The 57,412-nt window shown below is 37.6% G+C and overlaps 1 protein-coding gene across 2 annotated transcripts; it reads right to left on the reverse strand.

Moving 5' to 3' along the window:
- Nucleotides 1-2,784: 2,784 nt before the first annotated feature.
- Nucleotides 2,785-54,085, reverse strand: LOC754353 (ATP-binding cassette sub-family G member 4). Of its 2 annotated transcripts, none has more exons than XM_030977544.1 (14): nucleotides 53,999-54,085; nucleotides 46,317-47,498; nucleotides 18,713-18,913; nucleotides 16,776-16,893; nucleotides 15,406-15,595; nucleotides 12,135-12,280; nucleotides 11,052-11,175; nucleotides 9,916-10,030; nucleotides 8,478-8,698; nucleotides 7,199-7,306; nucleotides 6,588-6,756; nucleotides 5,735-5,835; nucleotides 4,520-4,675; nucleotides 2,785-3,296 (listed from the first exon to the last, which is right to left on the reverse strand). In XM_030977544.1, exons 2-14 carry the CDS (start codon nucleotides 46,822-46,824, stop codon nucleotides 2,949-2,951), a joined length of 2,505 nt encoding a protein of 834 aa, XP_030833404.1. In that variant the 5' UTR covers nucleotides 46,825-47,498; nucleotides 53,999-54,085; the 3' UTR covers nucleotides 2,785-2,948. The 2 variants fall into 2 exon arrangements, with proteins under 2 accessions (XP_030833404.1, XP_030833405.1); XM_030977545.1 differs by lacking the exon at nucleotides 53,999-54,085 and adding an exon at nucleotides 53,720-53,883.
- Nucleotides 54,086-57,412: the final 3,327 nt, after the last annotated feature.

The raw sequence follows: 57,412 nt of genomic DNA on the forward strand, positions 1-57,412 counted from the left end.
GTAACTTGTAAAATATATTACCTGCTACAATTTTGAAATGTAAAAATAACAGGAAAATAAATGAGTATGTTGTCAGTAAATCAGCAAGTCATATTTCTAATTGGTAATGGCAAAATATATGAAATAAGATACCATTACTGTGAATCTATAAATGCATGTATCAATATTAGGAATCAATATCAAAGCATAGGCCACTTGGAGAATGAATAAATGATAGCAATCGTGATGGACATATCTTGGCAACATATGGGAGTAGTCAATTTGCAGAATGTATGTTACAGCAAATAACCAGTACCCACTTAATTATAGTAATGTCAATATAGTCCACTGATTCACTATTTGGTTAATATCTGTTACAGGCATGGTACACTTTGTCACACGCTAAGTTATCAAATATGTCAGTTAAAGTTCATCTTTACAAAGAATGCTTGTACGACCAACTGTTAACAGAGAGGGGGCTATACAGCTGTCAGCATAGCTGGTAGATCGAGTAGAGAAACTGTGTAGTGCTATCAACAGAACAGAGCTTGCTCCAATTCAGAGCTCCAATTCATGGAGCACAAAAACAGTTCCCTACCATGAAGCCCCCCCAAAAGATGTTGTATTGCCCTTTAAGTGCCAACACATGGGTTGGTCTGTTGATTTTCTTCTTTTTTCCCCTCTTAGGACTGATATTTTTCAGTTTTGAAAGCTTTAAAGCCCCACTGCACTACTTATAGCTACTTGAGCCCTCTATATAGCAAACGATGCCTAATCGGTGCCTGTTGGTCCCCCATGATCCTCTTTTTCTAATATTAATTGAGAGCTGATTTGATGAGGTAACCACCTGTCAGTGACCATGCAGGGAGGTCTAATCTGCCCTGGCCAAACTAGTGCAGACCGGCTTTAATACACTTTTTCTTTCTTTTTTTCTTCTTAAAACAGTTCTGAAACAAATAAGTTAATAAAAAGCCGACCATAGATTTCGAGATTGGTCACAAAGGACAATACTAAATAGCCTAAAGGTTATATATGGGAGGGACATAATTGGAACTCTATACCTTGACCTTTGCATATGCTTGCATACTTGTGTCACAACTACCGGTATCTCTGTAAAAATGCTATGGTTGTGAGGTGAAACCCAGAGGGCACCATTGCACAATGTGTAAAGCAAACATCAACAAACACAAGAAATATCAGGACTAAAACATCTATTAAATGCATCGTTTAACAATGTTAAATCTGAGATGCACGGCCCTACGTGTTATCAGCGTCTGTGATATGGTGTAATATTGAAGCAAAACAAAAATTGAGCTTCGAAATGATCAGGAAGTGCCTCAAAAAAGTAAAAATCTTTGAGTGACCAGTTTTACCATACTCGTTTTCCCCAATAGACTGTAGTGTTATGAAAACTGTTAGGAAAACGCAAAATTTGGTTTCAATTTCCAATCATAAATATCTTGATAATCAGACAGGCGATCGGCTTGTAAAATTCATGGGGTTCCTGAATGACCTAAAGGTTTATAACTATTATTGCAGCATGAGCTATAATCAAGGATTTTTTTTAAGGATCCGAGACAAAGTTCATGGATCCCTTTAATAAAGCTACCGTACTATATACTGTATAGTATACACAGCAGGACGCAGTCACATCAAATCATCTGTGACATAAAGAACAGACAAAGCCTCAACACCCATGACTTCGGAAGAAACAAATAATCAGCCATTTTAGGAGCGATAGGCCTATAACCCAAATCATGATACGGACAGCATATTTTAACCCTTCATTCGCCTGGGACCAAAACTCCAGACTGCTGCATTGCTTTGAGTGTATGTTCCATCAAAACTTTTACATGTGACTGCAGATGACTAAGGTAGTCTACTCGCAGTGTGCTTCATGTGTCAACTAATGAGCAAGCAAAGAGTTAATAAAGCCAGCGCATGAACGTGTATGGTGTACACCAGGGGGGGGGGGGCGTTTCACAAAACTTGTCATCAGTGACAAATGACAGTTTTTGTTATAAGCTACTGAAATCCTTGCTTCTGATTGGTTATCAGCAGATTTGTCCATGATTTTTGTCATTTGTCATTGAAAAAAGGCTTTGTGAAACGGGCCCCAGGATGCAACCTGTTCAATTGATCCAGAACATGATGAACAAACAAAGCCTTAACACACATAAATTTAGAAGACAAAAATCAGCCATTTTGGTAGTGACATAAATTACATTGTAACACTGATTGTCAAATCTGCATTTGATGCATGTGCGAGATCATAGAGAGTAGCTAGAGGATCGCTATGCACTTCCAAAGACCTGAGATCCGATTCCGTAGAGTGCTAAATATGAATTGGAAACATTCAAGGAATGGATCAAAGACAATCATTTAGTCTAAATATGTATTGTAGTACAATTCATCATTCACAGAGTTTTGATGAACTACCGGTAAATGGAAACATGAATTTTTTCGCTGTCATAGGCCTGAGTTTTGTTCAGAAAAGTCCCAATAAAAGAGGATTGGGAATTAGAAAATTGAAAGTAGAAACAAGGGTACAAGAGCTGTCTCCATTTTACATTATCAAAATAAAGTAATTCTAGGTGCAATGACAACAAAAGATGAAAATAGGAAAAATCTCAAGTACAATTATAATTCCATTGAATCTCAAGTGGGACTTGGGGAGTGTTTCACAAAGACTAAGATTGACTTTAAGTTGGACTGCTATGGCGGGCTGTTTAGGCCACTGTTTGCTCTGGCATTGGTCTCTCAAGGGACGTCACAAATCTACAGAATTGAAATCTTTCGATAATTCATTATTTAAGGAAAAAGTATTATCTATAAGATCATAATTGAGAGACCAATAGTGAGAGCAACCAGTGGCATGGATGGCCTGTCATAGTTTAGTCCAACTTCAAGTTGATCTTAGTCTTTGTGAAACACCCCCCTGGAAATATACAAATCGGAGGAAACATTGGTTAAATGAGTCGTTTGACCTTCATCCTTAATATGCAGTAACATATGACACGGAGAATGATGAAGAAGACGGCTAAGACACCAAAGTCCAGCGTGAGGTTGTCCGAACCAATGTCCAGCTCGTCTAGAATGTCTTGAGCCGTCTCAAAGATGCAGTGGTCCTGGCTCTTGCAAGGGATGGGTCCTCGATCGTGACCGTAGACGGATATCATGACACCCTCGTAGGAGTAGCGCACGAAGGAACCGTAGCTCATCCAGCGCAGGTAGCTAGGGATGTTATCCAGGGTGACGAAGAACCCCGAGAAGAGGAGGATGGGGATGCTCGAGACTGGACCTACAAATACAGCCACCTGGTTATGTTAGGGTGTGGTCATAGGCAAGGGTGAGTTGATGGGGGGGGGGGGGGGGGTCGATGGGGGCAAGAGGGGGGGGGGAGTCGATGGGGGTAGGGGAGGAGTTGACGGGAGCAAGAGTAGGGGGGGGAGTAGTCGATGGGGGCAAGAGAGGGGGGAGTCGATGAGGACAAGGGAGGGGAGGGGGAGTCGACAGGGGCAAGGGAAGATATGATGAAGGGTATGGAAAGAGTTGAAAGGGGAGAGTTGGTAGAAGATGAGTGAGTGGAAGTGGAAGATGAGGGGATTATTGGTTGAAGGTAAGGGGAGATATTGTGGAAAATAAGAAGAGAGGTGGTAGAAGTTAGAGGAGCATCGGAGGAAGATAAGGGGAGATAAGAGGTGGTGGATGATAAGATGAACAGTTATAGGGGACAAAGTTGATCAAAGGTATAAAGAGAGGGGGGGGGGGGAGGGGGTGATTGGTCAGAGAAGAAATCAAGAGAACGGGGGAAGGAGAAAAAGGAGAAAGAAAGGACGGCTTTTTTGTATGTCAGTGAGCAACCTACTGTAGGGATTTATTTTGAACTTCTTAAACTTCCCTTCATATCCATGATTCATCCCTTTCATACTAACAGGTCATCCCTCATTCACATTCACCCTTTCATACACCATACTTTCATCTATCAATGTTCACCCGATGTAGTAAAGCTTATCAACACTAGTCTGGCTAGAAGGGATTAGACCACACAGCGAGGTCACTGACAGGTGGCTATCTCATCAACTCAGCTCTCAAATAACATAAGAAATAGAGGATCATGGGGGACCAACAGGCACCGATTGGGGAAGTTTTCTATAAAGAGGGAGCAAGTAGCTCCAAGTAGGACAGTGGGGCTTTAAAGTATAATTTACGTAACTATGAATAGTCAATATATACCTCGCGTTTATGTTTGAATATTCAAGAATAATTTGTGATGTTGATTTATACTTGTATGTGACTACCGGTATATGAATATTAATTTGTTTCTTCTAATTTGCATGGAATGTATGTGGAATGCTACATAGAATGCAGTAATGCAATTACACATTAAAACCTGGTTAGTTAGCCAGCAGGTATCAATCTGAAAACATGTCTGCTGGGCTGCCCTCTGTGTTAAGACTGCTAGGAATTGTGTGAGAACCGCAACCCTACACTACGCTACCTAATGAGGCTAATGGTAAATGAAATCCCAATGTCTTACCTCCAATGGTAGCCCTGCACCTATTATCAGTCCTAATGACTGTGCAACTAATGATGTGGATATTGCCATGGCGATGAATAATGTAAATCTACCGCTATCTGTGGGCTGTCCTGTCATCCAGTAGACTATCGTACAATAAACAGCAGGCATTATAATCTGAAAATAAAACAGGAATGAAAGGGTTGCCATCAAATAATACTTTCCTCTGTATGGTAGAGGTTTTACGTCACTGTACAACAGTAAACAACAAGTAAAAACAATTTCATAACAATATATTAATATTCAGTTTTTGTATAGCGCATATCACATTATATAACGTCTCTATGCACTTCCAAAGAGCTTTGGAAATTATTACCCTAGCTATTGTAAGTTTAAAAACACAATAAAGATACATAAGGCAACTTCAAAGTATTTACCCTTTCCTATTTATTGCACAAATCAATTTAAAACCTCATTTTCCGCACCCCTCCAAATTACGGGTCAACAAGGGTCAACTTTGCCAAAGGCAAAGCTACAGTGACGACAGAACATGTGGACCCTATTGGTTTACCTATAAAACTGAGGCGATGAGCCGTGCTTAATTAATGCAAAGTCATTGTGAATATGCGTACTCCACATAAGATGATGTCATCAAGTTGAATTTTTAGGTCGACAACTTCTATTTTCAGAGCTTTAGATTTTGAGTTTTCTGAGAGCTGTTACTCCTCTGACAAACAATAAAATGGCATATAATTGATATTATTATAATTGATCTATGGCTTGTAAGCTTTCTGTTGATATATAATTCATCCATTTCCTTTTTTCAGTTCAGATATAATCTTTAAGCTTGATCTTAGTCTTTGTGAAACATCCGTCTGGGGGATGTTTGACAAAGATCCTAAGTTGAACTTATCTCTAAGTTGGACTTAACAATAATGGAAAGCCATTACATCTTTGAAAATATTTTGTAAAAGTTATTTTAAAAGGCATAAAATGTTGATTCAAATCATTCATATTTTCTTTTTTCAAGGAGATTTCATGTTCTTGATGGAGGATTTATGAAAAGTCTAAAACACTTGAATTTTTGCTTTTGAATACATTTTATTTTAGGACTACAAATGGCTCTCCATAATGTATAAGTCCAACTTAGAGTTAAGTTCGACTTAGGATCTTTGTGAAACACCCTCCTGGATCGAGCTATTGTTGCTGGGGCAGATGTGAGAGCACCATACTTACTTGGAATGGTAGATCAGCCATCATTTTAGCAATATAATATGCCTTCAAGCTATACCAGTAATTGAGATGCTCCCGTATCAAAACATTCATCTCTAGTGGAACTAAACAGCAAACCAAACAGAGAGAGACAAGAAAGAGTTTGAGAAACGCTCGCTGATACCAGTAATAATACGACTGACCAAAATGCTTATTTGAATACCGGGATGCTATGAACAGAATTGGAAAAGCAAATAAAAAAGAATCACTGGAAACTGTCATGATAATCAGCATAATGTAGAGAAAAAGGAGAATAGGATGAGATGAAAAGAGGGACATGGTGGAAGCTAGATTATAATAATTGGAATAACAGGAGCAGAATTACAGTTATGTCATCAATGAGCACTGGATCCAATACCCACACTGCCAATCTATTACCATGATAACAGATGAACACAACAGAAAACAACATGGACGAAAGCATGCACATTTGAATCCTACCCCCGCCCCCTTCTCACATTACATGTGTTAACTTGTTTTGAACTAATTCATCTTTTTTATGGGGGGGGGCGGTCAGGTAGTTAGGACTTTTTCCTAAGAATTATGCTCCCATAGAATCCACTACCACCTATGCTGAAGGTTCCTTCCACTATGTCCTGTACAAGTTATGTTTCTTCCAATTCATTTTATCCAAAAATGAATATCTCTTTGCATGAACACTTACTAATAGTTCTTTCTTGTGTTGTTACAATCAGTTATTGGTTTTATCAGGAGATTATTGATTTTTGTTCGAAATTAATGGATGAAAGACAAATGTGACACCAGACGAATTGCAAAGAATCACCTTGAATTGTGATGGAAAAGTGGGCACACTTACATGATAATACTGTAGGCATCATTGCAGAGAACATGAGAAACAGCATAGAAAGAAAGAGGAAACCGGCATTGTTGAATGCCTTGCCAGCATCATCACCAATGTCAAGATAGAGGAGGCCGATTAAGACCCCTATGACTACATGAGAGGAGAACCGTGTGTGAGTGAGGGTCTGGAGGAGGAGGAGAGAAGGAGGAGGGTGAGAGGCATGTCGGGATGCATCATCATTATTATCAAGATCATCATCATTATCATTATCACCATCACCACCAGCAGCAGCATCACACCAACATCATTGTCATCTTTCATCATCATCATCAATTTCACCATCATCATCATCATAATTTCACTACCATGACAACCGTTATTAACATTATCATCATTTTCATCATAATTTCACTACGACAACCGTCGACCGTTATCATCATCATCATCATCAGCATCATCATCATGATCATGATCATCATCATCATCTCTACTACCAAAACAACCGTCATCATCATCATCCTAATCATCATCACTCTCACCACAACCACTATCTTCATAATTATCATCATCATCATCATCATCATCACCGTCATAACCACCATAAATTTCACCATCATCATACTTACAGGATCTCTGAAGATGGTGATGAAAGTTCTCTTGAAGAGAACCCAGAACTGCATGAAAACATCTGTTCCAAAACTTGTCGTTAAAAAGTCTGGCAATTTGTGCTCCGGCTGCAGGCAAACAAAAAATATTATTCTGATAATAATGTTTTGATGGATAAAAAGTAAACATTTACATTCAGCATTTTCATCAGCGAGAAATCTGAGATATCCCCTTTAATACTTGACTAAAGTAAACAGAAAGTATATCTCTAACTAACCATCAGTAAATATGATGCTTTACACACACAAATTTAACTATATACTGAGAGGTATGGGTATAAATTTTCTTAGCTTGCATCCTAGTACTTCATTAGAAACATGTACATGTAGTAAATCAAGTGACACTCATTATTCATTCATTCATCAAACTGCTGCAAATTTGTTTAAAGAAATGTTGTGTAGTTTAATTCAATTTGTAAAAACCATTAACTATTCTAGTGATAAAGGTTTGCAAACATTTTGAAAGGTTTAGATTCATGAAAAGTTCATGCTGTCAAATAGTTTAATTGCAACCGACATAACACTATTTTTATTTCAATTCGAGAACAGTTTTTTGCAGTGAAAATAGCCCAACTGAACAATTCTTGAAAGTTTTATGTCATGAAAATTCCTGGTTTTTCAGTAGTATTGCGTTAATTTATTCAATCTAGACCAACCTGTTATATTAATGCAGGCAGGTTTCTAGTTTCTGATAAGTTTGATTGTTGGTTTGTTTCACCTGATTACTAAGAAAGCATGCATGTGCAAGAGCAAGCTTGTAGGTATGCAACCAGGGGATCACCAAATGTAAGCATACCTGTCAACATTTGAAAATAAGAATTAGTGATTTTAGCACGGTACGCCTTCGAAAATAAGAAATCTGTACCCTTAACCAGGCGTTCGCACATGCAGCGGCAGTGTAACTGGCAAATACAAGGTAAATCTGTAGAAAAAAGTGAATACAAATTCGCTGCTCGATCATGCAGATATTCGACGCACGCAAAACTTGAACTCTCAAATCACGGCTCATGATAAAACAAGCTTAATTTGGCACAATTTCTTTTTGAAAAAACAGAATATTCTGGATTATTTGTAAGGGTTGGCAGGTATGTGTAAGTCTTCTCCAGGGGACTTTGTAATGAGAATTAATGCCTTACCAAAAGGGGCTGAGGCATCAACCTGGTTTGAAACCCTGGACCTTCCAGTTATACAAGACAACTGCTCTACCACTGAGCCATCTTGCTTGTTTTTCATCACTTACTGTTGTTATCTTGGTACTGATCCCGTCTGGCTCCTGAATCACCACCGTTGCCATGCCGTTATTGGTCTGCGAGTTGCCGTTAGCAACGGCCACGCCCCCACATGCCCCCTGTATGGACGACTGGCTGGTATGGCTGCTGAATCGCTCGCATTCTCCGTCCTCCACGGCTTTGGTCAATTGCTCCATGGCTGTGCCATATTCACCCGATGCAAGTTCTATGACTGTGAAAGGAAAAGGAGAGTGATGATAATAGAAATAGATAGAAATGGTTTTAAACAGACCATCGCGGCCAATGGCAAATTTGCGATTTGTTTCACAAAGATACAATACAACTAATTAATATTGAAGTAACCCAAAATATGACATAAATCGAAAATCAAACAGACATTTCATAAAAATTCATTGATCAAATTCAAATTTTTGTTAAAAAATAAAGAGAAAGGGAGAGGTGAAGGAGAGGGAGAGTTGGAGTGATGAGAAAGAGAGAAAGAAGGAGAGAGATGAAGGGGGAAAGAGGCAAAGGGGGTCCTTATCGTTACAGATGAGGGGAGATGGCAAGAAACATTCAGAAAATGCAGAAAATCAAAAATCGAGATAAAAATTGAGATAGAAACATATTTTCATGGTGGTGATAGTAGATGAAGGATCATACTATTCTTAATGTTTTGTTTTCGTCAAAATCGTCTCGTAGCGAGAAGGCGGAATTGTGTGAATTTTTACAATTTTATAAAATCATTAAAACAAAATGCATTCAAAATTTGTTAAAGTTCATAGTAAAAAATAAAGATAAATCAAAATATGTGTATGCAATCATATTTCCTCTCAGATATTCATAGATTATTATTAATTTGTGAGCTGAATCGATTGTAAGCATACTCTAAAATTACCAAATCATTACAAATCAATTACCAAAAGTTGTATGCTAAGGTACGTAAGATTAACAAGATAAAATCATTAAGGCAAAATAAGTGGATGAAAAGAGTTATGACTATTAAATCATTCAGCAGACCAGTTTCAAGTTTTAGTATTTACTTTCGGTTTCATTTTTTAAATGGAGCATGAAACATTAATACATTGCACATGCATATTCCAAGTTACATTCAGCTATCATGGAAACATATATCAGGACATCACATACACATGTAGTTAACAACTTAATTATTCATACCACTTGTAAATGTTGATATTTCTGTGTTTACCTACGTCAAGAATGAAAGGTTGACTAGGGCCTTTGTTGAATACTTTTAGATGTAAGCTTTAATATGTCATATTCTCACGAAACATAAATCGGGACAAATCAATTTTCACATTCATAAAAAGTAACAAATCTTGTTATATATGAATAATTTAGTTGTTAATTGTACATGTATTTATCCCCTCCCCTCCCTTTCCCCCTCCCCTTTCCCCTCCCCCCCCCCCCTCCCTCATGCCATCTTACCAAAATCGGCTGGGTTGTGATAGGGTGGGCATACAAAGCCCATGGAATGAAGGTATGGAACCAGGTTAGCTACTGTGCCTCTGTACAAACACTGGCCGTCTCCTAGGATGTATAACTAGAAAAGAAACAACAAAAACAACAAGTGTCAAAGGTCACATTAAATAATGATAATGATAGTGAGTTCTTGTACAGCGCTCATGAATGGCCTGGCCATTGCCACTTGTGGCACTCCGTTATTATTACCCTGGCCTTTGCACAAATGCCGCAACAGCGCTACAGCATTTTAAGGAATTACTATTTACAATTCCTGCCAGGCAACAATGAACTAATTCATAACTTTAAACCATGTAAAATGTATTATATTATTGAACGTTGAAATTGTATATCTGATTTCTTGTCAAACTGTTCTGTTGGAAATGAAAAATAAACAAAATAAAACCTCACCTGGGTCGAGAGTGGCAAATTTAAATCAATGTCTTGCCAAAGGACTTTAATGTTGTGGCAGGGATTTGAACCCTACACATTCGGGAGACTTATCCGATGGACCACAAATCCTCTACATTTCAGATTCAGTTTATCGTTTCATATTTCACATTTATTTCATTAAGTAAAAGGTACACAATATATATGGATTCTATTGAAAGAGACAAAAACAGAAAGTGAGAACAAAAAAGAAAGGAGTGAGATATGGAGGGGCTTATGGTGAAAAGTATGCTTGTGAGTTACAGGCCACTCCCCCCCTCCTCCCCCCCCCCCCCCCCCCCCCAAATTTAGACTCATTTCAGGGCTTCTATCCACTCTAATATCCATAGCGCTTAGAGATTTAAGTGGTTTACTATTATTATTATTATAAGGATGTATAATGTGATCCTGCTCGGCTTCTAAACTAACTTTTTTTTCCCTATGTCCTTAGAATACACATCACAAAGTCTGAAGACTAATGAAGTTCAAAAGCAGAGTTGTTACTTTTTATTTTATACTTCCAATGAAACTGATAATAATCATTTGTGTGACCTCTTCTTCGTTTATCATTGATAACCATCACGGCATTTTCATGTAAAATCCTCTTGTACACCGCAATAATAGAACAATTTATAGCATTTAAACAGTTTGAAGATATTTAATCTGATCGTTACCTTATCAAACATCTCAAAGAGTTTTGCACTTGGCTGATGGATAGTACAGATGACAGTTCTCCCCCCGTGGGCCAGGCTCTTCAGGAGCTTCACACAGGTCAAACTGGACATACTATCTAGACCACTGAAAGAAGAAAAAAAAACATTGGTTATCATTAAACCAGAGTAGCCACATCAGTTGTAATACTGCTCTTCTGTGGGCCCTGCAATTATTATAATTAAAAATGTTGTATTGCCCTTTAAGTGCCAGAACCTGGGTCGGTTAGTTGGATATATCTTTTCTTTCTTTTTTTCCCCTCAAATCAGCAACCGTCGTCCAAAAAACTCAAATTCGGGAACATCGCCCAAATCTGGTTTGTTTCTAGCTGGTGCAAAGCATGGTATATATATCATTGTTGGCTATATAGAGGGCACAAGTAGCTACAAGTAGTGCAGTCCCGCTTTAAATTATCTTTGAAACACATTCAGCATGTTTAACACCTGGATGAAGAGAGGCAATTTGCACACAAAAAAGGTTCCGTTTTATTAAAGTCAATTTAGTAATTTATTTTCACTTCCTTTATAAAAACATATAAAGTATTGATAATATAAAGTCACGATGAATTGTGAATTGAATTATTCTTTAAATAATTATTTAACAAATCACAATTACTACATAACAGGGGGTGTTTCACAAAGATCCTAAGTAGAACCAAATTCTAAGTTGGACTTCAAATATATGGAGAGCCATTTGTAGCCTTAAAATGAAATATATTCATAAGCAGAAATTCCAGTATTTACATAAAGAACATGAAATCTCCTTCATAATAGAAAATATGAATGATTTGAATCAACATGTTATGCCTTTTGAAATAACTTTTTTTTTACAAAATATTTTCAAAGATGCTAACCGCTTTCCATAATTGTTAAGGCCAACTTAGAGTAAGTTCAACTTCGGATCTTTGAGAAACACCCCCAGGGGATATAAAAATTGCTGGAATGCTCCAGATGTTGTCAGCTTGTAAGCAGGGCTACCCCATAACATATACAAAAAAGGGACAAGAATGGTTGAAGAGATACAGATCCATTGAAGAAAAAGATTACCTGGTAGGTTCATCAAAGAACATGACGGGAGGGTTGTTGATCAGTTCCTGGGCTATCGCTAGTCTCTTGGTCTGGCCCCCAGAGATCTGAGAGGTCCTGGTCTTGGCACACTCTATAAGACCAAGCAGGCTCATGATCTCATCGATCTAGAACAAGGTTAGATAAAGAAGACCAAGAAAAGATAAAAAGATAGATAGTAGAATGGATAAAGAGATAGATAGATACCGGTAGATAGTCATAGATAGATAGAAAGATAGGTACATAAATATATAGATAGATACATGCATAGATATATAGATAAATAGATAGAAAGAAAGATAGATAGACTGATAGATAGATAGATTTATATTCCACATACTAAGAATCCTGCTCTACCATTGGTCAAAAGTAAATCATGTGATGAAAGATAGTTCGCCCATCATTGCTGGGAGAAGCCAAAAGTTTGTTACACTGTGTAGATAGGCTACTATCTACACAGTGCAACACACTTTAATTGTATACCCTGCGTATCGCTTTCCTCTTTAAGCGCTTTTAGTGTTAGTGTTAGCGAACTTTGGCCACGCACGAACTATATGGTCACACCACCATACTGCATGCACTGTGTACGTATCATACACCGTTTGCTATCTGTTAATTGATGACTTGTTGCTCTAAAAATGACGGAAGAAGTGAAATGTTTCCGATGTGGAATATAAAGCAAATAATCACCTTTTGGTTTCAGGCGATGGCAAACTATCATTCCCTCAGGGATCTGAATTTATACGCTATCTTTCCTCAGCTTCACTTCGGAAAGATAGCTACATCCAGATCGCCTCAGAAGTGATAGTTTGTCCCATCACCTTCACCAACGGTAGTTATTTGCTTAATATAGTTAGATAGATAGATAGATACACAGATATATAGATATATATATAGATAGATAGATAGATGGCCAGGTTTTTGTTAAAAGTCACATGTAGAAGTGATGATACAAGACAGATCAATAGGAATATAGATAGATAAACAGATGAATATATTAATCGAAAGAAAGGAAGATAGAAAGACACATAGATACACTGTAGATAGATACATTGTAGGTAAATAGATAGATAGTCAAATAGACACACAGATAGATAAATAGATAGATAGATAGATAGATAGATAGATAGATGGGTAAGTAGATTTTTCTATAAGTTTAACATAGATAGGATGGTACAAGATAGATGAGCAGAAACATTCATGGTCATTAACAGATAAGGATAATGTATTATAGAAAGGACAGAACAGATATATAGAAAGAGAGGAAAGAAGATAAAGAAAGAAACAGATATCTCCATCTATGACAAGGATCGATGCAGAAGTATTGAGACCATGAGACTGTTACAATATATATTTATTATAACAAGTGGGCAGAAAGATAAATTATGGAGTACATAATACAATGTATATGTAGATAGACAGATAGATAGAAATAAGTTCTGTCTCTGTAGATAGATTAAAAGACAGACAGAAACTAGATGCATGTAGAAAGATAGATATATGCAGCCTGATGGATGTAAACATTTTGTGTCAAAAGAATGTACACTGTCTACGAATAAATAGATATTATGCATTTATGTGCACCTTGAGAGCTGTGATTTTCAATTTATAGCCTGTCTGCACTAGTTTGGCCAGGAGGGATTAGACCTCCCTGTATGCTCACTGACAGGTGGTTATCTCATCAAATCAGCTCTCAATTAACATAAGAAAAGGGGCATCATGGGGACCAACCGCTCAGGCATTGTTTGCTATATAGAGGGCGCATGTAGCTACAAGAAGTGCAGACAGGCTTCAATAGAAAATCAATAATTTAGATTGAAAGAATCATGGGACTGTTTCATTCCTATATTTTCAAGTCAAATTCTACTCTAATAGATGGTAAACCGTGAGGAAACGATACACACAGATTAATGCATGCACCGTGGGCATACATGTCTATAGATCATCCTAGATAAATAATGAGAGTGGGAATTATTTTTGTTCTTATGCTGCATTTGTATGCATCATAGTCTAGCAACGGCATGCATTCATTCTATGGTTTCCATGGTGATGGGATAAACAGAAGCAAGTGAGTTTCCAAACGACCAGGAATATGGTTGCTTTCAAAACGATCTGTTCCAAAGAAAAACATGCACACATCCAGATAGTACGGTCTATTGATTCATCTTTCTGTATACAGGAATAAATCAGCAGTATCTTATTATCAATCTATTCCATATCAGATCCATCCTCACAAGAGGCCTGTCCTCAACAGCTCGAGATTGCCAAATACCCCGCAAATAGAACTATCCTCATCGCAAATTATCCAGTTAATTTGCGTCCTCATTAGCCTGAAGTTGCAATTAGCGGGACTTGGTTGAGATAATCATCCCAAGATATCTTGAGCTAGTTTGCAAACTGTCCTGCTATTTGTCCGGTGCGTTTGCACCAGCCCGAAGACTCGCAATTTGCACAAACACTAAGCAAAATATCTCAAGCTAATTTGTTAAGCAATTTGTCAAGCTCAAGTTTCGAGGTCAAGTCTCGAGCTGATTTATTTCCCAAATCGGAAAATGGCGGGCTATTTGGCAATCTTGAGCTGATGATGACAGGCCTAATGCAACAATCTTTTTAGTCCATTATGGGGAGTTACAGACCGGCCTCAACATGCACAGCTTCAGATTGTATGATCTACATATCCACCTACATGTCTATCTGTATATCAATCTATCTCTATACCCATTTATTCATCTATCTGTATCTCTAAATTGTATCTATCCCTCATTCATTCTATCCTTACGCTGGTTCCTTCTCACTCCATTTCATCCCGCGAGGGAGCTTTAGCCTGGCCGCTACATGCATTTGTGGCTTCCTGAAGGTGAGATGTATCTACCTATGTATCTATCTTTGAATCTTTCTTTCTGGCCATCTATCTATCTATCCCTCATTCAATCTATTCTTACGAGCTTTCTTCTCACACCATTTTATCCTGCGAGGGAGTTTCAGCCGCTACATGCATAGCATCTATAACGATAAGATGTATCTATCTACATGTATCTATCTTTGAATCTTTCTTTCTGGCCATCTATCTATCTATCCCTCATTTAATCTATTCTTACGCAGCTTTCTTCTCACACCATTTCATCCTGCAAGGGAGTTTCAGCCGCTACATGCATAGCATCTATAACAGTAAGATGTATCTATCTATCTATCTATCTTTGAATCTTTCTTTCTGGCCATCTATCTATCTATCCCTCATTCAATCTATCCTTACCGCTGCTTTCTTCTCACTCCATTTCATCCTACGAGGGAGTTTTAGCCCGGCCGCTACATGCATTTGTTCTCTGACTGTGAGATGTGGTAATAAATGGCTGTCTTGCATGATGTAACATGACATTCTCCTGAAGAGCTGCGGATCACGGATCTCTCCATTCACCAGCACCGTACCTTTAGTCATTGTAGTTCTATCAAAGAAAACAAGAAGCAAAACAATATTTATGGTTAGTTCTGAACAATTGAGGATTATTCATAATGATATCCTTTCAATGTTAAACATTCACATTTGATTGTTATATTGATGTACTTTTTGTTTGGATAATAAAACTTAAAACTCAAACTTAAACTTGTATAGTCCTTGATACATCGACGACGCCTCTAAGCACTTTACAGAAAATCTATTCTTTGGAACAATATTCAGGTTAGTTCTGAACAATTAAGGATTATTCATAATGATATTCTTGGTTTATACAGCACTTGATATATCTACGTTGTCTCTAAGCACTTGACAGAGATACTCTTATCCCAGTTTCATGCCTGCATGCACACTCTCCACTCACTGGGGAGCATTCCAGCCAGACGTCATTTTACAGAACCTCACAATGTTGAACAAACTTATAAAGAATTTTGCATCCGTCTGGGTACCCATTTAAAACCTGGCCGGAGATGAGAGTGGCAACACAAAGGGAGAACAACTAATGAGGCTACTCTAGCTAAAGAAGACACATTATCATTATTGTTATTATCATTATCATTATTATTATAAACAGGATTAATGTCTTGCCGTGTCCCTTACCGAACCTAAGACCTTCGTTTCTCTAGTCATGAGTTATTTTCAGCTAAACTATTTGTGCGTAACTGTTCTATCAAACAGATCTATTACATTTTAGAATAACAGACATTTTCCAAAAATGTGAGACAGAGTTATCTTGGACTTAGTATTCAACAAGTTAAAGGTAAAGACCAGTTCTGGTCATACGGGTGCATTGTGAAAGAAACATTGTGGAATTGATCAGAAAAGGTTGATCATCTAGCATATAAGTATTGGTGTGTACTGCAAGGTTCTGGAATCATCGAAATGATAACAAATTCGGCCCAGTCTTGGCAAAGTTACAAGCACTGTACACAGGAAGAAGTATAGGACTACGCGACACATGCGCGATATCTATCCAGTCCGGAAAGATATAATAATTTACCAAATATATCAATTAGTAAGCGGTTTCCCAGCTAAATTTGTATCATCACGTATTAGTCAAAACATATTCTTTCACATGATTGGTAATAAGAGCTTTCATTCCATTTTTTGAGAGGGGGGGGGGGGCGTTTCCAAAACTGGTCTATACCTTTAAATAGTGATGGAGCACTTACTTGTACCCAGCTAAGACATTCATGAAGGATGATTTGCCTGCTCCGGACGGTCCCATGATAGCGATCAATTCACCAGGAAGAAAACATCCTGATAGACCATTCAATATGGTCTTGCATTCTAATCGACGGTGGAATGGAGACGGAAAGGGAGAGAGAGGAGAGAAAAAATGGAATTAAAAATTGAGATTAATATTATATTAATGAAAGAGAGATGAGTTGATGATGAGTTACAGAGGGAGAGAGGTGGAAAGAGGAGAGAGGGGAGAGAGGGGGGAGAGAGGGGGAGAGAGGGGGAGAGAGGGGGAGAGAGGGGGAGAGAGGGGAGAGAGGGGGATAGGGGAGACAGATGGAGAATGTTGAGAGATAAGAATGGAGGACGACAGGGGAGAGAAAGAGAGAGAAAGAGAGAGAGAAAGAGAGAGAGAGAGAGAGAGAGAGAGAGAGGGAGAGAGGGACACAACAGGGACACAGCCAGACAAACAAAGACACAGCGAGAGAGATATATATAGGGGAAGAGATTAAGGGTTAGAGAAAGACAGGGATAGAGAGAGAGAGAGAGAGAGAGAGAAGGAGAGAGAGAGAAAGAGTGGGGGATAGTCACACCATATTGGCTGAAAAATCAGCACTTGCAATATCTTCCATAATTCAATAGCCGACTGCTTGACATGAATTTTACATTTACTCAAAAAAAAAATTGAGTGCAGCTGGCTGACTCAATACATCATATTCCACTACCCTCCAGGCAGCTGTCATTTCTTATAGGTAAAAAAAAACCCACAGGGCACTGCCTTTAAAATGTGAGTGCTTTTCATTGCTTTGTGATCAATTCTTTCTTTCTTTTTCTCCCCCCCCCCCTTTTTTTGGGGGGGGGGGGGGTTGGGGGGGCAGAAGAAGGGGTAGACAAAATTTTGTCCATTCCATTATGTTTATAGGTGATTCTGACAGGTTTCTTTCAGTTTGTTTTTTCAGAGCAAGAAAGGAATTCACTCTGTGTTAAAACATATGAGTTAAATCCATTCTGGCTCCGGCCAAACAGATGAGATCATTTTGATACGTTTTGTTTACATCCAAGTAAATTCTGACAGGTTTTTCACAGGTAATTTTGACAGTTTTGGTTGCCATTTTACTGAGACTAAACTTTGAAGAGCCACAAGAACATCAGAACAAGGATGGCCATAACTTCCTCTTCTTATATAAAATGGAAAAAATTCTGTGCAGACATTAACAAAATGCTTCATTCAAGAAAAAGCATTACTTGACTTTACATCAAAGGCAAACTGTCAACAAAGAAAGGCTACATGAGAAACAGATATAAAAGAGTTGTTTTACAAAGCACATTTAGAAAGTGTCAAGCTATACTACAAAGTTTACTGACCCTCCCTTAAAGATTTATTAGGCCAATAATAACTCTGAAGTGATCCTATAAAGTTGCTTATCACAACACATGTGCTATCATTCATGGATTATAAAAGAATAAGTTTGAGCTGATAGAATTTGTACTATTAATATCCTCATTTACTATCACATGGTATGATTAACTACCTTTTGATTATGTCATTAATCTTAATGACTTCCTTGATTCTGTCCTGAGTTTCCTATTGTTATTCCTGCTTTTTACAAAAATTATTTCACACACTCACTCTCTCGCTCTCTCTCTCTCTCTCTCTCTCTCTCTCTCTCTCTATATATATATATATATCTGTCTCTCTCATGTCTCTCTCTTATGTCTCTCTCTCTTTCTCTCTCTCTCTCTCTCTCTCTCTCTCTCTCTCTCTATCTGTGACTCTGTGTTTCTTTCTCTTTAACATGATGCTTATCTGAAATACTAAAATATTTTATGAACATGTCGTTACCAAGTCTGTAACACATAGGACAAAATAACTTCTGCGTTTCTGATATCTCTTTACAAACCTATATTTTTTTCTAAACCATCTCACCTCTCTGTCTCCTGCAGCAGCTACCCCCCACCTGGACGCTATATGTGATGTCCTCGAACGCCAGCTTGACCGGTGGTCTGCTGGGTAGGTTGGTCAAGCGCTGGGTGTCCGGTGTCCTTGCCTCACACTTCTTAAGCAGTGTAGACGTAGGGCTGGGACAGACCGACAGTGGCAGGTCTGGTGACTTCCTCTCTTGTAATTCTGTATCAGAAGACATTGGAGAGAGAGAGAGAGAGAGAGAAAAAAAAAAAACGGGTTGGCAATTGATGTGTAATTATTACAGATAAATTACTTACTAAGGCTAGGTAGCCTGGCCTAGTATTTTCTGAGTATGAACAATGGTCCAGCAAATGATGGCTCTAGGGACTTTCTCCCTGGCAGCTCTCTACTTGGAGTAAATGGATAAATTTGTTATTTTGTATGTTGGAACACATCTCCTCAGGAACTTTTACTTTACAAGTTATTAGGAACTATGAACTCACCAATCAGTTTGATTATGATAGTGTACTGAGGGAACTTTTCAACCCACAAGCTTCTGTTTTTTTTTTGGGGGGGGGGGGGGGGGGATTCCCCTTGTTTTCATTATCTGGTATGTTACTGTACATGAATTGTATTTGTAATTGAATTGATGTTAAAAAAAATAATGATTTGGAAAAATAAAACAATTGAATTGAATTGAATCGAATTGAATCACATTAGGATCAGACTTATGAACATGGCATCGTTTCCCAAAACGGGATAAAGTACAAGTGCGCCGAGATCCCATTGAAACTATACATTTTAATACATGCGTTTTCAATAGGATGTCAGAGAATTTTTTATAATTATAATAGTGGAGTCTTTGAATGCGCTTCTATCTGGTCCATTACCACTCACTGCACTCCATTATCATTAACCTGTATTTTGCATCATTACTGCTATTACAGGGCTCTAGCACTTTAAGGAACTAATTCCTGTTGGGAACCTATTTACCTCACCTGGGTTGAGTGTGGCGAATGTAAATAAATGTCTTGCCAAAGGACATCAGTGCTGCGACAGGGATTTGAACCCTTTACATTGTGGTTCACAGTCTAGAGACTTTAATAACCACTGGATCACCTCTATACCTCTACACTTCTACTTCTAACGGTTTCCTGAAATGATGCCAAGGCAACTATATGCAACATTCATTATCGTTTGTCGCCTCTCTGATGTAAGCCAATGTAATGTATTAATTAAGTTTTAATAATGTATAGGCTACAGTAACCTTCCAAGGGCAAATTAGCAAATTAGAAAATTGCCTCAACCTCCCCCCCCCCCCCCCCCCACTAATTAAACATTGTTCATGTACATAAATGTCTTCTTGATTGTAAGTGGAAACATTGTCAGACTTTGCATAGAGGAGTCTGAGCTACTAGGTCTGCAGTCCAAAACTTACTTACATTTCATGTGAAAATTAAAAGAAATACTGTTAAAACCAAGAATTAAGACATAGTTGTCATGGCCTACGCGTCATGCAATTAAATTGTGGCATAAACTGTATAGAGGTTGCTGCCTTGCTGGGAATGTTTTTTTAATATGATCACAGAGACTTTAAAGAAATTAATTGAAAGAAAGTCCCTTTTTAACAGTAACACCCCTTGGTACAATATATATCCCATAGAAACCACATTCAGATTACATCATATAATATATGTTCACACATTTCAATGGGCGGATAGACCTTTCAAGATTGCCCTATGCTGATTATAGACCAGTTAACGTTTAGCACACATGTCCAAAATGACCCCAAATTTTCACAGATCATCAAAACCTGAAGAGGTCTCACTTTGTACATTTCAAAATAATCACTCCTACAGCGATGGAGGTGCTACATAAATAGCCTTTGTTTCCCCTTTTCAAAGAATACTTCCAGCTGTGTATCATTGAGTGCACTGCCTGTGCATACATGAATAATGATCACATAACTTTCACAAGCAATATCCAGTATTTTGTCTCTGTATATTTCATAATTTGGTCTACAATGACCTTTATCTGCTCATGCTCAGACTGCGACTATGAACTGGCTTATTCAAAAGCCATTAAGAGAACTCAACCATCTCTTTAAGGGTCTAATTAGAGTCTAAGCATGCAACCTTAATTAGCCTCCTCTAAATTACTTCATTTTTCCTTCTCGCATCCCATAGCAAGGCAATGCAGGCATGTGGTAGCACATAGGGTTCTCTATTTCAGCACTGATCTCAAATTGATCAATAAACCTGTTTACTTAAATATTATATTCAAATTTATGAATGTTTCTTTCCTGGGGACCTATTAATAGTGACACGGTTTTCCATTAACCTGTTATTAATGAATGAACTACAATATTTGGAATCCAGTCTGCATACATTGTTGGTTGCTATGTCAGGCAAACCTTGACCAAGATTTATGGTTGCCAAGAACAAACTTCCTAGTATGCATAAAGTATGCTTGTCTTTGCCAATGGACATTAATGCTGCAGCATGACTCGAACTGTGCCACCATCCACAGTGCACCTCTATCATATATCACTTTTTTTCACAAGAGAGATATATACAGCACTCTAGTGAGCACATCTGGTGCAGATCTAAAACACGTAAAGCCACCTTTCTCATGTTATCTCTCATTACAGAAATGATATGACACCACTCTGGTGAATAAATCTTTGAAAACTAGGTGGTCTACATAATACATTGTATGTACGATTTGTATTCCTAAAGTTCCTTTCCTTTACAATCTCTAACCACACCACTCTCAAGAAAGAGACTGGTATAAGTTCACATCTTGTATAGATCTTAACCACCTAAAGCGTTCTTTCATGGGCAATTTTTCATCACAGCAAGGATATGGCACCAGTCTAATTAATACATGTGTAAATTGTAAAATTAAACAAATAATAATACTCATTTTTTTTTTTTTTAAAGAACAGGAAAGTGAAACCGTCAAATTGAAAACGGATAGTGCCACGGACGGTTAAATGTTTGATCACAGCATTAATTGTAAGTACAATGTATATATATTTATATACACCCAAAGATCCTTGTCCATGACACCTCTCTCATCATTAATCACTATAATGGCAGAGACTGGTGTAAGTTCACATCTTGTATTTCTATCATCCAATACCACCTTACTTGTGTCATTTCTCATCACATCAGAGATATTGCATCATTCTGGTGAATACATTTTTAATACATGTACATGGTATTCCCAAGGTTACCAGTCCAAATCTCTCTCATCACACCGCTCTACTGAATGAGACTGGTGTAAGTTCACATCTTGTAAAGATATCTAATACCCAAGGGCACTTCCTTCAGGTCATCCTTCACCATACATGGGATGATGCACCATTGCCAAAGGATGGCAAACACATGTGGTGGAAAATGAGAAACCGCTCAGCATGTAAGAGTTACTTGAATCACAGAGAATTCTCTGAGTAAGAGAGAGAGAGAGAGAGAGAGGGGGGGAGGGAGAATTGGAGAGATATGGCGATAGAAGTAGAGAAAGATAGGGAGATGAAGAGAAAAATTGACAAAGTGGAAGAGAGAGAGAGAGGGGGGGGGGATGCAAGAAATAGAGACATGGAATGGTCAGAGAAAGAATGATTAACATGCAATTTCCCACTGAAAAAATAAATGATTTTGAAATCAAATTCTAAAATAGCCCAAATGTAAGAAAATACTAGTATTATTTTCCCACAGCTGCAAAGATGTCTACTGGTACACAATAAGATTGAGCCATATAGTATATGAGATAAAAGAAAGGATGAATTTCATTTTATGAGCATTAATTTCAATGAAAATTACTGATAATAAAAAAAATGCATTTCTCAATCATTTAAGGCGAGGCGTCAAAAATATCGATACCAGCAGGCTGCCGCCTCACGTATTGGCGCATCGAGGCTGCAATTACAGCCGAAGCCTGGCTGGGGCAATTATTTTTCACTAATTAGCCCAGCCGGCTTGCGCCAGGCTGGGATCTGAGGCTCGGTTTCCATTCGAAAGGCGGCAGCCGGCGCATGCTTTTGTTCGGAAACCATTATGATGACATCATGAGTTAATTGAGGGTCCTACCGCCAGCGGTAGCCGGCTGAGCTAATTTAAAAAATGCAGCCAGGACGCACAAGTGCAGTTAGCTGCCGCTGGCTGGTATATTTATTTTTGACGCCTCGCCTAAGTTGGTTTTGAGTTCTCCACGTACTGTTCTTGCTTATATGTAAGCAACTGAAAAGCGGGTTTCATCATTATGAAGAATAATGTTCAGCTAAGCAACAGTCAAACACAAATGTAGTCCCACATGTGTAAATTGTTGAAGGGAAATTATATATGTCTGGTGGGCATCTGCTAACACTAGGTGATAGATTTGTCTAAGTGAGCCATGAAGAAACACTATGCACGGTGAGTGATTAGAAGTGCTTCAGAGACAAATGCTATCGGTGGTGGAATGATGAATCTACTGTATCAAGCTTGACAGTAAAGGCCGAGGAGCAGTGGCAGTGGTGGTTCCAACAGGGAAATTAAAGAAAACAGCAGGCACATGGCACATGCCCCCCCCCCCCTCTGAAATCCTTTTTTTTTAACTACACACTAACTACACTAAGTACAATTGTTCCTCTCTCGAGTACGTACATACAATTAGCCCAGCCTCTACGTAAAATCAAGTTCTTTTGTAATTTGTTGTTCATGTCACATATGGTAGCCACTTTTTCCCCTCTATGCAAGTCAAAGCAAATACTGACTACTGTTTCTGTTTTTGGTATCCCCTTATGACATCTATCTAAGCAATGTATCTATGTATCTAATATGTTATGTAAAGTATATGTAAAACATGAGCAGAGCAAATTTCCATCAAACAATAAAAATGAATTTGATGAAATTCATGGTGCCCATCTCTCAAGCACGGCGAGACCATTTCTGCTCAGGTACATACATGTACTATATGAATGAGAGAAGAATTGGGTCATCCTCAATCATTTCAATGCATCCTTGGGGTTTAGCTTGATCTTGTAACAGTAGGGGTTCCTTCGGACCGTTGGATTTTTGTGGTCCATCATATTGAAAAACATGTAGACCAAGTATGGTATAGTGGATATGTATGCTATATAAATATCTGATATCATTATTGTTATTAAGTACATTTACACTGTGGATGTGTGATACATGTATCATGTACATATGTACCGTACACATAGGTTTTATCCATTATGTTAAGACTCCTATAATACTGTTCCTGCTGTGGGTGGTTTCGACCAGCTACAATTGTAAGGCCACAGTGCCCTTAAGGTATTAATCCTCATTACCAGGTCCCTCGGAGAGGACCTAAAGCCGTCGGCCATCTGGTTGCTAATACTAACAAGCATTTATGCTTTCTTAGCAGTCAGGTAAAATAACCACAACCACATATTCAATTCAATTCAATTCAATTAAGGTTTTAAAACTAAAGCATGACTCGTAGTAACAGACTCAAATTGTACATTTTTTTACGGTGCTAGTAAAATGAAACATTAATACATATTGCAACAATAAGAAAAAATCTAAAATATAATAAAAAAGGTTCACATAATATGTTACATTAATAGAATAAAATATAATATTCCAAAATCTATTTTTAAAACATTGATATATAAGTACCTCATTGCTATCAAAAATAAATAAATTGAGCAGTAGTAAATACTGAAGATGTAAGAGGTAAAAGAAAATGACAGACTGTTTCTGGAGAAGGAATCACGATTCCTGGGTTCGCCACCACCCCCCCCCCCCCCGCCCCCTCATGCGTGTAATATTTCAAAGACAAATAATGAATAATTGAAAGAAAACTAATGGATATTTGACAGAGAAATTATGAATATTTGAAAGAGAACTAATGAATACTTGAAGGATAAATAATGAGTATATGAATATTTGAAAGAGAACTAATGAGTATTTGAAATAAATAATGAATATTTGAAATTGAAATAATGAGTAGTTGGAAGAGAAAGGAATCCAGGTCATCTGCAATCATTTGATTGCATCCTTGGCCGTCCGTCATGATCCTATGAATAGAGTCAGAATTCCATGGAAGGATATATGTCCATAATTCAATTGAGACACATTATATCGTCTGTCTGTCTGTAGCCAGAAGGGACTTACAGACTTGAACATTGACTTAACACCCTTCTGGCTCCAAACAGACTATATATATACAAGGAAGATGTGCACTATTGATAGAATGGTGGTGGTTATTTTACCTGACTGCTAAGAAAGCATAAATGTTTGTAAGTACCGGTAAGCAATCAGACGGCCCACGGCTTAAGGCCCTCTCCGAGGGACCTGGTAATGAGGATTAATGCCTTACCAAAGGGCACTAGCGCATCGCCTTGGTTTCGAACCCGGGTCACCGGATTGCGAGACCACTGCTCTACCGACTGAGCTATAGTGCCTCCTCCTCCTACTATTGAGTGATGGTGTAATGGGGTTGATCATAGGGTGCGTTTATCATGTCGTGCCACTAGATATGTACATATCGAACCCCACTATCGAACCCCACTATAAGAACGTGATTTGCGGGATGTCGCGTTTATCATCTCTACATGATTCAACATAAAGGCCTTGTCTCTGCGCAGCTGCTTTGCGCCGTTTGACCCAGGAAGCAGACAGTTTCTCGGAGGTCAATTGGATGGACGAGTACACACACATGCTTGTACAACAACCGGAAATTCGCCTGGGATTTGTATGTGGGGTTCAAAACAGCTTTGCGCTAATCATGTCTCAGAAACGTGATTCTTGCTGTATGTCACATTCAAAACGCACCTTTTTCGGCGTTACAATATGCCCATTTCTAAAGACGTTTGAAAAAGGCTTTGCGTTTATCACCTTAAAAATTTGCCTGAAAGACGTTTGAGAAACCTGATTCTAGGCAAAAAAAATTGGTCAATAAACGCACCCAAAGTAACTCACCAATAACAAGATCACATCTTGCTTGCTTGCTAGGTGTGTTTCCATGTACTTCTATGTGATATTAGGCTAAGTAAAATTGCAAACCATTGCAAAATATTCAACATTTCCGTCGTCTGCTATGTCGATATATGGACTGCCCATCATAATCATAAAGTTCTTCCTTATTTATGTCATCTAATGATAATCCTGCCCTTCTAATTACTTTATAAACAACACATAACTCATGAGTACGAGAAAAATATGTATTATGGAACAATACACACATCGAAATAAATAATAATTGTTAGTATAAATACAACGCTGAAAACAATAACAATAATATCGTCAGGCACAAAGACGAAAACATGTTCGCTACGACCGCATGGCGGAGAGCGCTCATACTATTTAATACTAGGTTCTCAACGATTTGAAGGAGCAGCGAACAACCCCAAATCGCGAGCTTGCTGTTGCGATTATGAAAGATTGCGCAAGTGATCGCATCCAGCTGTCGGGTTGCGGTGGGACCACCGCTGGGTTTTTGCATCGGCGCGAAATTTAAACCTTGCCGGTGGAACTCATAGGATCAAAGAAACTGCTTCGTCGATAGTCCATTCTATTACGTCTATGGTTTAACAGGTGCCGATATGTTGGAATACAGGGTTAATGGAAAATGGGATAAAGGATGATGCAGTGTATGTCCGGTACTGGTAGTAGTCTGATTTCAGGTACTGATGGAGGAGAATGAAGAAGAAATGGGAAAGATAGTTGGGAGGGGAGGGAGGGGGGAGGAGTGGAAGGGGAGAGGGCAACTGGGAGGAGGGGAGAGGAATGCAAAATGAATTGATGGTGTAATATCTAATTATAGTAGGAGACCATGTCTACATATATATTAAGTTCATAAGTAAAATGTAAACGGTATTATAAGTGAATCTTGCGGAAAGACAAATGTCTAATCACATGTATACAACCCTAGGAAAACAGGTTATGTCAATACCAAACACTAATTCGTCCCTATTTTCACGAAGTGACGGTAGTGAGGAAAATCGTAACACAAAGTGAACGCAATTTTTTTTCACTACCGTCACTTCGTGAAAACAGCGACGAATTGATTGAGTCTCTTTGATCCTGCCTGGTATCCGTTCATCTTGTGCATATGTATGTTTTAAAGCATGTAACCATCTCTCTAGCCTCCAGTATGAACACAGCCTCGTCTTGCTGATGTTTGTAGAAGGAGAAACATCTTGAGTTTTCACACACAACAAAATGGAACCACTTCTTGATCACATCTTTAGACCTATCGTTGAATGAATCGAGCATTGTAAAGAAGATCAGTATTATACCACATGATGTTGCCTGTTGGCTACCGGGCAGTTACTTTCACTTGCTCTTTTGCAACATTCTGTACAGATCTGTGCAATGGCGAGTTAAATAATGGAACTGAAAATGATAAATGACGACTTGGGAAGGGAGAGGAGAAAGGGGTAGCACGAATTCCCAATTTCCCTGACAAGCATTAAGATTGAGATTTTCCTATAAATATGACTTTTACTCCAAATTATCCGACAAGCAAAGAAAATATTTTATGAAATAAAGGTTTTATGTCCTTTTCAGGTGATTTCTTGATCTAAAATTGAAGAGAAAGAAAGAGAGAGATAGACCGAGAGTTGGTGGGGGGGGGGGAGAAAGTGGGAGGGGAGGGGGAGGGAGCGAGAGAGAGAGATGGAGAGAGAGAGAGAGAGAAAGAAAGGGGAGGGAGAGAAAGAGAAAAAGAGAGAGAGGGGGAGGGGGAGGGGGAGGGGAGGGGAGGGAGAGAGAGAGAGAGGGGGGGGGGAGAAAGAGAGAGAGAGGGGGATTTAAAGGAAGTGACAGATTTATACTCCAATGGTCAATGCATATCACTTTAGAAGGAAATAGAATCCTATTTTTCAGATTGTATTTAAATCCTGCTTGGAATTTCAGATTACATTTATCCATAGCAAAGTACATATGAGTGTTACTCCTGGGCCCCATTTCACAAAACTTGTCATCAGTGACAAATGACAGTCTTTGTTATAAGCTAGTGAAATCCTTGCTTCTGATTGGTTATCAGCAGATTTGTCACTGGTTTTTGTCATTTTTCATTGAAAAAGACTTGGTGAAACAGGTCCCTGTTGGCTAACAGCATGTAATACAACATGGAGGACATCTCTTTTTCTCATCCTCATTGTCCCTCTTTATTCAATACAGAAGGCGCGTCTTCATCATCTCGAGATTGCCAAATAGCCCGCTATTTGGGAAATAATCCCAAAGTAACAAATCGCGTCTGCACTATCTCGAGATTCGACCTCGAAACTTGAAACTCGACCTTGAGAAATTAGCTTGAGATATTTTGCTCAGCGTTAGCGTGTATTGCGAATCTTCGGTCTAGTGAAGACGCACGAGACAAACAGCTGGATATTTTGCCAAATAGTAGGATATTTTGCAAACTATCCCAAGATATCTTGGGATGACAATCCTGACCAAATATCCTTCTAATTGCTACTTCGGTCTAATGAAGACGCAAATTAGCTGGATAGTTTGCGATCGGGATAGTTCAAATAGCTGGATATTTGGCAATCTCGAGATAGTGAAGACAGGCCTAGTGTTGTGGTCATGAAGAAGGATATAGAGGATGGAAAGAGAAAGCGTATAGGGCATGTAGAAATACACAACAATAGGGAAGTATAAGGGAATTATGATTTATTCTTATTTTTTTTAAGAAAAGAAAGAACATGACAGAGGACAGAGAGACAGAGAGATAGAGGAGAGAGAAAGAGAATGATAAAACAATACAGTCAGAGAAATGATGAGAGAGGTAGACAGAGGGAGGTAGGTAGGGACAGAGAGATATAGAGAGAGAGGGAGAGAGAGAGCGAGAGAGAGAAAGGAGGAGGGTGGAGAGAGAGAGTGAAAGAGAGAGCGAGAGAAAGATAGAGAAAGAGAAAGAGAGAGAGAGAGAGAGGGAGAAAGAGAGAGAGAGAGAGAGAGAGAGGGAGAAGGAGAGAGAGAAAGAGAGAGAGAGGGAGATAGAGAGAGAGAGAGAGAGAGAGTGGAAAAGAAGGACATAATTATAATGCAACTACGAAATATAGAGAGGGAACGCATGAAAGACAGGAAGAAAGAGACAATGTGTGGACATTTTAAGAGTAAGAAATAATATGTTGAACCCTGTAATATGAAGTATGTATACATGAATAGTGCTCACTATTAGTTTCTGTTCATGTTATGATAACTAGTGAGAGCTAGCTACCAAGGTTAAAGGTAAAGACCAGTATTAGCAGAGCCCCAATTTCAAAAAATGAAATGGAAGCTCTCATTACAAATCATGTTGAAAGAACATGTTTTGACTAATACATGATGATAACAAATTTGCAGGGAAACCGCCTACTAATTCATATATTTGGTAAATTTGTTTCTCTCATGGTCTGTGAGAGATATAGGGTAGTCCCATATACATCTTTCTGTGTATAGTGCTTGTAACTTTACGAAGAATGGGCCAAATTTCTTATCATTTTGATGATTCCAGAACCTTGCAGATGCTAGATGCTAGATGATCAACCTTTTCTGATCGATTCCACAACGTTTCTTTCACAATGCAATCGCATGACCATTACTGGTCTTTACCTTTAAGAACACTACACAATCATTGATTTCAAATGATTCAAACCTTCTTTTAAAAAGGAGAATAAATGTGGATACAAGTGCTTTTGGTGCAATATCATATTTAAGGTCATGTGAACGAAAATATTATTCATTTCACTGGAAATAATTATGTATAGAAAGGGAAGGAGATGGACATTCATTAAGAGCCAGTACAATCAATGACATTACCCCATTCCCAGAAACAACACTCCACGTCAAGAAGTGTACACATATTTGTAAAGAGGAGCAGAGAAAGGGATCTGGGATCCATTTCACAAAGGCTTTTTTCAATGACAACTTGAAAAATCTGATGATAACCAATCACAAACAAGGATTTCACTAGCTTATAACAAAAACTGTCATTTGTCACTGATCACAATTTTTGTGAAATGGGGCCCAGATTACATGTTCATTCTAAAGTTATATTGTATATTACATTTCTAAAAACCTTAAATGAACAATGGGTATGTCCTCATCAGCTGATTCGACCTCGAAACTCCAGCTCGAGATATTTTGATCAGCGTTTGCGCATGGTGCGAGTTTTCGGGGTGGTGAAGACCCAACGGACGAATGAGCGCGTCTTTGCCTTGGTGCGGGCCTTTCCACTCTGTCCTCTGCCAGACATGATGTTGTTGATGGGTTTAGAATAAATCGGAAGGATATTTTGCAGCCTAGCACAAGATATCTGGATAATTTTAGATAGTTAAAATGGCAAACTACTTGACAATCTCCAGCTGATGGAGACAGGCCTATTGATATATAATTTCTACTTTCTAGTTTACCCTATAACATCCACTCCAAGCAGAATATTGCTAATTTATAACGCCTCTCATCCACTACCTCCTACGAGTGCAGTGATTAATCAGTCTCACGTACGTACAGTGAGAGATGGCAAGACTGTCCTCCTCTTCCTCCTGGGCTCATGAATTATGCATGAAAGCAAAAGTTGCTTCACCCTGGATGGGAAGTGCTAGTCTACAGTTTGAGACCCAAGTATTCTTTGGAGCAACAATCTTGGTTGAGAGGATGAAGGAACAAGATGAATTACTTGGGAAATGATAGGGTCAAAATTTGTCATACATATGTAATTTGGGGAAAACAAAACAAAATTGTCAAGAATACAAATCAAATAATAAACATGATACATGGATGAAATCAATGGGTCTGAACATGAGACTACCAGTGTTTTTCTTCTCCCTGACAGTGAAAGTTTGTTCACCCCTTCTCTCATTGCATGAGCTGGTAAATGACATGCAGAACCCTTCTCAGCCGAATCCAGAGCAGGCTTCCCATTAGCTAGCAATGCATTACTCTCCTTGTCGAATGGTGAGATGGGATTGGTGCTCAGTCTGCAATGCTCCAAGCCCTATGAAGATGTTTATGTATGCTGGTGATGATCATCTTTGGATGCCATGAATTCAAGGAAATTGCCCCTCAAATGTGACGGTAATAAATTGACACTAGATCGCACCATTCTGCAAAAGGGCATAGGCATATCATCATTAAATCTACCCTTTGGTGCCAGGGTAAATAACTCTACATCAATAAATATTTTAGTAAAGATCTATAAAACATTATTAAGGAGCTGATTACCTGCATAATGAAAATTAAATTGGAATTGCCTCACTGTAATTTTAGTTTCTGTGTGACAGGAAAATCTTTTTCAATCCCATCAATGTTTAGGCATGCATAATACATGTACATGTACACATGAATTTGTGTATTATGCTTTCTGTAAACATATATAGATCAATAAACATTACACTGCAAAATTATCTTCAACCTAACAAATTTTGTTGATGATTATGAAGGTTTGAACCTTGTAACTTCTAAATTAATTGTCATGACAAATACATTACAGTAAACGGCTTTACATTTCTGTATACACACATATAAGTAATTATATTTAGGGCCCCCAATTTGCTGCATGCAGATGTACATGTACATGTTCACCTTCACTTTTCATTTATTTACAGGCAAAGCTATTTCAAGAGTGTTTTTTAACTTCTTTTTTTTAGGCAGTTGGTTAAACATATTTAACTTACATCAATTTTTTAAATAGATTCATATAATAATAATTTATTTATTTTTATTTATTTATTTCGCATCTTTATACAGAGTAACATGTTCAGCTAAAAATCATTACAAAACATTGTTAAAAACATTAAAATAGGCTGGTTTACAACAGGGCTCTGTTTAAAAAACAACATAAAATGACAATGAACAATATTATATATAGAAATGACAGGGGTAACGAAAGCTAACACACACACCTATTTACCACCTGTTTACAAACTAAAAATTACATTAAAATCAAGCATAAAATGAATTTGACCTCACTGCGACCCCCTCCTCCACCTTCATTTAAAAAAAAAGCTATTTATTGCAAGGTTTGATACATTTTTGAAAATGGCTAAGAACTGGGCAGATCGGCATTCATCGGACAAACAGTTCCATTCATTTACACTAACTGGTACAAATGTCCTCCGATAAAATTGAGTTTTGCATTGAGGGATACGTAATAACAACCTGTTGGTGCTTCGTGTTACACGTGTAGAGACATTGTCATTTAGAACAAATTTACTACTTAACTGGGATGGTGCTACCCCACTTACACATTTATACACCATGCATGATATTGACTTGTTAAACAGTTCTTTTAGAGTAGGCCAGGCTAGTATTCGAAAAACTGTTTCCGATGAGGTTTCCCAAGTATATCCACTTACAATATATGCTGCGCGCTTGTGTAGCGTGTTTAATATTTTGTAGTTAGATTCGGATGAAGATGACCAGACGGTTGAACAATATAATGCATGGGGGAGAACAAATCCCCAATATAATCTTTTGAGTTGATCAACATTAAATATATACTTGTTTCTTCTAATTAGGCCAAGTTTTTGTTTCATGACTTTTGCAATAGAAGTAACATGAGATTTGAATGTCAGAGTATCATCAATCGACACCCCCAGACACTTATATTCAGATACACATTCTAGTAAGGTACCATTAATTATAACAGATATTTTTTTATCCTGCAAGGTATTCAATCGTTGTCGAGAACCAAGAAGCATCACTTTCGTTTTTTTATCATTTAGTACCAATCTATTTTTAGATGTCCACTTGTAGACTTCATTCATTGCAGAATTTAGTTGACTTTCAACCGATTCAAGATTACTACCACTAACATACAGAGTTGCATCGTCAGCAAACATGACAACTTTTCCTGACTTTATACTGGAAACCAAATCGTTAATATATATTGTAAACAACAGGGGCCCTAAAACAGAGCCTTGTGGTACCCCAGAGATAGTTGACCTTGTATTGGATAATTTACCCCCTATTTCTGTCAATTGATCCCTAAAGCAAAAGTAGGATTTAAACCATGCCAATGCATTCTCAGAGCATCCTATCATAGAAAGTTTGTTCAGCAATACATCGTAGTTAACAGAATCAAAGGCTTTACGCATATCAATAAACGCTACCCCACAAAATTTACTCCTATCAACTTCGGTTGCCCAGTCATCAACCATACACAATAGAGCACTTTCACATGAATGCTTTGGTCTAAAGCCAAATTGACTTTCACTGAAGAAATCGCTATTTAATAAGTATGTCTGTAAATGCTTTTGTACCCATTTCTCCAAAATTTTTGAAACAATTGACAATAAGGATATTGGTCGATAATTTTCTATACATAATCGATCACCGCCCTTAAAAATAGGGCGAATTTTGGCCAAGCACCATGCTTTTGGAAAATGCCCTTTTGACAAAGAAAGGTTGAAAATATAAATAAGACCATCTATTACATTTGTGGCATATTTCATCATTTTCAACATTTTAACAGAGATGTCATCAGGCCCTGTCGCTTTTTTTACAGAATGGCTATCAATTTTTTTTACAACAAAATCGTAGGTGATTGGAGGAATATCAAAAATTTGACGATCAACATGATCAAGGTCCTCACAATTCTCCTGTGGCAATGGACAACTGACAATTACATCTGGAATTGTGGTTTCACTAGCTCTCCAATCTGTTTTTCCCAGGAGTTCTGAAACACTATCAATAAAGTAGTCGTTCAGTTTTTCGGCAACAATTTCAGGCTGATAAATTTCAACATCATTAATATTCAATTTTATGGAAAGCTGACCAGTGCTAGAGGATAGTTGCTTTAGAATAGACCATAATGCACCGGGGTCACCAGACTTATCTTGCAATAAACCCTGTATATACTTTTGTTTAGATTTTTTAGTTAAACTTGTTACCATGTTACGTATTCTACGATATTCTTTCCATAATCCTGAGGAGTTAAACTTTAAAGCCTTGTTATGGAGATACTTTCTTTTATTTATCAATGTAATAATTTCACCTGTGATCCAAGGAGAGGGTTTTTTCCTCATTCTTTTGTGTTTATATGGCATATGTTTATTAATAACTGACATTACTTGATTGTACCACAATTTCCAAGCTGTGTCAACGTTGCTAACACAATCTAATTCTCTAAACCTTAAGTTAAAGAGATCGTTGACAAAATTTACCTGCTTAAATTCTTTTAAGTTTCTGAATTTGATATCGTTATGAACATTCCCAGCACTTCTAGAATGTAAACATGTGAATATCAAAAAATGATCACTAATGTGAGTTTTTATGACACCTGAAATACTGTGATCGTCCGGACATGTTGTATAAATATGGTCAATAAGTGTTTTAGAATGCTGGGTCACACGAGTAGGAAACTCAATCAACTGTGACAAAAGTGATCCCTGCATTACAGTCATAAGAGATCGTGTCGATGAATCGACATTGTCAGAAAGTAGGTCACAGTTGAGGTCCCCCAATATAATCAGTTCACAATCAAAATCTAGAGCATTACTCATCATAGCAGACATTAAGTCAAAATAATCAACTGAAGAGTTCGGTGGACGGTACATAACACAAATTAAAAATGATTTCACGTTCCGTACCTTGGTTTTTATCCAAATAGTTTCTAAGTTTAACCCAAGATCTTTCACATGTTGAAAGTGGAGGGTGTTCTTCAAATAAATCATCACGCCCCCACCATGCCTACTTCTATCTTTCCTTAGTAAATCATAACCATCAATATGCAGTTCGTTGTCACTAACCGTGTTATCACAATGAGTCTCAGTAAGGCCAATGATGTCGAAGGGAGAATTTCTTAACAAATACCTTAGGTCTTCAAGTTTATTTGGTAAGGAATTAACATTCAAATGACACATACGTAATCCTCGTTTTGAAATAACTGGTATACTTCCATCATCAGCAAGTTCAAGATATCCTTCTTGATTGCTATTACTGTCTGCATTGTCACTATTTCGAACTGAATCACTTGATCGATTGAAGTCATCAATGTCTTCATGACTATTGTCTAATCTATGTGACTGTTGAGGAGTCTCCGGGCTGTTTGTAGACAATCTAGCCAGTCTCGTGGGAAAACACGGTCGGACGCTTTCTTGCGGAATTTCGCTTTGCTCATCATCTGAAAAGACGGAGCATCAGGATATTGAGATTGGAGCCGAGGATATTCGTTATCCAAACTAGCCGGATCAGAAACATAAACAGTAGTTGATGGAAACTGGTCACGATGAAACGCAGGGCGGGATCCTCGAAGATATGCGATGATATTCTGTGCCAATACACGTACTCCGTAGCCGTTTAAGTGTACGCCATCAGCGGCGAGATGTGTGTCAGGAGTGATGTTTTCATTGTCCACGACTCCCCAGCTGCGGCGATTGGCTAGAAGTTTCAACATTTCATTTACACTGCGCACTTTCTCGAAATCGCTTGCTGATTCTCCGCGACGATGGATTATTGTCGAGACACTTATTTTCTTGGCTGGTGTCAGTTTGACAATTTGTTCTCCCAGGGACTCAAGTTTTGCAACAATTTCATCTGCGTCGTGTGAAGTGACATCGTTCGAACCTAGATGAAGGATTACTTCTTTAGCATTTTGCTGAATAGCTTGCTCACAAACAATGTCACAAACATCTCCAATACGAGCGCCTCTGAATGTTTTGCACTTAACGGGTCTTCTTGATAGCCTCGAAGGGTTGATGTCCTTTACCATGGAATCACCAACAATCAAAACATCGGTTGAATGGGCATTCTGCGTGACCATTGATGCTCTCAGGAGCTGATGTTTTGCTTTGTAGTCTCGTAATTGATCATCTATTGTAAGGCTATTATGTTCATTACAATGCTTATCTTTCTCCGTGATTGCGTCGGAATCGATTTGAGCTTTATCTGTTGTCGTCTGATTAGCTGATTTAGAGCCTTTTGTTGACGAGATGATGCCATTGACGGTTTCATTCAAAACCTGGAGTTGTTTTTGAACAGATTCCAAAGTAGTTGTGATTGTACCACAGGTCTTGCAATTGTTTTTATTCTGATTATCTTCAATCCTCCCTTCTCCTGTTTGAGTAGATTTGTTTGGGACGCCTTGGCGGGAAAATTGGGGGTTACCCGCGCCATCTTGGGCCTGTGTGTCACTTGGTACCGGGTATTCATATATGGTAACAAAATGCTCACAGATAAACTTGTCAAGATGAGGTAAAATATGACACAATAAATCTGTAACATAGTCTATACGGTTTTCTCCACCGTGTTTTCCATAGCGTTCGTATGAAATGTGAAGATGTTGTATGGCTATACGTAGACCAGCAGTAGTCATATATTTCGGAAGTTTGTAACGAAAACTCTCAGCTCCTGGATTGCCAGAGTGGGTATTCGACTTTAATTGTGTCATTGCGTCCTACAGTGTTGATATACTAGTACATATAAGTCTCTCGATAAAAAGTCATTTAAGAAAATACAGTGATCACAATGTACATGCATATATAAGCTCACCCCATCATAAAATGTCACAGGTGGGACCAAGACTCTAGTCCGGCATCAAACTGTCTATATGCACCGGGTTCACAACATCACAAATTGCACAAGAAAACACAATATAACAGTAGCACATCTGCATCCAAGTTAATTTGGCGTTTCCACGGCGATATTTCACTTTGCGAAACAGTACAACAGTATAAATAGACGGAATATAGCAGAATATAGCAGGAGTATAACAGACGTGCGTGCGTTGCGTTGTAAAAATGAGTTGATAATAATAATATGGATATTTATATATGTAGAAAACAAATTTCAGAGTTGCTTGTTCAAGAATTTCTTCATGCTCTGTAAGGGCACCAATGAGGTCACATCTAATATAGTTATTACACCTGCAAAATTGACCTGGTCCCTCCCTCCCTCTCTTAACCCTCTCCGTGTCTCTCTTACTCTCTCTCTCTCCCTCTCTCATTTTCTCACTCACTAGTATTCCCCTTCTTTCTCTCTCTCTTTCTCTCTCTTTCTCTTTCTCTCTCTCTCCATCTATCCATCTATCTCTTTCTCTTTCCAGCTCTTTCTTTATTATCACTCCATCTAAATCTCTTTCCTCTAAAGTCTAAAGCCGATCTGCCAAACATTTTCACTCTGGGCAGGGAGGATTACCAGGTTTTACAACTGAGCCGGTTTCTAAGCAACTTGCATCAAATCATCACTCCATAGTGGATGCAGTAGCGCTCTGCCTCCTGAACCCTCGTACAAACCCTATACCTAATGCAATTATATATAGAGGTACCTTATCGAAGGGTTTTAGCATGCATTGTGAATATACACGGACACCTCAAGCTGCTCAATATTGCAAAGCCCATGTATATCGCATTTGCCCTTGGGTTACAGAAACATGGCTAAGCTGTCAGACTTCCCAATGGACACTTAATTTATTATAGAATAGATATAGACGGATAAGAGAGAGGGGGCTCATTTAATGCATTGTGTTACCATTTCTTCCTATGGTGAAATTTCAAGCCTGGTAATTTTACTCTGACAAAAGGATGTTACAGGCCTACAATATATCGGTATTGTAAGTGCGCTTAAATGTACTTTTAAATTTTCAAAGGGCAATAAAAAGTCATGTTGGTTTGTTTCGTAGAATTTTAAAAATAAATCTGACATCTTGTTCTCCATGATCCTGTTGACAAAGAGTTTAGAAATATTTTCATTTTTTCAAAGATAAAAAGTACAAGATAACAATATTGAGGAAACATTCAAAACATGAACCCTCTGTCTACCACACCACTGACATTGTAATCTTTGATATTATGAAAACACATGGTTTAACAAAGCAGGTAAATAAACCTTTTATGTTGCATAAAAAATTAGAGAAGTACATTGGTGAAAGTTTAAATGAAATTGGACAAAAAAAATAAGAGGGCTATGATTTTAAAAAAGTTGTAATCACTATAGGTACATGTATGGGCTCTTCATATTGGCTGAATCGGTAATGTATGTCTCTGAGATGTAGAGGCAGACAACTTTCCCATTTGTTCCACATCACAAAATAACAAAAAGTTCCATTTTTCAAAAAAACATATGACTCAGGATGGTCTTTCTCTTCAGACGACCTATAATAATATACTATCCATTATATATTTGAGTAGTGCTCCAAGGGAGAAGGCACTTAGGACAAAAATAGAAATTAATGTTATTTATGTAAACAACAAACAGGAGATTTATTCGCCACTACGTCACAATCCACAGACCAAACTGCCAGTGTGACAAATGAAATGAAGTTGTTAAAAGGGTTAGACTGCACTTTGATGACTCTTGAGAAAGTACATACCAGTAGTATGTGTAAAAAGGAGGGTACTTGCAATTGCATGCAGGTACATGTATTAATTATGTTGTCTATAATGCAATATTAATTATGTAATACATTTGATGTTATCATACAGATTAATACAAGTACAAGCTGAACAATTAACATGCTCTGTTCTGCTTTAAAACAATGGGATTACTTTGAACAATGGTTGTATCATTGTCAGGAACGCAAGGCTGAACAATGATAAAAAACTTGTCCAAAAAAAAATCTTATTTGTGATAAATTTGACGGTACCTAAAAATGCAGTTTTGCTCCGATTAAACCATGGGATCATTAATTATGTTTTGCTCTAAACTTTGAGGATCAAATGGTTTAAAATCTGTGATTATCTTAATGGCATCATAGGGCTCATGAAAAACACAAGCTGAACAGAGTGCTCTGTTGTGCTTTAAATTGTTGGATCACATGGAACTATGTTTATTTATAAACATTTAAGCCTCAAGGAACAAGGCAAAATAGGCCCGTCTTCACTATCTCGAGATTGCCAAATATCCAGCTATTTGAACTATCCCGATCGCAAACTATCCAGCTATTTGCGTCTTCATTAGACCGAATTAGCAAATTAGCTGGATAGTTGGTCGGGATAATATCCCAAGATATCTTGGTCTACTTTGCAAAATATCCCACCATTTCCCAACTAGCGGGATAGTTTGCGACCGTCTTCATTAGACCGAAGTACGGAGTCAAATATCCCGATCCCATCATGCACAACGATTTCCGGTTTTCCTCGCACAGTATGCTATCTAGCGCCGCGCTAGTACAACTAGTAAACACGGAAAACCGCAAACTAGACCGAGATATCTTGGGATATTATCCCGACCAACTATCCAGCTAATTTGCTACTTCGGTCTAATGAAGACGCAAATAAGCTGGATAGTTTGCGATCGGGATAATTCTAATAGCTGGATATTTGGCAATCTCGAGATAGTGCAGACACGCCTAATGTCTCCTGGGATTTGATTTGCGATAGACTACGAGGAGACAACAAGGAGACTACATGAGGAGCAGTGTCACAGTGTTATGTTTCACTCGAAGATCTGGGATCAGAATACCCCTTCTTATCTCCGGGGATCTTGTACTGCATCTATGTAAATAAGGCACTAAATTATGCATGCACAGACATACCAGGTGCCTCCTCCAAATACAGTTTCCCTCGGAGCAGACTCTCAATAAATCATAAACGACGTCGTCTTGCCAATTTATGCCTCATAACCCAAAACACAAAAGATACAATATTGCTTTGCAGCGAGTACATTTTGTGTTATACATGTACATGTATATACATGTACATAGTGGAGAACGATGTTTATTGAACCTCACATACATAAACACACAGAGATTCTTTTCATTTTTCATCTAAGGCTTCCTTATTGTATGGTTTCAGAGTTGAAGATTTATATTCCAGATTTTATTTTTTAGCAGATGTTTCTGCATTTATTGTAAATCAAATATAAAACATTCAAATAACAATTATAATTGATTTACATAAAGAGTGACATCTGAAATACACACACATAAAAATGCATATATTTTATATATAATTGAAAACTTGAAAGTATGGAAGTATTCAAAGTAAAAGAATCCAGATAAATGGACAGGCCAATTATATCATAGGCATAATATGGCTAACACAGCTCTATAGAAATTCAATGAAAGCTATTTAAATGAACTGACATTTCAACCAAAAGGAAAAATGTTATATCATTAAATCCAAATGTTAACATTTACTGTGTGGCTTCGTGGCACTGTAACCTTTCGCATTGATCAAACGACAACAGTCTTGAAGCAAAAACAATAAAGACTGAGATTTACAGATTTGAAACATCACTCTTCAAATTTATGTAGGTCCTTCCTTCACTGATTTCTACAGTGTGGTAAACATCATGGTCTGCTCTTTCCATATATGTACATGTAGAGGTGGGATTGCTGGGGAATCGAAGGAGGATAAGCCATATAAGATAATTAGAATCTGTTTTTGTCATTCTTTTAGACTAATATGATGAAATTTCATACAAAATTGAAATACCAGTTGAGAGAGAGCATAATATTTAAAGAAAGCACCTCTTTGTCATTCATCTCTCTCTAGGCGCATTTATACTGTCAAATACCTCATTTTGAAAAGTCGCTATGTTTCGCGCAGCCGTTTACACTTGTGCGGAAACATCACCGACTGAAAAGCTCAGTGATGTTTTGGCGTGTTTCAGTTGGTAATGCGCATGCGCGGCACTCCGATGCAAACACTTTCCTCTTTCTATCTTTCCTTGTTATTCTTTGTTTTTCCTTCTATCACCTTCTCTTATGTTATTCTTTATCACTTCCTTCTATCACTTTCTCTTTCTGTGTTTCCTTATGTTATTCTTCATTTCTTCCTTTTATCGCCTTCTCTTATGTTATTCTTTGTTTTTTAATCATTCTATCACTTTCTCTTTCTGTCTTTCCTTATGTTATTCTTTGTTTCTTCCTTCTATCACCTTCTCTTATGTTATTCTTTGTTTTTTATCATTCTATCACTCCCTCTTTCTGTGTTTCCTTATGTTATTCTTTGTTTCTTCCTTCTATCACCTTCTCTTATGTTATTCTTTGTTTTTTTATCATTCTATCAATCCCTCTTTCTGTGTTTCCTTATGTTATTCTTTGTTTATTCCTTCTATCACCTTCTCTTTCTGTCTTTCCTTATGTTATTCTTTGTTTCTTCCTTCTATCACCTTCACTTTCTGTCCTTCCTTATGTTATTCTTCGTTTCTTCCTTCTATCACCTTGTCTTATGTTATTCTTTGTTTCTTCCTTATATCACTTTCTCCTTCTGTCTTTCCTTATGTTATTCTTTATTTCTTCCTTTTATCACTTTCCTTATGTTATTCTTTATTTCTTCCTTCTATCACTTTCTCTTTCTGTCTTTCCTTATGTTATTCTTTATTTCGTCCTTCTATCACTTTCTCTTTCTGTCTTTCGTTATGTTATTCTTTGTTTCTTCCTTCTATCACTTTCTCTTTCTGTCTTTCCTTATGTTATTCTTTATTTCTTCCTTCTATCACTTTCTCTTTCTGTCTTTCCTTATGTTATTCTTTATTTCTTCCTTCTATCACTTTCTCTTCCTGTCTTTCCTTATGTTATTCTTTGTTTCTTCCTTCTATTACTTTCTCTTTTTGTCTATCCTTATGTTATTCTTTGTTTCTTCCTTCTATCACTTTCTCTTTCTGTCTATCCTTATGTTATTCTTAGTTTCTTCCTTCTGTCACCTTCTCTTATGTTATTCTTTGTATTAATCGTTCTATCATTGTCTTCAAAAGGACGACATCTAGCCCCGCTTCTCAAGTCACTTTACCTAACATCGCGATGTTACAACTGCGAGCGTTTATACTTGCCAAACACGCCAAAACACGCCAAAACACGCCAAAAGATCACACTTTGTTTTGGAATGTTTGGGGCTTGGCGTTTCTGCCGGTAAAGCGTAGTTGCCCTTGGTAACATCGCGGCCAGGCTCCGGTTTGGCATTTTTTGGCGTGTTTGGAAGACAGTGTAAATGCCCCTTCTTTGTCATTCTGTCATTCTCTCTTTCTCTGTCAATATGCATCTCTTCGTTATTTTTAAATATTTTATTTGTCACCATAAACAAAAAGTAGTCCCTTTTTGATTTTCTCCCTCTCTGCATTTCTTTTTCAAAATCTATGTTTAAAAAAAAAAAAAATGGTTTTGTGCTGCTCAGTCTCCTTCTCTTTAATTCATGTACCGTCCTTACCCCCCCCCCCTTCCTTTCTTTTGTCTCTCCTTGATTCATTATCTCTTGCACTACCAGTATCTCATCAGGTAATGGGTGTACTTCTAGTAATGAAATTACATAACCCTTTTCATTTAATGAGTTTCCATCCTTCAAGGATTGTCTCTGATCTTATCTATACCATCCTGGTTGTCTCTTTCTAATCACACCATTGTGCATGAGAGAAAGAAACCCCTCCATCCCCCATCCCCCCCCCCCTCCTCTTCAATGAAACACCATCATACAGTATTTGTATCAATAAAAAAAAGCCTTCTTCAGTAATGCACGCTCTGAAATTGCTTTAAAAGTGAAGTGTTGTAGCATCCATGTTTGAATAACTAGCACAATTAATGCACATGTTTGTAAGGAGAAATATTCATTTTATTTGGATGCTAGCTAGCTATAGTATGCGTACATGTACACACATTTACATCTCTCTGTACATGCACCTCACATTCTCTTTCACAGGCTTATGAGGTTCAAATTCGAGTGTGCATTATGCATCAATAGACGCACTAATAAGCATTCACATTCACACTCTTGACTCTCCTCATTTCATCTCTCTCTCCCTCTTCCTCCCCTTCCTCTCTTTCTCTCTCCATCTCTTTTTATCTTTCTCTCTTCCTCCACTCTTCTGTTTCTCTTTGTCTCTCCCCCTCCTCTCTTTCTCTCGCTATCTCTCTCTCCTCCTCGATCCTCTCTTTCTCTTTCTCTCTCTCTCTCTTCCTCCCTCCCCTCTTTCTCTCTCTCCTCTCTCTCTCTCTATCTCTCTCTCTCTCTCTCTCTCTATTTCTCTGTTTCACTTTATCATCTTATCACTTATTTTCCATTCGTACGTCTCACATTCGTCTTCTGTGCTGCTCCCACCCCTCTGTATGCTTGCTCCATCTATATACCCCTCCCAACCATTCTCTCTCTCTCTACTCCTCCCTCAAAAAAAGGCTTCTCTTCATTTGTATGTCCTCATTGTCCTGCTCATGAAGAAACAGCGTTTTGAAGCAATGTCTGCGCTATTACAATTGTTGTGAAGAAAAAAACAAATTCAATTGACACATGTAAGTGACTATTGATTAACCAAGGGTGAAAATCATATTAGACACTGCTCTTCTTTACTTTTCATGCTGAACTATGACACTGGCTGTGTTTCGATCCCCGAGGGCCGGCCATTCAATAACATTGAACTATGCTCTTCTCTAGGTTTCATGCCACAGAATCACATGTGTTTCACCGTGGGCCATTTAATAACACAGGACTGCGTTCTTCTTCGCGATTCACGCTGAGCGATCGATGGAGATCAGCCGTGCCTGGAGGCACGAGACTAGGCTCGTATCTCCAGGCGGACAGCCAAGGATGTTACCAGTCGATAAAGTCAACCTCATCAACTATTGTTGCAGTATTCAGCAATAAATGTTCACTAGTCATTATTGATTGCCTCCGATAAAATAATATCCGACAAAGCCTTTGAAATATTGGCTAAATAGATCGGACAAACAACCAGGAACAATCAGATCTTCTGTTTGGAGCCAGCAGGTCACAAATCACATCATACTAAAAGATAAAGTTGAGTTCTGGTCATGCGATTGCAATGTGAAAGAAACGGTGTGGAATCGATCAGAAAAGGTTGATCATCAAGTATATAAGTATTTGTGTGTATTGCAAGGTTCTGGAATCATCAAAATGATAAGAAATTTGGCCAAATCTTGGCAAAGTTACAAGCACTGTACACAGAATGATGTATACGGGACTACACGAACACGTGGGGAAAAAATCCTACCCTGGATTTTTACGATGTTTCATGTCATATTTAGAATATGACGGCATTTGAAGAGCCATGCTTTTCAGGGAACATGTTTAATCTGATGTTCTTCCACCCTTGCATAATAACAATGATAACACTCACAAATTATTGTTTACCTCTTCCCAGAACTCAACCTTCTCTTTTAACATGGATTAAATGCCCTTCTGGCTCTCAAAAATCAAATAATAGGTTTCCATTCGGTCCGGTGATTAATAGTATTTATAATACAGTAGGTTTTATTCCAACAGTAATTGATTTAATGCATCAATAAATCACTCATAATTGCATGGCCTCTTTTATGAATCGTACAGGCTATGAAATCTATTTTAAATCTATAGGCAATTCAAAAGTAGTTTATTTTGTCGTTTGTTTGATTTCATTTTTGTTAGTTGATTTAAAAACACAGAATGTATGAAATCAAGTATTTTAGTCAAGTCTGATTATAATACAAAAAGACAAAGGATAGCTCTGTATGCTTTCAATAACAGTCTATTACATGCTCATTTTTTAAACAATTTTTTAAAAATAATCTATTTTACGTATATATTCAATTTTACATGTTTTCTATATTGTTACAATTTGTATACCGGGTATATATATTTTATTCTACTTGCACTGTAAAAACATTATAAGATTCAGTCTGTGACTGCCAGTAGTGCTCGAATAAACCTTGATTTTCAGTCCCAATAACTTTATTTCAATAAGTTCCCACTAATCTTCAAAGGCAACATGTTTTTGTAAGTCTCCCTCTAAGAAAGAGATCTTTTTTCTCATAAACTCTCAAGAATAAGACTATATGATAATTTGCCATTCCGGCAAAAAGAGAAAGCGCATCTCAACAGAGATTATTCATGTACTGCTACCTTTATCTGATTTCCCTTTAAGTAAACATCTCCTTCTCATGTTGCTGCTATCATGAAAAGCCTACAACTTAATGGCTTCTATTTTAACTTCCTCAGGGCATCTTGCTTAAAGCCCCTCGGAAGTGTTGGGAGCACCAAATTTGCCAAAAATTGATGGCAAAATTTCAATTAGATTGTATCATAATATGGCATTTTCCATCAATATTTTATTTGAAAATCCTTGCAGAAATGTGTCTTAAGTGACATCCTCTTTCTCATTATGATACAATCATTACCTGGTATGTGACATTTTGCCATCAAATTTCTAGGGCTCCCACACTTTAAGAGGGGCTTTAAATGCAATAAAGTGACAAAATAAGATTAACAGAAATGTATGCATCAACTGTACTTTGAGGAGTAAAAAATCATACAGACGATTTACTCCACAAAGCACTAGACCCATCATTCGTGGTGGTCATTTTTCTTCTCCAAGATATTCACAAAGTTTGTTGACCTCACTGCGTCTGCGCGTAATGTCAGCCTGTTTTCATGCCTGAAGCCTTCATGATAAATATGTATTTGTTATCGAGATGTGCATTAAGACATGCTGGGCAGGATCTTGAGTCGGCGGGGCCCTCAAGACAAATTACATCTTATAAGGCCTGTCTTCATCAACCCGCTATTCATTATTTGGGAAATAATCCAGAAGTTAGAAATCACGTCCTCATCAGCTCGTGATTTGACCTCGAAACTTGAAACTCGAGCTCGAGAAATTAGCTTGAGATATTTCGTTCAGTGTTCGCGCATAGTGCGAGTCTTCGGACTGGCCAAATAGTGGGATATTTTGCAAACTATCCCAAGATATCTTTGGATGACAATCCCGACCAAATATCTTGGTAATTGCAACTTCTGGCTGATGAGGACGCAAATTAGCTGGATAGTTTGTGATCAGGATAGTTCAAATAGCGGGATATTTGGCAATCTCGAGCTGATGAAGACAGGCCTATAGAGTCTTGTACAGCTTCCTTCAAGAGCAATAGCTCTTATCTTTGGGTATTGCATAAAATCAATTTTGTTTAAAGGTACTATGTCCCTTTTGCAGCCAACCTCAAATTCTGTAGAACTTTGCAGGAATTATGAATATGTCATGTATGTCCTATCTGTGAAATTTAAACGTTAGCAGTGTCCTCATATTCAAATTATGCAAGGAAACCCGTCTACTTGCTAGCCTTTACTGTCAGACACTATTGAGTGACTGACTGGCTTTTTTACTTCTTTGGTAATAACATACATGAACAGAGTTGTAAAGGGTACATGAGCATTTTTCTACATCAATAACCCACTTTTGTGATGGCCAAGATTAAACTGATTGAATCTTTGCGCAGCATATAACGTATGACCATTCGGTACAATTGTCTGAAAATCAAGACCATTACTTGGGCTCTATAGCCCTAAAGTCGATTTGAAAACTAATAGTCATTATTTTCCCACTTGAAGACATTTTCAAGCCCCACCTTTTTCAGGGAAGTTCTAAATTAGTATTATCTTTCAAATGCAGTTAGAATTTAACTTTTTCATTTTTTTGGCCTGCAAATGGGACATAGTACCTTTAAAGACATCGTTTAACAATGTTAAATCTGAGATGCACGGCCCTACGTGTTATCAGTGTCTGTGATATGGGGTAATATTGAAGTCCTAAAAAAATTGTGCTTCAAAATGATCAAGAAATGCATCAGGAGTTAAGGCCCTTTTGGCTCTAAACATACGCTATATCATGTTGTCTTAATTACATTTACTCCATACATGGATACAAAGTAATTTGAATATAATATATGCCCATCTTTACAGTCATCAACAACAACAATTAAAATATATGAATTAATTAATAGAAAAATGTTACACGTAAAAGTGGCTTACCCATTGCACTTTCCCTTTCAGATCTGCCAGGTCGCTCCCCTTGACCTTTCCTCTTTGGTTCACTTCCACTTCCTGGTACAAAGGTCAACTGTTTCTTTAGCTTCTCCACGGCAAGAAGGTTCGTAAGTTCATCTGATTTCTCCGCTTGATCGACCTGGTCCGCGACCCTCTCCAACTCGTTACGCAGCGATAATCCCTCTAGCGCAAGCTGCTTCGTGTTGTCCGTCAACGCTTTGATCTGCGTCGTCAGCGTCTTCACCGACTGGACCAGTTCGTCCGAATCGGCGTGTGGAATGGTCGGTTTGGTCCGGTCAAGGGTGCCGAAAGCTTGGTCCACGACGACCACCGTGTGCAGGAGGCTCGAATTGGAGTCGGAGTCGGTGATGCTGTTACCGCACTCCTCCAATATGTCTTCGTTCAGCTGGCTGTAGCCGTCCGTGGAGTCCAGCTGAACATCCATGACGACCGCTGAGGACGTTGCATCATGGGATACCCTCTTGGCCTCCATGTTGTTTGGTTTTGGTATTGATGAATCTCTCTCAGCAAACACTCGCGGAAGAGGAGCTTGACAGAGATGGTGATTAATCGCACCAGAGGAAGATAGAAACCTGGAGTGGCTGCGTGAATCACTCACTGCGTTCTTCCCCCTGCTCAGAAGCTTTTAGAATCTTGAGTGAAGCATTTGAAGACTTCCCACATCCTTTGATGAAGAGGAAGAACATGTAAAGATAGTGATGACATACAATTGATGACCGGTATTGAAGTTCTCATTAACAATAAACAACCCTCGGTCATGTTTTTATCAACATTTTCACAAAGAGATTAAGAGATGAAATCTAGGCACAGCTTATTTCCGGTGCTCCATCAAAACTGGCATTTATCGACTGAATTATCAAGTACAATGACAATACCCATCAATTCCAGTGCATGGGACTAGTATAAGTACGAATACCTGACCTAGCCACTAGCCTCATGTTCGTTTGATGCTCCTTCGATGTTCCACTTTAATCAAGTCTGAATCCAAAAAAAAAATCCAAAAATATGTAAATTTTGATCATGTCTTCACAAGGCCCTCAATCTTCTCAAGATTTTGAAGGAAGCCCATGGTTGTGGATGGATGCCCTTTATATGTGTGCGTCTGAGAAAGATCAGTAACAAATCCAGTATATGATCCCTCCAATCCTGTAGTGTGTAAGATAATTTGGAGATGATGAAATTAATGACATTGGGAAAGAAGAGAAATGAAGACATACAACCACCGGTAATTAAAAAAGAAATCCATGAATTAGTTTATTCTATAGGCTATAATACAGCCTGGGCTACAGAATCACGGGGCAGTATATTCAAGTTATAAATACATAACTTTTCTTCATGATGACAAAACAATGCTGTAGACAGACTTGGACCCTTTCTCCCCTGCATAGTGTAATGGTATGTGCAAGGCTCAGATCAAGGGTACACTTAGATTGAACACTGGGAAATTGTTCAATTATCCAAAACCATGAGACCCAGAAACAAATTAGCATTTTTATATTACAAAGTATCATTTGGGGAAGCTCAAAACAAGGTTTCAGCTTCATTGAGTTCAAATTAAAGATTTTAGAGCAATTTTATGATGAAAAAAGGCCTATTTTCAGCACTTTTAATGTTACATTCAAAACATGCACTAATTGGTTACCAGATTTTTACTAATGGGATGCAAAACTTATGATTTTTTTCCATCTTGATGTAGAATCTATGTAATAATTAACATTTCTGTTGAGTTAATTCCTAGTATTTTACTTTCTTATTCTATTTACATGTGATACAATTTTTGTGATATGTACATAACTTTGGTGTCCTGCAAATTTCAAACCTTACTAACTGAAGAATGGTGTATAAATAATTGATTTATTTACAAGCTTGCAATGTTATAATGTTTAGTTTCACTTTATCTTTGATTTCCAATCAGATCATCTCATTCTGGGTCATGGTTTTAAAAATATTTAGATGTCTGTAAATGGAAAATGTTTGGTGTCCTGCAGTTATGTACATACCAGTGCACCAGAATCTATACAAGAACATATTGTATACTTTCAAAATGATAATGTAATGGTGTATATAGGTGAATGAAGAGCACTGATAACATTGGATTCCGCATTTTAACTTGTATGTGTTATTTAATCAACAATGAATGTGGACACCGAGTTATGTACGTGACAGTTATGAACGTATTCCATGTTTTGTTTTTCCAATAAGACCACCTATATTTAGTTATTTGTCATGGTAAGGTAGTAAAAAATGTATAAGACATACACACATCTGATTTGGTGAGAAGAATATTACAAAATATTGCAGTTTGAACTTTTTCATGTCATGTACATAACTAAGACACCATTATGAAAAGACACCGAGTTATGTACGTTACTACCAATCAAAAATTTGAAATAATTATCATAAATAAATTTATTTATTCCATACAGCATGAATTGCACCCTTCTGCATTTTCATTTAAACAAACATTTATTGAATTTAAGGAACAAGAAGTTATTATTTGAATGTAAAACTACTTACTTTTGGTGTCCACAGTTATGTACGATTAAGTACAGAAATCTTACATTTCAGTCCTGTAATAGTAGTTTACACACTATTTACACATTGCAAATTATGTTTCATTCAGGAAACATATCATTCCTTCAATTGAAGTCGTTATCAGACTAATGCAAAACCTTATCTGACAATGAGGCAAAGAGAAAGCATGTAGAGAATAAGATGTACTGTTCATAACTTGGTGTCCACATTTGTTTTGGCCATATTCTAATAACTAAATTGAAAAAAGTTGATATGGCAATGGTTTTAAGTTTTGTTTACAGTATGTTTTAACATCTAATGTACTTTGTCAGAAAAAGTAAAATTATAAGGGAAATATCAGCATGAAGTGGACACCGAGTTATGTACGTAACATTTTTGATGATGTGATATTTAGCTACTGATTGCCACTTAACGGCAATTTGTTAAGGTCTGATTTTTTAGCTATATGTTGCATAATGTTTGCAGATTACAAAAATAATGTTGCCACAGTCTATAATTGACTTTTAAAATTCACCTCATATGTAACACTTTTGTGCCCTTGATCAGAGCCCTGCACGTATCTGATGGATATATATTAAAAGCCATTTGATTTTAGAATTGAATAAACCTTAGATTGATAGGTGGAGACATTGCCAAAGGAGGAGGAGAAAAGAGTAAAATAAAAAACTCTAATGAAGAAATTAAAATGGTATGAGAAATAAAATACTTTTGGTACTTAAGAGATCTGTTTTTTCATTTTTAAAATGAATTAATGTGAACTTAATCAATCCTCCATATTAGTTTCTGATTAAACAGGTGCAAGAAATATGAAAGATTGCAAAAAGGTATTTTCCTACTTTTGTAGACATAGAGCTGGGCATTTTTCTTTTATTCTTAAAATGCCCACAGTATTGAAGTTTCCTACATGTATATAAACAAGAAAACAGACTGTGTCCTTGGGTTTCTAGCTGCAGTAGTGCCTTATTACTATTTCCCAGTCTATATCAATATAGCTAACACGTGAATCATAAACATTCCATTGTTCTCATATCTGGTCTGTCAATTTAAATACAATATTATTATTCCAGACATGCTCAAGTTCCTCCATCGAAAATACATGTAAAAAAACTAAAAACTAAAAGCTATTTTTTCCTAAACTTTTGGAGCATATTTCCCATTAATGTCATCAGAGGTAACAGTTTTTCTGTTTTATTTCTTTGCGGACTTTTTTCAGAGTGAACTTCTGGAGAAAAAAAAGGGAAGGAAGGGTCGCTGAACATGAATCGAGACATACAGGAAATGTTGATTCAAGTCTACTGAACATAGTTCATGGATGTCTGAATGTGATTACACTAACTGAAACAATCTCAACATTGACACAAAAAAGTGACATTACTTTTTATATCTAAGCATTGTGTTTGTTGAATTGTTATGGTGTTTTGGGTTGGTTTTTTGTTTGTTTTGGTTTGTCTGTTTGATAGTCCTTTTTGAGTATCTGCTTGACTGCTTTTGTTATTGTTTTGAATTTTTTAACTTATGCCTCCTTTCTCCTTACTTAATTTTGTCTAGGGTGACTAATTGGAAAAGATTGGGTAATAGAGTCTGAGAAGAACACAATTAGAGGGATGGGAGAAGAATAATCATTTAGAAAGAAGATAGATTTGTGTGTGAGATATACATGTACAGTGGGAAGAAGAGATACATAAAAACATAGTAAGAAAGCAAGAGAGAGAAAAAAATAAAAGTCCTGACAGAAAGAGGCCAAGATGGAGATCCATAGAGAAAGAAAAAGGAACGACAAAGGGAGAAACAAATTCATGATTCTCTTTTCATTGGTCAGATTTGTTTCTCTTATTCTCTGCTTTCATACAATGAATGAACTTTTTACAAAGGTAAATGTGGGAGAAATATAGAGACAGAAGAAGAGAAGGAGAGAAAAGTGGGAGAACAAAAGATGAACAGATCTATAGAGAAAGAGAGAGGGAGGGAGGGAGGGAGGGAGAGAGAGAGAGAGAAAGAGAAAGAGAGAGAGAGTGAGAGTGAGAGAGAAAGAGAGAGAGATACAGACAGACAGAGACAGACTGAAAGACAAAAGCAATGGGGAAAGACAAATATTAAACTGGGTGTACAACCAAATAATGACACAAATTGAAGGCAGAGAGATAGACAAACTCCATGTAGATAAATAGGCAATCGGTTTGGCTTAAAAAGAAGCATTGAGACACTGAAACAGCAACAAAATTATATGCAAATACAGACAAACATATAAAACACATGAAATGAAAAGAGAGGTTGTGAGACAACGAGAGAGATACAGCAGAGAGGGAGGGAGAGAGGGGAGGGGTGAATGAAAGATAATTGATGAAAACCTACAAAAGAGAAAGAGAAAATGGTGACCATGGAAAATTTCATAACTAACACTCAGAGACAAAGAGATACAGAGCCAAAGAGGCTAGACAAACAGAAGAAAAAAAGAAAATCTGTATACGTACGTACATGTAGACAGAGGGAACCAAAGGAAGAATGAATAAATCAATGGAAAGAGAGAGATTGAGAAAGGGAGAGAGATAGAGAGAGAGATTGAGAAAGGGAGAGAGATAGAGATAGAGATTGAGAGAGGGAGAGAGTTAGATTTGGAGAAGGGAGAGAGAGAAAGAGAGACAGAGAGAGGGAGAGAGAGAGAGAAAGAGAGAGAGAGAGAGAGGGACAGAACAAGGGAAGTGGAGAGAGGGGAGAAAGGGGGTGAGAGGAAGAGAGGGAGAGAGATTGGGAAAGAGACAGAACGAGAGATGAGGGAAAGAGAAGGGGGAGAGAGAGAGGGGGAGATGGGGAGAGAGATTGAGATAGAGACAGAACAAGAGAAAGGGGGAGAGGGAGAGAAAAAGAGGGAGATGGGGAGAGAGGTAAAGGCAGAACAAGAGATGGGGGAGAAAGAGATGGAACACAATAAAGGGAGAGAGAGAGAGAGAAAAAGAGGGAGATGGGGAGAAAGGGAGAGAGAGAAAGAGGGAGATAGGGAGGGAGAGAGAGAAAGAGGGAGATAGGGAGAGAGAGAGAGAGAAAGAGGGAGATGGGGAGAGAGAGAGAGGGAGAGACAGAACAAGAACAAGATAAGGGGGAAGAGGGAGAGAGAGAGAGGGAGAGAGAAAGAGGGAGATGGGGAGAGAGGGTGAGAGAGAGCAAGAGAGGGGGAGAGGGGGAGAGAGAGAGAGAGAGATACAACACAAGAAAGCGGAGAGACAGGGGACAATGAACGTGGAAAGCCAGACTAGCCAGACGTCTGCATGTCTATTCATTTATAGTCTGCATCATTATTACAGTCTAGCTTGTGCACAATGTATGCAACAATTACAATTACAAAAACCACAGTTTTCAAACGCCAACGATTCATAGCCCCCTGATTCATAAAAGAAATGAACGATTTGAGTACGTCTATGATGCAAATGGATACACAGGCCTGCTCATGCGAGCTCAAAGAGATGTGTGTACAGTAATTGTAAAGCAATAGTTTTTAACCATGATATAAAAACAATTCATCAACATATATGTCCACTTCAATATACATGTACCAGATAGGCCTACATACTACCCAAGAAGATTAATTTTTTTCCTCCTTCATTAAACTTTTTGATGTCCCCTTCCCCTCACCCATATTTAGTGTAGTGCTGTAACATCACGGATATCTCCAATTCCGTTTAACCGCCAGTCAAAACCGGACGGTTTTCGGTTAAACGATTTAAAAGAAAAAAAAAAAGAAAAAAAAAAAAATCGTTTTTTTTTTTTTTTTAATATTTTTTTTACCGACTCTGTCGGCAACTTTCATTTAACTGCGAGGTGCATTTAAAGGGGCCGATTTGTGCTTGTGAACTTGTCACAAATAATAGTAACAATGTTGTTTTTAGAAGAATGTGTAAGATCATTAATGTAAATTAAAAATAGTAGATGACCTAGGACAGAACCTTGTGTAAAAGTTGGATGAATTATTATTATAAACTACATATTGAGATGATGAGATCTATTACAAAGATTACTTTCAAACCAAGATGACAGACAAATTGGAGTGGTGAGTCAACACACATATTACTGAGCTGGGAGACATTGCCAGGCATAGTGCCAGGTGGAGGGGCATAAATCGAAACTTTAAAAAAAAAAAAAAAAAAAAAAAAAAAATTGGGAAAACGAAACCGTCCAATTGAAAACGGAATCCGCCATGGGCGGTCGGATACCGGACGGTTAAACGTTTGACTACAGCACTAATTTAGTGTTAACAAAATAATGGACCTTTCAGCCTTTACCACTTGTGTGTATTATGAATGTATTGTAGAGCCAGGATGTAAATTCAAATTTCAATTCGCCCAAATATGTATTGTAAGATTAATCTCAGTATTCTTTTAACACAGGATAACAAAAATCAAGACACACATATATGTCCTATCATCTATCTAATGTTTCAAAAAAATGCAGTAAATATAGTGATTCAAAAGAAAAGTTATTCAACCCTTGCCCAATACTCCCCCTCAGATTTGGTTTGGACAGGGGTGTGCCGCTCAAGCCTCAAAACCCCTGCCCATTTTTTAGGGTCATGTGGGGGGATTTTTTTTCTAAATAAAGGCCCATTTTCACAATTTTTGAATGTTTCCAATGCAAATACCCAAACTTTTTTGAAATTATGAAAAAACAGACCCAAGTTTAGGGATTTTTCGTGAAAACCTGTATGTCTTTACGAGTACCCCCCCCCCCCCCCCCCCCTCCTCCTTCCCACAATCCCAGACCCCCCCCCCCCCCAATATAAAAGGCCACAAGGAATAACAACGACAACATTAACAGCAATGAATAACAAATGGTTATCTCACGAGTCGCGACACAAGTGACGAGCACTTCCACATCCCTCATCTAGAACATGAATACACGCCATCATCATCCTTGCATCAAAACAAAATTCAGAAATTATACAGCTAGGCAACCTGTTCATGCACCGGCCAGCACATACACTCGTGAAAGTAGATGGAATCAACGCTTTAACATCGCTGTTGTTCAAGTCCAGTCACCAATGCATACAACAGACAAAAATAGCCCTTCATTTCTATCATAACACTTTTATAGGGCAACACATTCATGATTTTTCTACTTACAAAACGTTTTGCTCAAGTGTCGTTGCCGCATCCTTGTATTACAATAGAGCTACACGCATACGATGAGCACCTGTGTTGTGTTGCGACCCTTCAGCGGCTGGCTCAACCCAGCTGATCTTGAATAACGTAACAGGCGGCGAGCGGAACTACTATTCTTACTTCAGGCAACACTTTTTTTTAATACTAAGCTTATATCAATATATTCAGCATAATCCTTCTCAGACCAATAGTAATGTATATTTTAGTAAATCAATAATTTTTTATTGCTACGCCTTAAAAAAGTATTACGGATTTATGAGTATTTGGGATATATTTCTAAAAAGCATTGCCCAGATTGTTTGGAAGTAGGCTAGAAAATATGGGTCAACAAACTTTCGTAGAAATATGAGATGCGTGTGGAGTAGTAGTGGCGCCGGAAGATGCGGGGCATTGCCATTGAGCAACTTGATCAGGGACCCGTTTCACAAAGCCTTTTTTCAATGACAAATGACCAAAAAAACAGTGACAATTCTGCTGATAACAAACAGAAACAAGGATTTCAGTGGCTTATAACAAAAACTGACATTTGTCACTGATGACAAGTTTTGTGAAATGGGGCCCAGATCCTGAGCAACTCGAGGCTTGATCATAATGTGACAGAATAAATATACAAAGGAGATATAGAAAGGATGAAAGGATGGAAGAAGATGGATTTTAATTTGAGAGTTGAATGGAATGACGGGGAAATGAAAACTAGATACTGATTCAATGATGAAACTTAAGAAAAACAGGAATGAAAGAATTGTGAAGAATATGAAAAAAGGAGATGAAGAAGGAGACAATTTTCACTTATTCAAAAAGTTCCGAGCCAGCATAATAATTTGATGAAATAAACTAGTGGCCTTTAAAGATCGACAAAATTGTTGTCATTTTGTATGTGGAGGATGCATTTCTTGAAATTCAGCTTCGATATTTTGGGGAACCCTGCGAGCTGCGAATGGATCTTGTTCCCTTCTCCAGTGATCCGATGCGCATAACTTTATCATTAACAAGTCAACATTGTAATATGGCGCCCTCTTCTTGAATAGACATGTCAGGTTGAACAGAAAAGCCAATGATTCCAGCAATGAATTTTTACAGGACTGGGCACGAGATTTTCAATATATAGCGTATATCAAATAATTTTGCAGAATAATTGTTTGTCATAACAAGTCAACATTGTAATGCAGCGCCCTCTCCGTGAATAGACATGTCATGTTGAACAGAAAAGCAAATAATTCCAGCAATGGATGTTTACAGGACTGGGTACGAAATTTTCAACATAACGTATATAAAATGATTCTCCAGAATAATTTGTTTTCATGTCAAGCTATTCGTATGTCGTTTAAAACACACCTGGATTTTCAATATCAGGAAAGGGTATGGACGGCTCCTTTTAATAGTTAGTTTGCATATAATCCATAGGCATTTCAGATTGAAAGGGGGAAGTTCACCCTGGTATTGAGTTGGTTTTAATAGAAGCAGAAAAAAGAAAGAAACGTGTTAGTGAAAGTTTGAGCAAAAGCTGATTAAAGATGAGAAAGTTGTGAATTTTTGAAATTTTGAAGGTTCTATCGATAACTTTGTGACGTATTTTGCGAGGTCCCCTCCCATTTGCCCTAATTTAAAACACCTTGAAAAATCTATATTTTCTATCAAGAAAATGTTCAATCATACATTCATCCTAATGTATGGTTATTGTAAATACGATTTTACTCAACACTTTCGTCACACAACTCTTTCCCGTCATGAATCACTAAAAAATGAAAGTTTATGATATTTTCTGCCAGGAACAAACAGGAGAGAAGCGCGTAAAATACCTCACAGTGTTGCCAATTTGTGTTCCACTAATGACAACTTCAAAATTCAAAACTTTCCTATTTTTATTGCTCAAATGTTCACTTTTCTCTCAATTTCCTGCTTTAACCAAATTTATATCAGGGTGGACTTCCCCTTTAAAGTGTTGTGGTGATGCCGTAGAATTCCTTATCAAAGTCGCTCAAGGGTTATTGTATGGGTGAATTAAACTTAAAGATAAAGTAGGGTTCTGGTCATGTAATCGCATTGTAAGAGAAACGGTGTGGAGTCGGTCAGAAAAGGTTGATCATCTAGCATATAAGTATTGGTGTGTACTGCAAGATTCTGGAATCATCAAAATAATTAGAAATTTGGCCCAGTCTTGGTAAATTAACAAGCTTTGTACAGAAAGATTTATATGGACTACGCAAACATGTGGCATAAAAATGTGGGCCTCGTCGTTAAGCTGTTACTTGCCATATTTAGAATATGAAGGCATTTGAAGAGCCATGCTTTTCAGGGAACATTTGTTCTCTCTGGTGTTCTTCCACACTTGCATCATAACAATGAAAACGCTCACAAGTTATTGTTTACCTCTCCCCAGAACTCAACCTTCTCTTTAAACTTTAACTGCCACAAAGTATGAAAAGAGCAATCCTGCTAACTCCGTCCGGAATTTGCAGAAGCTGTATAGGAGGACCAATAAAGTATAATCATCCATGACCTAGCATCGTTTATCCATCCATGAATGAACCTGCATTCAATCAGCAGATATATTAGATTTATTGTATTATTACCAACGCTACTTCTCTCCCCTTTCCTTTTCTTTTCTGTAAGTCACTCTTTTTTTTTAAATTGTTGTATCTAAGTTGAGGGCTCGGGCACGTCAAGCTACTTTGCTTACTTCTGTAGCCCTCCTGCATCTCATGTATGCTAATTATGCATTAAATATATTTGTTTAATTTCGTTTATTATCTGTATAAAATTATATACACTTAAAATATTGTATCAAACCTTATTGTGTTCATGAAAATGTATGATGAAAAAAGAAAAGAAGATGCAGAAACCAATAAATCAAATCAAATCAAATCAATTAAATCATTGTTTCCGCGATGTAAAAATATATTTTACAAATCATGCCACCACCGCGCATACTACTTTTAATACATATTTTTCTTTATAAAATTTTATATAGACATGTACTAAATAGGCTCGAAAGAATGCCGCCATTGCACCAGTAATCATTTTCAAATTTCTTTATTGTCAACCATTTCTGATTATAAACTGCCAACTATTGGTTTATACAAGTATAGCTAGATGATTTACATCTATGGTATTTCATGCATACATTTTGAGTTCGGAATAGCAGCTGTTTGTAGAATAAAAGAAGTATAATTCATGCATATAACAATACAGTAACTGTTAGTTGTCGACTTGAACGTTCGAATGAAAAAACAAGCATGCGGGGTGATTATTATAAAAGTATAAATACATTAACAATTTACAAGCCTTGGCTAAAACACCAAAGCAAACAATATGATAATTTTATAAATGGGAGAGAGGACAAAATAAAAGAGCGTTTCCAATTATTTATTCCTT

The sequence above is a fragment of the Strongylocentrotus purpuratus genome, unplaced genomic scaffold (genome assembly GCF_000002235.5).
Source record: "Strongylocentrotus purpuratus isolate Spur 01 unplaced genomic scaffold, Spur_5.0 spur5_scaffold_1, whole genome shotgun sequence".
NCBI classification, from domain to species: Eukaryota; Metazoa; Echinodermata; class Echinoidea; order Camarodonta; family Strongylocentrotidae; genus Strongylocentrotus; species Strongylocentrotus purpuratus.

Excerpts from the sequence above, each read along its gene's own strand:
- LOC754353 (XM_030977544.1), bottom strand. The coding sequence starts at position 46,824 with ATGGAGGCCAAGAGGGTATCCCATGATGCAACGTCCTCAGCGGTCGTC. Across the intron at positions 10,031-11,051 it reads TCTTTGAGATGTTTGATAAG|TTATACATCCTAGGAGACGG; the intron begins GTAACGATCAGA and ends TTTCTTTTCTAG. Across the intron at positions 4,676-5,734 it reads TGGCTGATCTACCATTCCAA|ATTATAATGCCTGCTGTTTA; the intron begins GTAAGTATGGTG and ends TTTTATTTTCAG.